The 72,089-nt window shown below is 38.3% G+C and overlaps 1 protein-coding gene and 3 pseudogenes across 1 annotated transcript; all 4 read left to right on the forward strand.

The window, feature by feature from the left end:
- The first annotated feature begins 38,941 nt into the window (after positions 1 to 38,941).
- LOC149146486 (soluble starch synthase 3, chloroplastic/amyloplastic pseudogene) lies at positions 38,942 to 40,183 on the forward strand (annotated as a pseudogene).
- Position 40,184: 1 nt separating this feature from the next.
- LOC149146487 (uncharacterized) lies at positions 40,185 to 41,223 on the forward strand (annotated as a pseudogene).
- Positions 41,224 to 44,428: 3,205 nt separating this feature from the next.
- LOC149146488 (soluble starch synthase 3, chloroplastic/amyloplastic pseudogene) lies at positions 44,429 to 45,670 on the forward strand (annotated as a pseudogene).
- Position 45,671: 1 nt separating this feature from the next.
- LOC149146489 (uncharacterized) lies at positions 45,672 to 46,710 on the forward strand. The gene is given in 2 exon segments (XM_089452782.1): positions 45,672 to 46,583; positions 46,585 to 46,710. Coding segments are annotated over 2 exon segments (1,038 nt in total).
- Positions 46,711 to 72,089: the final 25,379 nt, after the last annotated feature.

Below are 72,089 nucleotides of genomic sequence, written 5' to 3' on the forward strand. Positions count from 1 at the left end.
GGGTAGCCAAGAGGATGATCTGGGAAAGAATCACCAAGACAGTTAGCAAACACTGGAAATACCTAGAGTTGATGTAAGACAAAATAGATGCAGTCACAGTGGGTTAGAAATCACTGCAGAGACTTAAAGGGGATATTCATAGAACTACGTGAAAATCCTCAATGAGCATCAACTTCATCAATCATATTTCCAAGGAAGAAAATGTTGAGGCCAATATTGATCGCCTCTAGTGTGTTGACAAGATAGGGAAAAGAGAATGAAACATGAACTCATCTTGCAGATTGAAGAGAAAGAAAAAAAATATCACTTAGGGGATTCAAAGTTTCGAGGAAAAATATGAAGAGTTGTGAAGGAAGAACCTTCCCTCACTTTTCAATGAGGATGGAGATCTGCACCCGAAGGGGATTGTCATGAATGACTTGAAGACCATAAAGGAAAGTTAGAAATACTTAGAGGAGGAAGAGTCAACAACCATGCAATATGAAGACATAGCATATTTGTATCACAATCACTTTAAGCTATTATTCATGCTCAAAGGCCTTTTTGAGGAATATAGGGGAATATACTATGAGCCCATCATGAGCTTAGAATGAGGAATACACTAGGTGAATGCATTTACGCTGCGAGGCAACAGAGAATCGTGGAAGGACATGTTGAACATCCATAATTCGATTGTCCGAAAGAAGTTCATGCATAGGTGAAGCAGATTCATGACAAAAGCAAATTTTGGTCCAAAGGAATCAACGTTTGGCCTGGTCAGCACCAAGAGTTGGAAGGAACGCTACGCCTAGCAAGGAGAGAGAATGATGGACTCAAATAAAATCTAGAGGAGGCCACTCTAAAGCTAGCACAATCCCAAAGTAAACTTCTAGAAAAAGTTAGTCATGATACAACTGGTAGTTTTGTAACAAGTTTGAGTGGTTTTTCATATACCATTGGTATTTTAGGGTAGGTACAAGCTCTTGGAGTGCCTATATATAGGCTTCATTTTGAAATGTAAAAGGGGGGAAAATATTAGTTGTGGGGGAAACTCTACTAAATTTTTTGGTGAATTGTTGGGAAGCCTTGAAGCAATTTTGGGGAAGAATTCAGAAGTAACTCTCATGTTTTCTGTCTTTTGTCATCATGTGTGTGTTCATCTCATCTTTATTTTGAAGTTTACTACTAATATGAAGCAATTTTATGTAATTTTCATGGCATCTTGAGTTGTAAACCTAATTTGTTGTGTGAATTGTGTGTAATTGTTTCAAGACCTTGACTGAAATTAGTTTTGGCATTAGTATGATGGTTTGTTTTAGTTTTTCAAGATCTATCAAGCTAGCTTGAAGAGTGTATTGGCTTTCTTGATATTTCTTTCAAGCGTTTAAAAGGAACATGTGAATATTAGAATTATATGTTTTCTCATGCTTGAATTCTTAATTGCTCAATCATCCACTAGGGTTTATTTGGCCTAAAGGAATTCTTACTTGCTCCTTTAGGTTGGGTAAAACCTGATTCTCCATTTTCATCCACCTTTTATTTTGAACATTTTCATGTCAAACCCAAGCGTTGTGAATTTTCCTACCCAAGATTAGCGTAAATGTGGTTCAACAAAAGAATTAATGTAAATGGTATTTTCCCCACAACATTGATCCCAAAACCACTCTCAAAATTAGCAACAAGTTGAAATAGACTTTACAAAACTTAAAGACCCCCCATGTCCACCACATGCTCATGAAGAACTTTCAACGAAGTCTATGTGAATTATTTTTATACCAGGTATATTTTAATTCTGTTAATGGCCTAATAGTAATAAATCAGTTAAAGGATAGAACAAAAGTTACATTCGCATGGGATTTGATGCTATAATTGTGATCAAAATTTGACATGTTTCTTTTCTTGTGACATTTAAAGGGGAAAATGAAATGCATGTGACTTAAATGTATAATGTGTGCTTTTTCTTGTAAATTCTCAAGCCTGAATTTCATAGTTATATATGATTCTCAAAGAATAATTAATATATTGTTCACTTATTTATTGTAACGACATCTTACATAAATTGTTAATGGTTCAAAGAATGAAATACAATCTAAGTCATGAGAATGTCAAGCACAAACTTTATTACTAGGGCTTAGATGACTGAAATTTAGACTATAATTTGAACTCTCATGTCGATCATACAACAAATAGAGCCTATTTAGATGTTCCCAGGCTCTGTGCCACAACAGAGTGTGTTGTGACTCTGGGGAGCCAACACGTGATATAATTATCCAGTAAAAATATAATTTTATATTATTTAAATTATATTATACATAAAATCATAATTTAACATTTCAAAATATTAAAATGTTATCATTATATTTGAATTATAAACTGTTGACAATTAATATTTATAATTTAATAATTATTTTAATTTTAAAATAGATGTTAAATCAAATCCAAACTTTAAGCGAAACAACGTAAAATTTTCATTGCAACGTTAGCCATATGCATGAGTGTTCTTGCAATATGTATACTAATTTGAATTTAGCCATGAATTGATCCTTGAGTTTTGGGAAAAAGCAAATTATATAAGGAATTTGATCATCTGCAGAGAATTAGATAATACCAAGGAAATGCAGAGCGTTGGCCGGATTTTGATAAAAGTGGAAATGGTCTGCGTCATTCCGGTTATATTCAAGTCGATTCATTAGCACATATATCCTTGAGCAGAGATTGGACTTGCATTGGACATGATGGAAGCCACAAAGAAATGGATGTTCTTTCGTCTGGAAATTGTTAATGGAAGAATGATTATTGAATCCACTAAAAAAAATCTTCTAAGCTCGAAGATTTGTTTACCATATGGGTGCATGTGCAATTAATTTAGGAAGAACCAAAATTTTCAAGGTGTATAGGCCAGAATCAGAAAGCTAGACCGCAAAACTCAGGAGAACAAACTCCAGTGGGTATGGAGAAGGTCTAGCCAGATTTTATAATTGGACTTTTAGTCACTGAATCCCAACGAAAAACCTGATGGGGACACCTCAGTAGGACATGAAAGAAGAAAGGAAGCTGGATCTTTTAACCGGAATTTTCTTCGTTCAGTTGGAAAACCACCAGGAGGAGGAAGGTAGACACATTTGCGTCATTAATACAATGTGTATCATTAATATTATTAGTTTAATTACTTTTAATTATAGGTGTTAGTTTAACTAACAAAGAAAGTAGCTTTTTTTAAGAATTTTTTCTAGTTAATTTTAATTAAAATTCAATAGAGTTTTTTAAAAACTCGAGTTTAATTTGTTCTGTAGAATTGGAATGCCCTAGGAGTTTTTCAACACATTGAATTCATTTATGCATTCTAAAGTGTATTTTAAACAACAAAAAATCACAATATTATTTGAAATTGTATCTTGGATGAAAAAGATCTTTTCGTCTATAAGTTAGACTATGCCTTAATTATATGATTGTGTTAACTTATGTGTGAAATTAATATGAATAATATTTAATTATGGTTGATCATATATAATAATGGTTGACTATAGTTAATTATATTTGGTTATATTTAATTATGATTGGCTTTAGTTGGTTATGGTTGATCATGTTTAATTATTGTTTTGTTTTCCATGGAAAAAAAAATTGCATACTTTCTATTTCATTGAAATCGAAGTATACAAAATACTATTCAATTACAACCTCTTCTGGACATGTTTGTCAAGAGATATGACATTCTACTAATCTAGAAAATAAAACAGTCAAACATAAAAGCATGTAAGGTCCCAATGATTACAACAACTTCAGTTTTAGAAACTATTGTTTCCATTTACCCTAAGGACATTAGTGAATTTTTATGTAATCATTAAATGTCCTATATGATGGAATAATATTTCCTTTGATCTTCTATCTACATCAACATTGTGTTCCATGTGAATATGCGATGCCGCCAACTCCTTAAACAATTCTTATGACTAGCAAATTCTTTGTTTCCAAGGATTTAGGGCCAAGTTGTGTAATATACCGATCCCAAGAACCATTCAATAACAACTCACGAATGTTTAATTATTGTTTACCATGGTTAATTATGGTTGATTATGATCGTGGTTTACTTTGGTTGAATATGGTTAAATATGTTTGACTATGGTTGACCATGGATGATTATGTTTAACCAAGGTCAACTAGATTAACCATGTGTATAAATTCCCTGTAGATTCAAATTGCAGATTTTAATATGCTAAAACAGTTGACTTGAATCTACTCTACTCATCAGTGGAAACAATAAACGATCGATGAAATCATGAAGCATACAAGAGAAAGAATTCAATCATATATAACACAATAATTTTCTGGGGAAAACCATAGCTAAAACCCTTGTTATCTATATATTGCATTAATCAGAAAATATGAGAAGATTGCAATGCTTTGCTCAAACCTGAGAAACCTCTGCACTATCACTATCTATTTCACTGCTTCCTAGACAAGCTCAAGCCAATACTTAGCCAATTTTGTTGCCCGCCAAGCTCCTATTTCCTTGCATTGTTTCATTGGGAATTAGCCCATATTTAATTAGGAAATTCCACAAATATGAATTGTGTAATCCTCATAGACCTTCCTTTGATTGCATGCACTACCTGTACAATTCAAATGATTATACAATTGATAGTACATTTTTCCTGAACTCCAATCTCAAATGGGTCTTTTTCTGATCTGACATGCATGAGTTAGTTATGAGTGAATCTTTAGTTTACTCGTTGACCACTGTTGGTTACACCCCACTACTGGATTTGCCACTAATTCCTCCATCAATTAGAACTAGTTTAACTAAATTTAACTCAGTTAGAATGAATTAATTAATTACAACTCAAAATAAACTCAACCAAGGCTCCTAAAAAGTTGCCATGAGATCTAGAATTACAATTTAATTCCTAATTTAATTCAAGGACAAAATTAATTTAGGATTTTCTTATTTCATTTTCAAAACTTCCTCTCAACAAGAAAGGGGTTAACTGCTAACCCGATCCTACCTCTATGAAACTCAAATCTACATATTGATTTGTTAAAATATTTGCATCCTGCTCCTTTGTAGGAATGTACTCCAAAAACATGATTCTCTTCTGCACACAATCTTGTAGATGGTGATACTAGATTTCGATATGCTTGGAACAATCCTGAAAAACTGGATTTTCAGAGATTTTGATACAACTCTCATTGTCACAATAAATCACTATAGGATCCATTTGCTAACCAAATAACCCAACAAGGATCTTCCTCATCTAGTTAGCCTCACAAGTTGTTTTAATAGTAGCCATGTACTCTGCTTTTGTTGAACTGAGTGCAACTGATATCTAATTCTTCTTGTACCAAGACACTATTGTTGACCCAATACTGAAGATTCCCCTTGATGTGCTCTTTTTGTCAGATGGAATCCTTGCCAAATCTACATCTATGAAGCCTTGAAGCTTCACTCCCTCTGTCCGTCTGTACTAAAGACCAAACCGAGTCATGCCTTTGAGGTATCTCAACACATGTTTGGCTTCCTTCCAATAGATTTTGGTTGGCTTAACCATGGCTTGACCAAGCTGGTTAACTACAAAACACATGTTCGATCGTGTGTTCACCAAATACGTAAGGGAATCCACAAGTTGTCTATAAATATTAGCCTCCACAACTTCACCTAAAGTAGCATCTTCTCTCCTCCAATCACCTGCTAGAGGAGTCTCCATGGGTTTGTTGCTCTCCATGTGGAACTTCTTCTGTATCTAATTAGCATACTTTCCCTAACAGATAAAAAATTCCCCATCTCCTTACCATAATTCCATACCAAGAAAGTAATGCATGAGCCTCATGTCCTTCATCTTGTATTCTCTTGCAAAATCCACTTTGTAATATTTTATCAGCTTCTCATCACCTATTAGAATCAAATCATCCACATATAATATTATAATCAATAATTTACTTTCAACCACAATATGGTAAAGGTTCGCATCTACTTCACTTTTGGTGAAGCCCAAGCAGGTGAAATAGTTGTCAATATTGGTGTAGTAAGCGCAGGGTGCTTGTTTTAGTCCATACAACACTCTCTTGATTCTGTACACATGCGACTCTTTGTTGAAGGTGTCAAATCCTTCTGACTGCTCAATGTACACCTCTTCCTCAATCATACCATTGAGGAATGCTATCTTCACATCCATCTGATGTATCTTCCATCCTATCTACACTGACAGTGCTAGAATAGATCTGATTGAAGAGTACCTTGCTACTAGAGCAAAGGTCTCATTGTAATCAATTCCCTCCACATGAGAGAATCCTCTACTCACAAATATGTCCTTATGTTTCTCCACACTCCCATTTGATGCTTGATTTACCTTGTAAAGCCGTTTAGAACTCATCACTGACTTGTCTGCTGGTCTCGGGACCACCTCCCAAACACCGTTTCTGATAATGGAGTCATACTCCTCAACCATGGCATCACCCTGTACTGGTTGTTGCTTTCCTTCCTCAAATGAAGATGGCTCAACCTCTACACTCTCGCTCATTAGATCCTGTAGGTTTTAACCCCATACAGAGATTACCTGCATACGAATTCTAAATCACAGAAAAATAAACAATGCGAGAGCATAACACATAAAACACATATACACAGAGATTTTCCCCTGGATCCCAAAACCGGGACTACCAGCTTGATTTTTCATTATATTCCTTTCAATGTTACATTACATATTTATACATGCTGAAGCATCCAATACCATGGACCGAAAACCATGGCGTCCAAAACCAAGGACGGAAAACCATAGGTAGGTTCGCCCAACCTAATATAGGGTCCAATTTTTTTTTTCCCGGGGCGCTGCCGCTCCCCCTGTGACCCCTCCGCTACGCAATCGGCGCAACGAAGGGGGGGCGAAGCCCCCCGCTTCACTACGTGGGTTACTCGTGGAAAGAATATAACACAACCCAAAAATCTCCCACTTGTTGTTTTCTTTCCACAGGGGGCCACAGGAGAGCTTAGTCATTTTTCCAGCCCTGAAATGCCCATTGTTTCTCTACACCAAGAAAACTTCTCAGAGCTCACAGATTTTGTCAATGCATCTGCAATATTCTTCAAAGTGTCCACCTTTACCAGTAACACATTTTTGTCTTCTATCATATCCCTCACAAAGTGATACTGAACATCAATGTGCTTTGTCTTTGAATGATAAGCAGGGTTCTTTGCCAAGAAAATTGCACTTTGGCTGTCACAGTCTATTCTTATAGCTCCCTGTACTAACCCCATACTTGAACACAATCTCTGCAACCAAACTGCTTCCTTGCTTGCATGAGTGGCTGCCATGTATTCTGCCTCTATAGTTGATAGTGCCACTACAGATTGTTTCTTACTCATCCAACTGACTGCACCTCCAAATAGGTTAAACACATACCCACTTGTAGATCTTCTCTGATCCAGATCTCCGCCCAATCTGCATCAACAAAGCCACGAATATCCAACACTCTGTCCAATCCTGGTCTTCCTTGGTAGCACAAACCATAATCACTAGTGCCATGCAAATACCTGAAAACCCACTTCACTGCTGTCCAGTGCTCCTTCCCTGGTTTTGACATAAACCTGCTCAATACTCCCACTGCATGTGCAATGTCTGGTCGAGTACAGACCATTGCATACATCAGGCTACTGACTGCACTCGCATATGGAACATGGGACATGTCCTCTTCCTCTTCTTGTGTCTTGGGACACTGTTCAGTAGATAACCTCACACCTACAGGAATAGGAACCTTCATCGGTTTACTATCCTGCATATTAAACCTCTGCAGTATTGTCTCAACATACTTCCTCCGGTTTAACCAGAGCTTCCTCTTTTCCCGATCTCTTTTAATTTCCATGCCCAAAATATAGTTTGCAGCACCAAGATCTTTCATGTCAAATTTGGAGGACAATTGGGTCTTCAAATCCTGGATAATTTCTTTGTCATTTCCAACCAGCAACATATCATCCACATACAAGACCAGATAAATAACACGGTCACCAATTAATTTAAAATACACACAGTGATCTGCTTTGCTTCTGGTGAAGCCAAGTCCCCGTATAAATGTATCAAATTTCTGATACCACATCCTTGGTGACTATTTTAACCCATACAGAGACTTCTTTAACTTGCATACCAGTTCTTTCTTACCCTTCACCGCAAAGCCTTCAGGTTGCTTCATGTAGATTTCTTCTTCCAAATCCCCGTGAAGAAATGTTGTCTTCACATCCATCTGTTCTACCTCAAAATCAAAAGCAGCAGCAACAGATAAAAGTAACCTAATAGAATTTACCTTGGCAACAGGAGAAAATCAATTCCCGGCACCTGGGAATAACCTTTTGCTACCAACCGAGCTTTGTATTTCTCCACCTTCCCTTCTGCATTTGTCTTCTTTTTGAACACCCATTTGCTGCCAATGGGTTTCCTTCCAGCCGGCAACTCCACCAGATCCCAAGCCTCATTTTTGTGCAAAGATGCCATTTCATCAACCATGGCCTCTTTCCAGAGTTTTCCATCCTCTGAATCCATTGCTTCCTTCATAGTTCTGGGATTATCATCAGTAACAAACAAAGTAAAATTTGAACAGAAAGCAGAAGGACTATACCTTTCTGGTTGCCTTCTTTCTCGAACTGATCTTCTCACAGCCGGAGTTTGTGGCTCTTCATCTTCTGATTCCTCCTCTGCTGCAGAGTCTGATTCTTCCTCCTTTAACTCATACTCTATCTTCTCAGGTTCCTTTGGTTGGAATTCATGTTTAATAACATCTTTCACCTCTCTGAACACCACATCTCGACTGTACACAACCTTCCTTGTTATTGGGTTCCAAAGCTTATAACCCTTTAAACCATCCTTATACCCAATAAAGATGCACTTTTCAGATTTACTATCCAACTTGGTTCGTTTCTCCTTTGGAACATGTACATATGCATCACATCCAAATACCCTCAGATGTGAAAGAGAGGATTTCTTACCAGTCCATACTTCTTGTGGAGTCTTATCCTCCAACGCTGATGAAGGTGACCTGTTGACCAAGTAACATGCAGTATCCACCGCCTCTGCCCAGAATTCCTGTCCTAACCCGACACCACTGAGCATGCTTATTGCCCTTTCCATCAATGTCTTGTTCATTCTTTCTGCGACTCCATTTTGCTGAGGTGTATATGGAGTAGTCTTCTGCCATGCTATACCACACTTCTTACAGAATTTTTCAAATTCCTTGCTGCAAAACTCTCCACCATTATCTGTCCTCAGCACCTTTATCTTCTTCTCTGTCTGATTTTCCACCAGAGCCTTAAATTCTTTAAACCTGTCAAAGACTTCAGATTTCTTCTTAAGGAAATATATCCATGTATTACTTGAGAAGTCATCTATAAATGATACATAGTACACAGACTTACCCAGTGATGGAACTTTCACAGGTCCAAACACATCACTGTGCACAAGCTCTAATATCTGTTGCGCCCTCTTAGCACCAGAGGGGAAACTCACCCGATTCTGCTTCCCATATACACAATTTTCATAGAAATCAAAATCTAGAGAGCTATTACTCATACCTTCTACCATACCTTTACCATGAAGTCTTCGAAGGCCCTTCTCTCCAATATGTCCAAGCCTTTGATGCCACAACATGGTCTTCTCTCCAGAGACCACTAGATTTTCAGCTCCACTTTCAGGAACCATAGAACTGTTGCACCGATCAACAACAGTGCTACCTTGCAGCTTGTACGGAGTTCCAGTCCGAACTCCCCGCATCAATACCAGTGCTCCCTGAACCATCTTGCAGGTATCCTTCTCGAACACTATTTTTACACCTGCATCATCCAACTTGCTTAGAGAAATCAGATTTCTAGCCAATGCAGGAATATGCAGAACACTCGGAAGTGTTCTAACCCTTCCACCTTGCAACTTCAACTTTACTTTCCCGCGACCAATGATTCTAGCCTTCCTATCATCTCCTAAGAAGACATCACCACCATCGTATTTCTGATACTCGCAGAACCACTCTCTATGGGGAGTGAAGTGAAAGGATGCACCTGAGTCAATCAACCATGCCTCATGATCTACATGTGTACTTGAAAAAGCCAAGTACACATCCCCACCTTCATCTGAGGTGGTTTTCGCCTCTGCAGAAGGAGCATCATCAGATCCCTTTCCTTTATCAAGAGCTTTAGATTTACAGTCCCTTTTGAAGTGCCCTTCCTTTCTGCATTTCCAGCACACCACCTTTACAGGTTTTGCTGGAGATTTAAATCTCCCTCTAGATTTAGATCTCCCACTCGATGACTTATTTTTGTTTCTATTCTGGGACCGTCCTCATACAGACAAGGCATCACCATTCTGGCTCTCCATATTTTTCCGTTTCATCTCCTCCATCAGCAAGGCTGAGACTATTTCATCAAACTTCAAAGCAGTTGCATTGCTACCTATTGCAATGACCAGACTATCCCACGAATCTGGTAGAGAACACAACAAACTGATGCACTTATCTTCATCTGAAATTTTAATATCAACAGACGCTAACTAACTTACCACAGTATTAAATGCATTCAGATGCTCTGTCACCGAGTCTCCATCTTTCATCCTCAGGTTATACAGCTTTCTCCGTAGGAACAGTTTATTCACCAGAGACTTAGATTGGTACAAAGTCCCTAACTTGTCCCACAAAGCCTTCGCCGTATCTTCCCCTGATACATTCAACAATACTGAATTTGAGACACACAATCGTATTGTGCTCTTTGCCTTCCGATCCAACTTCTTCCATTCTTCATCGGTCACTCCCGTTGGTTTAGTACCTGGATCTACCGTGATCCACTGATCTTTATCCACCAACAGATCCTCCATCTTGAGTTTCCACAACTCAAAACTCTGACCATTGAACTTCTCGATCTCTATCTTTCCACTGCTCGCCATCTTCTTTCACCACCAGAATCGATCTCACAGATCTCCCACTGAACAGGGTCTACCACAGGCCCGAGCAAAACCCCTCAGCAACAAAGGCATCCCCTTGAAGCCAAAACAACTCTGATACCAAATGTAGGTTTTAACCCCATACAAAGATTACCTGCATACGAATTCTAAATCACAGAAAAATAAACAATGCGAGAGCATAACACATAAAACACATATACACAAAGATTTTCCCCTGGATCCCAAAACTGGGACTACCAGCTTGATTTCTCATTATATTCCTTTCAATGTTACAATACATATTTATACATGCCGAAGCATCCAATACCATGGACCGAAAACCATCGCGTCCAAAACCAAGGACCGAAAACCATAGGTAGGTTCACTTAACCTAATATAGGGTCCAACAAAAATTTTCCCGGGGCGTTGCCCCGGACCCCGTAGAGGGGGGCTACCCGCCCCCCTCAAACCCCCCAGACAAGGGGGGCTGCTGCCCCCCCTGTGACCCCCCCACTGCACAATCGGTGCAATGAAGGGGGGGCTCCACGCCCCCTCTAACCCCTCGGTTCACTACGTGGGTTAGTCGTGGAAAGAATATAACACAACCCAACAGATCCATGTAGCCAGTGTATCGATCTGGTGACCTCCTCTACCTGTGTTGCGAAGTGGGTGCTCCCACATTCTCTCTAGCATCATGCATCTATCTATTAGCCTCTTTGGTGTGCTTCCTTCCATCTCTGGAAGTCTCTGAATGAGTCAGTGCTCCCACTCTCTGTTCCTTTGCATGTGTCTTCCCCACATCATCCTGAGGTTCCTCCTTTGGAGCTATAATCTCCTCATCTGAATGTCAAGGGAACATCTCATGGCCTTCTCTTCATCAAGCATCACATCTCTAAAAACCATTGTCATCATGTTGGATGGCAGGTACACACGATAGCTGTGAGGTGTATCATTGTACCCCACAAATATTCCCAACTCAATTGTTGGCTCTAGCTTTTTCCGTGCATCCTTGGTAACATGACAATAGACTGATGAACCAAAGATCCTGAAGTGTACCACATCTAGTTTCTTACCTGAAAAATATTCTTCTGGTGTACTCATCCCGAGAATTCGGTGATGGATTCTGTTTTGCAAATAAATAGTTGTGTTGCACACTTCAGCCCACAAGTGCAACAATAGACCCTGATCATGTAACATCGCATGTGCAATTCCTACAATAATTTTTCTCTTCCTTTCAGCCACCCCATTCTGCTATGGGTCATGAAGTGTTATTAACTCCCATCGAATGCCTTCTGATGCACAAAAGTTCTTGAATTCATTCGACACATATTCTCCATCGTTATCGCTTAAGAGAGTTTTAACTTTTGCTAGTGTCTTTCTGGGCAAGTGCTTTAAAGTCATAAAATTTAGCAAATGTTTGATCTTTCTTCTGCAGGAAGAAAATCCAATACTGAAGAAAAAAATCATCAACAAATATTACATAATACATGTGCTTCGTCGTGGAGGCTGTTGAGAACAGTTGACACACATATGAGTGAACCCGAGCAAGGATTTCTTGCGCTTAAATGCCTTTATCATGAAAGGAAGATTTGGTGTACTTCCCCAATGTACACACTTTTCATGTCTCTCTCTTCTCTAGTGTACCCTTGGGAAGTACTTTTTGAAAATAACAACAAGAAATGATAAAAATAGAATCTAGAATATTCCAATTTTAATTTGTCATTGAATTAAAATTGTGAATTAAATTCGAATTTAGTCTCACCAGCTACTTGGAAATAATTAATTAATTCATTATGGATTAATTAGTTGGAGAAATTCAAGTTAGAAGTCTTTCTGAAGTCATGAAAGAGTTATCCCTTAAATTAAGGAGATAAGATTGAGTTATATTTGAGTTGTAATTAGTTAGCTCAGTTTACTAAGTTAATTCTAGTTAAATTAGTTCCAAACTATTTGAGGAACTAATTGTGAGTTATCAGTCAGTTGATGCATGCATGCACTCAACCAGCGTACTCTAGATAACTGAAGATTCCCTCATCAGAAACTCATGCATGTCTATTATGAGAAATACCCAGTTGAGATAAATGTCAAGGATAGTGTACTATCAATTTCATGTTTTCTCCTATAAAGGAAACTCATGCATGCAGTAAAGGTAAGGTTCCTTGAGGATTGCACAGTTCTGATAGTGTGTTAGAGCAGTGTGTGAGAGTAGTGTTCCACTGGGTAAAGGAGATCATACTAGAGGAACTGCACAAAGAAATATGAGCTTCGAGGGCAGAGAGGAAGGCTTGTGAGAAGCCAAGTTTGCTTGTGAGCATCGAAGAAGATTGTACTGAGAGCTGGCTAGCTGTGAGAGCTAAAGCTTTGTATAATTCTGATTTATTTCCACCTTGTATGATAATACAAATAGTGGGGTTTTTAGCTGAGGCTTTCCCCTGAGTATTTTCTGTGTTTCATGTGCATTTATTCTTCTTCTTATGGTTATATGTGTTCAACTCTTATTCATATTGATCTTTAAGCTTCTGCAAGTTTGATAGTAAAAGTAGATTATAGTATTTTGCTTTGGTATATTGCATTATCGAGTTAATCTACAGTCAGATTTTCTACATAGATCTCAGAGGTATATTTGTAGAGAATTTGCAGGAATTTCTACATGGTATCAGAGCCAAGTTTATCAGAGAAGTAAACAGTATACGGAGAAGAGAATTTAAATTTTGAAGTTCGGGGTTGCAGGTGCAAATCGAATTCATATCATACTTCAAGGTTGGTGAATGGAGTTCTATGGCTTGAGACTCGAGTATGCCTTGGAATGAAGCTCGAATTACATAGCATGGAAAGATCACATGGACGTTGTATTATAAGACAATGGCTTGAAGGATTTCATTGATCAAGAAATCCCAAAGCCAGGTTCAACTAATGCACAAGAGTTGGCTGAGTGGAAGAAGTGTGTGGTGAGGGTGAGACAGATCATCCTTGAGGGAGTTCGATACCATATTGTCTCGAGTCTCCATGGGAAGGATACTCCATATTCAATGTGGAAGACATTGAAGGACCTCTACCAGAATAGTAGCGACTAGAGGAAATTGGCGCTCAAGGATAAGCTTCGAAGAATCAAGAAGAAGAATGATGATACTATTTCCATATATCTGAACAAGCTCACCACTTGCAAAGATGAGCTTCGAAGTGTGGGAATAACTACTGTCGATGATGATATGGTGAGCCTCACTCTCCTTGGCCTTCCAAAGAGCTGGAATAGCTACCAGGACTCTATGAATGGAAGGGAGAAACTACTGGATTGGGAACGACTATGGTCGGATCTCATGCAGGAGGAGATCAAGAGGAGCACACGAGATGGTTCTTCATCCAAGGATGATGATGAAGAAAATCTGGCCTTATCAAGTAAGGCAAGCAAAGGGAAGGGGAAGGCATCCCATTCCAAAATGAATTCTTCTGATCGAGGTAAGAAGGTTGACAAGTCTAAAGTGAGATGCTTTAACTGTCACGAGATGGGTCATTATGTGACTAATTTCCCATCGAAGAAGTCCAAGAAGGGATCCTCGGAAGGATCGGAAGGTGAGGCACTAGCCTCTCAGTTCGAAATGGATTTTACTCTCATCACATGCATGTTTTCATCGATGATGGGTTGTGTTTGGTATCTTGACAGTGGAGTCTCATTCCACATGACCGGCGATAAAAGTTTATTCAGTGCCTTGGAGGAGAAAGACCTCTAGATGTGCATAGAGATTGGTGATGATTAAAGGTATCGTGTTTCAGAAGTGTGCACGGTTTCTTTTCAAAGGGAGCATGGAGCTCCTATCACCTTGAAAGATGTGAAGTATGTGCCTGGATTGAAGAAGAAATTGGTATCGGTCGCGATGTTGGAGGACAAAGGCTATGATGTTGTCTTCAGTAAAGGAAAGGAGTTCCTTAGACACATCACCATGAGACAGGTGAAACAGATCAGTTCACGAGTCAAGAACCTGTATGCTCTTGAGGTTCAAGATGCATGCAAAGCCTTGAGGATCAAGGCAAATGTTAGAGACTTGGTGGTTGAGAGGGAGAGTAAATTACCTCTCAACATGCAGCCCCAGAAGAAGTCTCAGACAATTGTGGAGGAGCCACAATTGGAGAAGTGGGCAGAGGGATCACATGCAACCATACCTCTAAGTGTGAGGTGGGGTGATGTGGAGTGATAGTCCCAAGAAAGCTGAAATTGGGTAGGGTCCATTGAGAGGTTTTATCTCATGAATCGTACCTTGCTACGGGAGCCCAAAGTACGTAGTAGCGGGAGGAATCAGTGGGATTGATGCAGTCAAATATCAAAGTGACAGAGGCTAGAGCAATCAGATACTGAAGAAAGTAGAGAAGGATTGAAAATAGTGCAGAAAGGCAGAGTCAGTTGAAGCACCAAGTTTTCAGTTGACAGAGGCAATAGCAGTCAGAGACTTTGATGACAGATGCATCATATTGATTCAGGTTGGATGTTTTTTTTTATTTCTAGAGTTGTTGGAGCAACAACACTAGAGAGATGTGTTGCATGCAGAACATTCCAAAGGTTTAGGATCAGGATCGAGTTGAATTCCTTTCTTGTTGAGAGGGAGTGTTGAAAATAGCAACGAGAAATGATAAAAATAGAATCCAGAATATTCCAATTTTAATTTTTCCTTGAATTAAAATTGTGAATTAAATTTGAATTTAGTCTCATGAGCTGCTTGAAAATAATTAATTAATTCATTATGGATTAATTAGTTGGAGAAATTCAAGTAGAAGTCTTTCTGAAGTCATGCAAGAGTTATCCCTTAAATTAAGGAGATAAGATTGAGTTATATTTGATTTGTAATTAGTTAGCTTAGCTTACTGAGTTAAGTCCAGTTAAATTAGTTCCAAACTGTTTGAGGAACTAATTGTGAGCTATCAGTCAGTTGATGCATGCATGCACTCAACCAGTGTACTCCAGATAACTGAAGATTCCCTCATCGAAAACTCATGCATGTCTATTATGAGAAAGACCCAGTTGAGCTAAATGTCAAGGACAATGTACTATCAGTTGCATGTTTTCTCCTATAAAGGAAACTCATGCATGCAGTCAAGGTAAGGTTCCTTGAGGATTACACAATTCTGATAGTGTGTTAGAGCAGTGTGTGAGAGAAGTGTTCCACTGGGTGAAGGAGGTCATCCCAGAGGAACTGCGCAAGGAAATAGGAGCTTGGAGGCAGAGAGGAAGGCTTTGTGAGAAGCCAAGTTTGCCTATGAGCATCCAGGAGGATTGTACTGAGAGCTGGCTAGTTGTGAGAGCTAAGGCTTTGTATAATTCTGATGTATTTCCACCTTGTATGATAATATAGATAGTGGGGTTTTTAGCTGAGGCTTTCCCCTGAGTATTTTCTATGTTTCATGTGCATTGATTCTTCTTCTTATGGTTATATGTGTTCAGCTCTGATTCAACTCGATCTTTAAGCTTCCACAAGTTTGATAGTAGAAGTAGATTATAGTATTTTTATTTGGTATATTGCATTATCAAGTTAATCTATAGTCAGATTTTCTACATAGATCTCAGAGGTATATTTTTAGAGAATTTGCAGGAATTTCTACAGTACTGTAGATTTTTTTGCATGATATTCAAAGCTCCATGATGAAAGTGACCCAATCTTCTATGCCAGAACTCACCGATGTCTTTGCTCTGCACCTTCTCTACTTTTGTACTCAAAGCAACGTAATATTCTATATCCAATTTGTAGAGTTGCTTCACCAAAAACATGATCTACTTCACCTGTCCTGAGGCTATGTGACGAAGGAAAACCTTTCCCTTGCTAAATATCACATCATAGCCACAGTCCTCCAAAATGGCAACTAAAACCAAATTCTTCTTCAAAGTTGGAACATACATGACATTTTTAATGTGAGAGGAGTACCAGAATCAGTCTAAAAGGTAACAATATCGATGTCGATGGCGTTATACCCCCTATCATATCCCATCTTGATGTGCATCTAGAGGTCCTTCTCCTCCAATTCACTAAAGAACTCCTTGTTTTCGGTCATATGGAATGAGGCTCCACTATCTAGGTACCACAGACTACCCATCACCGATGTCACCATGTAAGCGATCAGGGTGAAATCTAGCTCGAATTGTGAAGAAAGAGATTCACCTTCTGCTCCTCCTAAGGGCTTCTTACCATCCTTCTTGTGAGGACACTTTTTGGCATAATATCCCAGCTCGTGACAGTAAAAAAAAAAAATCTTTGATAAGTCCTTCTTCTTGCCACACTTACTGGAATCTAATTTGGAATGGGATGACTTCCCCTTATCTTTCTTCACCTTTCCAGCTAAGGCACAATTCTAATCATCATCTTGCTTGTATGAGGATCCATCTCTAGTGCTCCGCGGAATCTCTTCTTATACCAAGTCGGACCGCAATCGCTCCCATTTTGGTGGTTTCTCCCTCCCATTAACTGAGTCCTAATAACTATGCCAGCTCTTGGGAAGGCCTAGAAGTGATAGGCTCACCATATCATCTTCAGCAACTGTAACACCGACACTTCCAAGCTCATCCCAACATTGGGTGAACTTGGTCAAGTACTTCAATATTGAGTCACTCTTCTCCATCTTTATCTTTCTGAGCTTGTCCTTAAGTTCTAGCTTCTTGTGGTCACTACTATTTTGAAATACGTCTGTCAAGGCCTTCCACATTGTGAATGGAGTTTCCTTACCATGGAGTTTCGAAACAATATGATCTTGAACTCCTTCTAGGATAATCCTTCTTACCTTAACCACATACTTTCTCCACTCTGCCAAATCCTGAGCATCAACTGGCTTAGGAATATCTTTGTCTATGAATTCCTTAAGCATGTTTTCTTCCAACACTGCCTCCATCCTATCCTTCCAAGCAATATAGTTCAAACTACCCTCAAGGGAATATTCGAGTCTCAATCTGTAGAATGACATCCTGATGGCTCTGAAGTATGATACTGCAAATTCGATTTCTATGGCAAAATAAAAACTCATATTCTCCTCTTCTATAATGATTTAAGCTCCGATACCATGTAGAAATTCCTTGTAGATTCAAACTGTAGATTGTAAAATGCTAAAAAAATTGACTTGAATCTACTCTATTCATCAACGGAAACAATAAACGATTGATGAAATCACGAAGCATGCAAGAGAAAGAATTCAATTACACATAACACAATAATTTTTTGAGGAAAGCCTTAGCTAAAAACCCCTACTATCTGTATATTGTATTAATAATAAAATATGAGAATATTACAATGCTTTGCTCAAGCCCAAGTAACCTTTGCATTATCTCAATCTATCTCACTGCTTCCCAGACAAGCTTAGGCCAATACTTAGCCAATTATGTTGCTTGACAAGCTCCTATTTCCTTGCACTATTTCCTTGGGAATTAGCCCATATTTAATTGGGAAATTACACAAATATAAATTGTGCAATCCTCATAGGCCTTCCTCTCATTTCACACCACTTGTACAATTCAGAGGATTATACAACTGATAGTACATTGTCCCTGAACTCCACTCTCAACTGCGTCTTTCTCTGATCTGACATTCATGGGCTAATTATGAGTGAATCTTTAGTTTACTGGTTGATCACTACTGGTTACACCCCACTAGTGTAGGTTACACCCCACTACTAGATCTCCCATTAATTCCTCTATCAATTAGAACTAGTTTAATTGAATTTAACATAGTTTGACTGAATTAATTAATTACAATTCAAAATAAACTCAACTAGGGATCCTAAAAAGTAGGAGACGCTCTACAAGACTCTAGTTAGACCCCCAACTCAAATTAACTCAGCCTGCAACTAAGTCAAATTAACTTAGTTAACTATTACAAGTTGTCATGAGATGTGGAATTACAATTTAATTCCTAATTTAATTCAAGGACAAAATTAAATTAGGCTTTTCTTGTTGCATTTTCAACACTATGCTTGAGTATGTTTAGCCTTGGTTGACCATATTTTACTATGGTTGAGTTGGGTTGATTATGACTGATAATGTTAGATTATAATGGTTAACCATGTCTAAATATGGTTGACTATTGTTAACTATGTTTCATCGTAGTTGACTATCATTGACCATGATTGACAATGGTTGTCTTTCATTGACCACGGTTGATTATGGTTAAATTTGTTGGACCATGGTTGAATTTAATTGGCCATGGTTGACAATTTTTGTCCATGGATGACAATAGTTGAATATTGTTGGCACCAATTAACCATGGATAACCACAATTAATTATGTTTGACCATGTTTGTCCATAGTTGGTTTTCATATAACATGGCTTAGTGTGTTTGACTATATTAACAATGGTAGATTATGTTGAATCATATTTGGCCATGGTTGTTTATGGTTGACCATATTTGACTATGTTTGATTTATGCCAAATTACTACATTTATTAATGGTTATATCACATTCCAAAATCATTCATGCATTATGTTGCATTAGGTTATGTTGAATTGCTACTTTGGTTGACCATAGATGTTTATGTTTCACCTTAGTTAACCTTATGTGACCATGGTTAACCATGTTTGATTTTGGTTAACAATGATTTTCCAATGGTTCATTATGGTTGGCCATAGTTGACTTTGTTTCACAATGGCTAAGCGTACTAGACTATATCTGACTATGGTTTCCCACAGTTAACTATGTAATGAAGATTGACTGTGGATGATTTTAGTTGGCCATGCTAAAATAAGGTTAATTATAATGGACTATGTTTGGTCATGGTTGACTAGATTTGAATAGGTTTAACTATTTTTGAGCTTGATTGGTCTAATTTAACCATTGTTGACCATGTTAGACTATGGTTGACCATGTTTAACTATGAATAACTATCACTAACTATGGTTGACTATTTCTATCCATATTTGACAATGGTTACCTTTGAATGACCATGGTTAATTGTGGTTGACTTTGCTTCACCATGGTTGATTATGGTTAACTTTCATTCATTATTGTTGGCCATGGTTGATTTTGGTTAACTTTCATGTTGAAATATGGCAACAAGAATATTTCAATTTAATTTGTCCTTAAATTAAATTGTGAATTAAAATGGAATTTAGCCTTAGCAACTACTTGGAAATAGTTAATTAATTTATTTTAAATTAATTAGTTGGAGAAATTCAAGTTAGAAGTCTTTCTGAAGTTATGCAAGAGTTATCCCTTAAATTAAGGAGATAATATTGAGTTATATTTGAGTTGTAATTATTTAACTCAGTTTACTGAGTTAAGTCCAGTTAAATTAGTTCCAAATTGTTTGAGGAACTAATAGTGAGTTAACAGTCAATTGATTCATTAATGCACTCAACTAGTGCTACTCCAGTTAACTGAAGATTCCCTCATTAGAAACTCATGCATGTCTATTCTGAGAAAGACCTAGTTGAGATTAAAGTTCAAGGATATTGTACTATCAGTTGCATGTGTTTTCTCATGGAGAAAACTCATGCATGCAGTCAAGGATTCATGCTTGAGGATTGCACAGTTTTGAAGGAGGTTTTCCACTTGGTAATAGGAGAATCATCCACAAGGAACAACACAAGGAAATAGGAGCTTGGAGGTTAGAGAGGAAGGCTGGAGAGAAGCCAAGATTACCTGTCAGAATCTGTGAGGATTGTACTAAGAGCTGGCTAGCTACAAGAGCTAAGGCTTTGTATAATTCCTATGTATTTCCACCGTGTATGATAATACAATAGTGTGGGGTTTTTAGCTGAGGCTTTCCCCAAAAGTATTTTCATGTGTATTGAGCCATTGATTCTTCTTCTTTTGTTTATATTGTTCAACTCGATATTTAAGCTTCCACAAATTGATAGTAGAAATAGGTTATAGTATTCTTCTTTGATTTATATTGCATTATCAGGTTAACCTACACAGGTTTTCTACATGGTATCGGAGCTGTGAACAATATACTGAGAAGAGAATTCGAAGTTTGAAGTTCAGGGTTGCAGGTGCAAATCGAATTCATATCATACTTTAAGGTTGGCCAATGGTGTTCTATGGCTTGAGACTCAAGTATGCCTTGGAAGGTAGCTCGAATTACATAGCATGAAAAGATAGAATGGAGGCTATATTAGAAGACAATAACTTGAAGGAATTCATTGATCAAGAAATCCCAAAGCCATCTTCAACTAATGCACAAGAGTTGGCTGAGTGGAAGAAGTGTGTGGCGAAGGCGAGACAGATCATCCTTGAGATAGTTCAAGACCATATTGTCTCGAGTCTCCATGGGAAGGATACTCCATTTTCAATGTGGAAGAAATTGAAAGACCTCTACTAGAACAGTAGCAACCATAGGAAATTGGTGCTTAAGGATAAGCTTTGAAGAATCAAGATGGAGAAGGGCGATACTATTTCCACATATCTAAACAAGCTCAGCACCTGCAGAGATGAGCTTGGCAGTGTGGGAATAACTACTGCGGATGATGATATGGTGAGCCTCGCTCTCCTTGGCCTTCCAAAGGGTTGGAATAACTACCAGGACTCTGCGAATGGAAGGGAGAAACTACCGGATTGGGAATGACTGTGGTCAAATCTTATGCAGGAGGAGATCAGGAGGAGCACACGAGATGGTTCTTCATCCAAGAATGATGATGAAGAAAATCTGGCCTTAGCAAGTAAGGCAAGGAAAGGGAAGGGGAAGGCTTCCCAATTCTTCTCATGGAGGGAAGAAGGGTGACATGTCTACAATAAGATGCTTTAACTATCACAATATGGGACATTATGTGACTAATTTCCCATCGAAGAAGTCCAAGAAGGGATCCTCGGAAGGATCAGAAGGTGAGGCATTAGCCTCTCAATTAGAAATGGACTTTACCCTCATCGTATGCATGGTGTCATTGATGATGGGTTGTGTATGGTATCTTGACAATGGAGCCTCATTCCACATGACCAGTGATAAAAAATTATTCAGTGCCTTGGAGGAGAAAGACCTCAAGATGCGCATAGAGATGGGTGATGACGGAAGGTATAGTGTTTCAAGAGTGGGCATTGTTAGCCTTGGAGGAAAAATGGCCCAAAAATGGATCCAATTGCCCCAAAGTCTCCAAGTGTGCTTAAAAATCGTGCTAATGGATCCATTTATGCCCTCGACATTTTCAATTTTGGCTCAAAGATCATCTAATGATCAAAATAGGTGCAAGAGGAAAGCCTTTGGAAGGGTGGAAAATAGCTATCGGCAGGCAAATAACCAAATGTAAACAATGAAAAAACCCACAGGTGCAGGCTTGAACAGTCACTGCATAGCCACCGTTAGATCTAGACGATCAACGACCAAGATCTAGGCGGTAAATCGCATATTGGCTGGGCAGAGGTGACAGGCTTAAAGTGGGTGCATGACACTGTCAATCAGCGACCCGATCAACCCAACCCGACGGCGCTACAAATGATTTCTTATAAAATTTCAAGTCCGTGCCCAAGCAGTTTTCAAATGTATTTGATGTATTTTCGTTATTTAGACGAAATAAAAAGGAAACCTGGAGGCCTTATGATTGCAATGAAGCCCGAACCCGAAAGGGTCAGGGAAGTGATATATATAATATTTGATGTCCGTCGATGACAATTTTCCCATGTTTTTACGTTTTAGGCATATTTCACAATACGAGGAAAATACACAGGGTAGGCTTCTTTGCGACTTGCGATAACAACGAGGGCAGACTCGAGAGACTGATGAGCCGCATCTAATGATTTTTTAAGTCCAAAAAGGATAGGAATGGGCGGGATTTTCACAAGGCTGTTGTGTTTTTCTGTATTTAAAAAAAAGTAACAGTATTTCTAAATATCTAAAGGGAAAACAGAGGCTCGATAACTCTTCCATCGCAGTATATCTCACCCTAACAGAATTAGTCATGGAGCACGCGCAGCTAGCCCTAAACATAATTGATCAGGTGGCACACACAGCATGCTGTAGCCCAATCAAATAAGATCAGGGAGCATCAACTGCATAGACAGTGCAACAACCATCCTAACAAACATTATGGGGCACCTCTGGCATTAGAGAGCTCCATGCCAATTTATTCTTGATAGCACCAACTACTTCCAATGGTGGTCCTACATTATGGATTTACTTAGAAGTAAAGGTCTCTACAGAATAACCTCAAGCAAAGAAACCAAACCGAAAGATGAAGATAAGGCAGCTAAATAGGAAAATAGGCAAGATCAAGCACGAGGGTTGATAGGGATGTCTATTTCTCCAGATCTTAAATTCCATATTGCAGAACTTGATACTGCTGAGGAAGCAATGAAACAGATCACTAAAGTTTTTGGAATTAAAAATGAACTTAAAGCCCATCAACTCGAAAATGAGTTGCTTACATTGGACCCCAATAATTTTTCTTGCATTGAAGATTTTTTGTCCATGTTCAAGACCCTCAAACTTCTCTTGGAAGGTGTTAAGGTTAAGAAAGAAGATAGTAACCTTATCTATTCCATTCTTACTAAGTTGGGACCAGCCTATTCGGTGTTTGTTTCCACCTTCCATTCTACAAGAGAAGCCTTCATTTCTCAAGGACAAGCCTACAAGTCCCCTTCCTTTGATTCCTTTTGTGATTCTTTAATAAGAGAACAAGAAAAACTCTTACACCTTGGTATTCTTCATCTTGGAAACTCTTCTAAGAAAGTGTTAGCTGCCCAGCAACAACCAAATTCAAAGAATCCTAAGAAGTTGTATCCTAAAAGGAATGGTCCTAAACCAAACAAGGGTCCTAAGCAATTTCAGCCTCAAAATGAAAAATCATTTCAACAAAATGATAAGACAAATAAAAACAAAGGGAAGAAGACTGATAGACATTGCAACTTTTGTAATCGAGATGGCCACTTAGAATCCAAATGCTTTAAGAAGATGGAAGCCTTGGGAGCAGCAATGAAGAAGCATAACATCCATTTGGAGCACTCTTCAACTTCAACTTCATCTTCAGGAATAGCACTTTCTGCATGTGGTTGTCAAGCATCTCGGTCTGGCTATGCACTAAATGTATCTTCTTCTTCTCATTCTCATGAGTGGCTCATTGATTCTAGAGCTTCTTATCACATGGAAAAAAACAAAGCCATGTTTTCTTCTTTAAATGATTGTAACACCAAAAATATATATGTTGGTGATGATAAATCTCTTAGTGTTGTAGGGACTGGAACTATTCATATAGACAATGGTCAATTTAATGATGTATTATGTGTTCCAATCTTATCCTACAACCTTCTATCTGTATATCAGATAACTCATTCAGGTGAAGGTAAAATCGTTGAATTTTCACCTCACGATGTTGTAATTAAGGACCTAAAAGATCCTAGACAGATTTTAGCTACTGGCATTGCTGATGATTCTACAAGGTTGTATAATTTTCACAACTTTGGGTCATCAAATATTCCCTCAGTATTTGTTGCTCATAACGATGAAGTGAGCAAACTTTGGCATGAGCGATTTGGTCACTTAAACTATCGCTCCCTTTAGAATCTATGTAAAGAAAATATGGTGACAGGTCTTCCAATGGTATCTTGCAGAGATGGTGTTTGTTCCGGATGTGTACTCGGAAAACATCATCGGGATAGTTTTGAAAAATGTGCCTCTTGGCACGCCTCAGCCCCTTTACAGCTTGTGCATAGTGATTTATGTGGTCCACTTCCAGTTGTTTCATTCTCTGGCTACAAGTATTTCTTAACTTTCATTGATGATTTCTCCAGACCCACTTGGTTATACTTCTTAAAACTCAAGAGTGAAGTATTTAACATGTTCTTGGCCTTTAAGGCCTTTGTGGAAAAACAATCTGGACATCAAATTCTTAAGCTAAGATCTGATAATGGCGGAGAATATGTTAACAACAAATTCATCAACTTTTGCATTGAGAATGGAATTCAAATGCAACATACTGTTCCATATACTCCACAACAAAATGGTGTAGCTGAAAGGAAGAATTGCACCTTAAAGGAAATGGCTAATTGTATGCTTCATCTAAAGGACTTGGTCTTAATTTTTGGGCAGAAGCAATTAACTGTGCAAATTACATAATAAATCGCACTCCTACTAAGGTTTTAAAGAATATCACTCCAGAAGAAGCATGGAGCTCAATTAAACCAAATGTAAGTCACTTTCGTGTTTTTGGAATTGAAGCATGGGCCCATATTCCAGATGAGAAACATAAAGCTTTAGAACCTAAGAGTGAAAAATGTATTTTTGTTGGATATTCTGAAGATGTCAAAGGATATAGACTTATTCCACTTAAGTCCAAAAATGTTATCATTAGAAGAGATGCAAAGTTTGCTAAAAATATATCGGCCTACGAGCCTAGTTTGGCGGATGTGCCACCTCTCCCTATCTCTTCTACTTTTGAAAATATTTCTTCTTCAGATGATGAAAGCGAGGATGCAAATCCTCCCCCACCTTCTTAGGATCCTCCTTCAACTCCTCAACTTCCAAAATGGGTCCGTGCTACTCGGGATGCAGTAGGTGATCTTGCCAGTGATCCTATAGATCAGCAACATACACGTTCTCAGTTTGATAGAGCCTCTTCTTTACTGGCTCAAGCTTCAGTGAATTATGATCTTGACACCTTTGCAGAAGCTTTTGGCCATCTAGATTGGGAAGCAGCTATGAATGAAGAATATCATTCATTATTGGCAAATGATACATGGGATCTTGTTCCTCTACCAAAGGGACAAAAACTTGTTAGATGCAAATGGGTTTACAGAACCAAGTATGGACCAGATGGGAAAGTTGATAAACATAAAGCTCGTGTTGTTGCTAAGGGTTTTTCACAAGTTGAAGGCATTGACTACACTGAAACCTTCTCCCCTATTGCCAAAATGAACTCTATCCGCCTTGTTCTTTCCCTTGTTGCCTCTTTCAAATGGGAAGTCCATCAGATGGATGTTAAATTTGCCTTCTTGCATGGGGACTTGCATGAAGAAATCTATATGGAACAACCTATTGGCTTTATACAAACAGACTCCAGCCTTGTATGTTGGCTTAAGAAATCCCTTTATGGTCTCAAGCAAGCTCCTCGAGCTTGGTATGCCAAAATGGATAACTTTCTTTTAGAAAATGGATTTTCTAGGTTTCATTCTGACAATACTGTCTACACCAAGAAAGTGGGCAAGTCTCTTATCATTATTGTTCTTTATGTTGATGATCTTATCCTGACTGGTAGTGATCCCAACCTTATAAACCATGTGAAGTCTAGCCTTAAAATGAAGTTTGAAATGACAAACTTAGGACACTTACATTATTTTCTTGGTCTTCAAGTCTTGCAATACAAGGAAGGTATTTCCCTTTCCCAGTCCAAGTATGCCTGTGATATTCTATGCCATTTTCACATGGAAGACTGTAAGCCAGCCCCTTCTCCCTTTCAGTCTAGAGTCAAACTTTCAGTCACTTGTAATTCTCCTGAAGTTGATGCTACCTTATACCGTTAACTTGTAGGAAAACTTTTGTATCTAACCCATACTCGTCCTGACCTTTCCTTTGCCATTGGCCTTGTTGCTTGGTTTATGCAAAACCCACATGAAAGTCATTGGAAAGCAGCTAAAAGAATACTTCGTTATGTTCAAGGTATAGTTCAGTTTGGAATTCATTACAATGTCGAAGCAGCTCCTCTATTGGTTGGTTTCACTGATTCCGATTGGGCTGGTGACCCTGATGATCGGAAGTCTACTGCAGGTTATGTGTTCACTCTTGGTTTAGGACCTATTACATGGGCTTGCAAGAAACAAGGTGCCATTTCTCTTTCTTCAGCAGAAGCAGAGTATCGTGGTGCCGTAGAAGCTAGTAAGGAAGCCTTGTGGCTTCGTCAGATCCTGTCAGAGTTTGGCTTTCAGCAGCAACATCCGACTACACTTTGGTGTGATAATCAAAGTGCCATTCAACTATGCAAAGATCCAGTCCAACATCAGCGTAGCAAACACATTGAACTGCACATGCACTTCATCAGAAATCTCATTCATGACCATGTTCTTGAAGTGCAATATTGTTCAACAGATGATCAAGTTGCAGACATCTTTACAAAGGCTCTCATAGAGGTGAAGTTTACTAAACTTCGATTTATGGTTGGAGTTCAGGAAGTTTTCACTAAGGGGGGATAGGCTCTAGTGCCTCCTTCCTTCTCCTATTGTGTCATATTTGTAAATCCTTCAATCCTATCCCAAGTTGTTCTTAAGGGTAGATGTTAGGATATTTCGACACATAGGAAATAGTTAAGTATAACTTGGTCTAGTATAGAGTTAGGTAAGTGTGTTTCTTTACTATGTACATTTTGTAACTTACAATCCGACGGTCATGATATGTAGTGATCTGACGGTTCATTCTCTCCTCGGTATTATCGACACTTGATTCGTGGCTTAACACCCGATTGGTCCATGATCCCTATCTAAAGAGCATGGAGGGTCATGTGTAGGGTAACCATCCATGAGAGAAGCTTATGTAAATTTTCATTCTTTTATTAATAAATTGCCTGAAGTGGCTGCGTTGCTCAGACCGTGGACTATTTCCCTCTTTAAGGCTTTTAACCACGTCAAAAATACTGGTGTATTGATCTGTGATCTGTTTGTGAGCGGTGTCCTTTGGTGTTCTGTCTGAGGAACTTACCATGTAAATTCCTACACTAAAGGCATACAGAGACGAGGTATGGAGGCTCAAAGATTCTTTCAATGATTTCAACATTTCTTATATTCCAAGAATAAAGAACTAGCTTGCCAACTCCCTTGCTGTCTTTGCTAGCATGTTTATTCTGTCGTTGCCTCCCAAATTGACATATGAAGTTTAGATAAGATACAAACCGTCTTTGCCTAACAATGTCAAATATTGGAGGGTTTTTGAGGACGATGAGGAAATTAATAGGTTTTTGTAAGTCATTGGGGAATTTCTGAAACACACATTGATCAGGAAAACGAAACCAAGGAAGGAGGCGGCCAGTCCAAGCTGAAAAGTGAAATCGGCCAAAGAAGCATTGTCCAGCTGCCCAGTAATCACATACCAAAGGGATTGGTGCCCTCTAGAGAGGCTTTTCGATCATAATGACGGGCCCTATAATGGGGCCAAAACAGAGAATGAGTCTGCCATTTGTAAACACAATACAGGCAACCCAGCTATCCAAATCACATAAATTTGTCCACGCATTTATCCTTTGCCCAGAATTCCAAGTATTGTACCCTCATGAAGCAATTAGCTGACATTTTTTCTTGGGAATATAGTGATCTTAAAACCTATGATGCAGACGTCATTTAACATAAGATCCCGCTGGAAAAGAACACCATCCCTTTTAAGCAAAAATTAAGACCTATCAACCCTCTCTTATTGCCTTTGATCGAGAAAGAAATCAAGAAGCTATTGTCTGATAAAATCATAGTCCCCCTACGGTATTCAAAGTGGATAGCCAACCTTGTGGTGGTAAGAAAGAAAAATGGAGAAATCAGGCTTTGTTTCAACTTAAGAAACCTGAACAAGTGCTCTAAAAAAGATAGCTATCCCTTGCCCAAGATGGAACACTTGCTGCAAAGAGTTTCAGGGGCTAAAGTCATGTCTTTCTTAGATGGATTTTCAGGTTACAATCAGATAGCTGTACATCCTAAAGATTAGGAAAAGACAACCTTCACTACTGCTTGGGGCACTTTCATGTACTCCAAGATGCCTTTCAGACTGATGAATGCTAGGGCTACCTTTTAGAGGGCCATGGACATAGCCTTTGTGAGAGAAAAGGATAAGTTTTTCCTTATTTATCTTGATGACATAATAGTCTTCTCCAGCAGCCACAAAGACCATTTACAACATTTAAGGAAGGTCTTCCTAAAGTGCAGACAGTTTGGAATCTCAGTAAACCCAAAGAAGTCACAGTTTGCTCTAGAAGAAGGCAAACTTCTAGGACATATTGTTTCTGCTGAAGGTGTGAAGATTGATCTAGCAAGGGTTCAAGCCATTCAAACATTGTCCATCCCAAGGTCAAAGAGGGACATTCAATCCTTCCTGGGTAAGATTAACTTTGTAAGAAGGTTCATTCCAAACTTTGCAGAGCTAGTAAAGAACATCACTTCCATGCTGAAGAAAGGATCAGAAATAAAATGGACAACTGCTTCAAAAAGCTCTTTCGAAGCCATCAAGCAACCTATCATGGAAGCTCCCACTCTAATCAGCCCAGATTACACTAAGGAGTTTTGCATCTTCTCTTTTTCCTCTTATGAGACACTTGCAACAGTTCTATTGCAAAAGAATGATGAAGGCATAGAGCACCCCGTGGCCTTTTTCAGCAAAACTCTAAGGGATGTTGAATTAAGGTATGACCTTATTGAAAAACAAGCTTATGCTCTCATAAAATCTTTAAAAGCATTCATAATTTATATTTTTCATTCCAAAGTGGTTGCATATGTACCTTCAGCCTCAGTAAAATATGTCTTAACGCAGCCAGATATTGATGGGAAGAAAGCTAAATGGATTCCAAAATTCATAGAATTTAACATAGAGGTGAAGCCCATTAAGCTTGTTAAAGGCCAACGCTTGGCTAAACTTATGGCTGAAGAGAATTGCAGCTTGTTAGACATAAATTCCATGAGTCTAAATTCAGATTATGAGCAGGCAGAGGGAGCAACAGAAGAGCAAGAGCGGAATCAGTCTTTGGCCGAAAATCTAGCCACATGTGAATGGTATTACAACATAATTCATTTTTTGCAAAGCTAGAAGTCCCTTTAGGGCTTAGCTGAAGTCAATCTCGTGCCATTAAACTCAGATCAGCCAAATTCTATATTGATAAAAATCAGCTTTATTGGAAAGACCCATCAGGAATCCTCTTGAGGTGTTTAGATAAAGAACAATCTGTGGAAGTCATGCATCAGTTCCATTCTAGCATCTGTGGAGGGCATCATTATTGGAAAATCACAGTTCACAAAATCTTGAGGGCTGGATATTATTGGCCTACCTTGTTCTTTGATCTGTTTTCTTTTGTAAAAGCTTGTGACAAGTGTTAGAGGTTTGCAAGTAGACAACAGCTAAAATCTCTGCCCTTAAAGTTAATACATGTCAATGGTCCCTTCCAACAGTGGGGCTTGGACTTTATAGGTGAGATCAACCCACATTCCAGTGGCCAACACAAATGGATCTTAGTAGCCACTGATTATTTTACCAAGTGGATTGAAGCTATAGCCACTAAGAATGCCAATCATCAAGTTGTCATAAAATTCTTAAATGAGAATATTTTCACTAGATTTGGTTGCCCAACCAAACTAGTTACTGATAACGCAACAACTTTTAAAGAAAAAGAATTGGTGGACATGACTAAATCCATGGGTATCCAAGTGGTGCATTTTACCTCATATTATCCTCAGGGAAATGGCCTAGCAGAATCATCTAACAAAAGTTTGATGAGGGTCATCAAAAATATGTTAGAAGACAACAAAAAAGGGCTGGGATTCCAAGCTGAAATTTGCACTATGGGCTGACAAAGTTACCATAAAAAAAATCCATAGGGAATTCTCCATTCAAACTGGTTTATGGCGCTGATGTTGTTTTCCCTATCCACTCGATTCTCCCTGTGGCTAAATTCTTGCAAGAAGAACAAGAGGAAGAGAATGGCATGGTAAGAAGAATGAATAACCTGGTTGAACTATAATAGATAAGAGAGCAGCTGGTTGAGAAATCAAAGGCTCATCAGAAGGCAATCAAAGAAACCTTTGACAGGAAGGCAAAAGTGGACAATTTCCAAGTTGGTGATTGGGTGCTTAAATGGGATGCATTTAAGGAAAAGAGAGGTAATCATGGCAAGTTTGACTCCTTATGGACAGGTCCTTTTGTCATCACTCAAGTTCAACAGAACAATACATTCATTCTGCATAGTCTGGAAGGAGGAGATACTTTTGGTAGCCTAGTAAATGGGTGGTTCTTGAAACTTTATTTCATTTAAGGCCTTAAAGCCTTGGTATTGTAAATATGTTTTTCTTTCAGTTTTTATTTTTATGCTAAAAAGACTCCATGCCCAATGCAACACTAGGAGGAAGATTTAATTTTGGTTTTACAAGAAAGGCATTGATCTACGGTTCTTGAAACCTCACAGGGAGGATTTCATCCCCAGAAGGAGCCAATGTTAGACTTGGAGGCAAATGGCCCAAAAATGGATCCAATTGCCCCAAAGTCTCCAAGTGTGCTTAAAAATCGTGCCAATGGATCCATTTATGCCCTCGACATTTTCAATTTTGGCTCAAATATGATATAAGATCAAAATCGGTGCAAGAGGAAAGCCCTTGGAAGGGTGGAAAATCACTATCGGAGGGAAATAACCAAAGGTAAACAGTGAAAAAACCCACAGGTGAAGGCTTGAACAGTAATTGCACAGCCACCATTAGATCTGGCCGATCAACTGCCAAGATCTAGGTAGTAAACCGCATATCGGTCGGGCAGAGTTGATAGGCTTAAAGCGGGCGCATGACACCACCGATTAGCGATCGCCGATGATCAGATTGGAGGGTCGCATCGACGGGGAGCTATGTTATATATATATATATATATATATATATATATATATATATATATATATATATATATATATATATATATATATATATATATATATATATATATATATATATATATATATATATATATATACATATACATATACATATACATATACATACACACACACACACATATACATATATATATATATATATATATATATATATATATATATATATATATATATATCTCTATCTATATCTATATATATATAAGGCCCGGGGAATGAGCGATCAATGATTGTGATCGGATTGCATCGTTGTATCGCATCGATGTACTACCATGGGATCGGACCTACACACATACATAGGGGCGACCCGATGGGTCGGAGCCGATGACACTACAAATGATTTCTTATAAAATTTCAAGTCCGCGCCCAAGCAGTTTTCAAATGTATTTGATGTATTTTCGGTATTTCGACGAAATACAAAGGAAACCTGGAGGCCTTGTAGTTGCGATGAAGCCCGGACCCAAAAGGGTCTGAGAAGTGATATATATAATATTTGATGTTTGTCGACGGAAATTTTCCCATGTTTTTAACATTTTAGGCATATTTCACAATACGAGGAAAATACACAAGGCATGCTTCTTTGTTACTTGCGACAGTAATGAGGGTGGACCCGAGAGGCTGATGAGCTGCATCTAATGATTTTTTAAGTCTGAAAAGGATAGGAATGGGTGGAATTTTCACAAGGCTACTATGTTTTTCTATATTTAACAAAAATAACAGTCTTTCTAAATATCTAAAGGGAAAACAGAGGCCCAATAGCTCTTCCATCGCAACATAGCTTGCCCTAACAGAAATAGTCATGGAGCACGTGTAGCTAGCCCTAAATAGAATTGATCAAGTGGCACACACAGCATGCTGCAACCCAAATCAAATAATATCAGGGAGCATCAACCGCATAGACAGCGCAACAGCCATCCTAACAAACAATATGGGGCACCTCTGGCACAAGGGAGCTCCCAGACATCACAGTAAGCTGCCCAAAATATCTGAATATGGTTAGTATTTTGTCAGAAGAAGAAACCACCAAGCCATGCTTGGCTTCAGGGAATCAAGTCAGTTAAACAATGCACATAAGGATAGATTAAGATGCTGAAGCCTCAAAGGGCTCAGGATCATTGTAAACAGGCTATAAATAGTTGTTAGTAAGATGTAAAAAGGTTTCAACTTTTGGAGATTATTCCTCCTCTGTTCCTTCAAGCTTCTTATCTTCATTCTAGAAATACAAGCTTCTTTTGCCATAATATGTTCAACATCCATTCTCTTTGTTGTTCTATGCTTGCACTTGAACAATTTGTTCATGTTTCCTTTGTGTTTAAGGCCTGATAATTGTCATCTTATCTCTACTTTAATAACTTAGAATTACAAGCTTCTTTGCTACCTGTAGCTAACCATTTATATGTGGTTATATATGCATCTACTAGTACAGTCAATATTCTCTTTTGCTGCCTGTAGCTAGTCTTCATTTATGTTTATATATGCAATATGCTAATATATTTAGTATTCTCCATTTATCCATTAAATCTATAAAATATTGAGCATTAATGGTTTAAAGCCTTGTGTTGTTGAGAGTGTTCATGCATGCCTTGAGTGGGAATAGAGCTGAAATGGTCATCTAACTTGATCCAAACCATCATCCATTCCAATAGTTCTGAGAACAATATTGAAGATTATATGTTACCAAGCATCTCTGAGTTGCAACCTAGGAGAGTTTCTTGGAGTGCTAACAGGCACGGTTGCTTTTCAAGGAGCATGGAGCTCCTCTCACCTTCACAAATGTGATGTATGTGCCTGGACTGAAGAAGAAATTGGTATCAGTCGTGATGTTGGAGGACAAAGGCTATGATGTTGTCTTCAATAAAGGAAAGGTGTTCCTAGGACACATAGACACGGGTCAGACCAAGAGGATAGGGATTCGGGTGAAGAATCTCTATAAACTAGAGGTAGATGATTGTGCAACATTGAGTACAAAAGCAGAATTGATGCAAAGCCAAGACATTGGCAAGTTGTGAAATAGGCGGTTGGACCATTTGCATCATGGGGCTTTTAAGATAATGCAACAGATATCTATAGGACTTCCCAGATGTAAACTTGACCAAGTTGACACATGCACAGGTTGTACCTTGGGAAAGTACACCAAGTCTTCCTTTCATGATCGAGACAGTCGAGCAAAAGCTATCTTAGAGTGAGTTCATACTGACTTGTGTGGACCATTCTCAATGGCATCCACAATGAAGCAAAGGTATTATGTGATATTCATTGATGACTATTCGCGTAAATGCTGAATTTATTTCATGCAAAAGAAGGACCAAATTTTCACAAAGTTTTGTGAGTTCAAAGCTTTGGTCGAGAAAGAGTCAGGGAAGAATATCAAGGCCTTAAGAAGTGACAAAAGTGGAGAATATGTCTCTCAAGAGTTTATGGACTTTTTTGCAATGGAAGGAATTAAATGAGAGTTGACTACACTTCATAACCCAAAGTAGAATGGTATGGTCGAGAGGAAGAATAGAGCTATTGTAGGGGTAGCATAGGCAATGATGCATGACCAAGGCCTACCACTTCAATTATGGGCTGAGGCATGCAACACAATAGTATATTTGCAGAATAGAAGCCCGCATCACATACTTGGGATAAAGACACCATAGGAAACTTTCTCCGGTAAGAGACCAGATGTGGGTCACTTCAAGATCTTTGGCACATCGATATATTGCCATGTGACAAAGGATGCATGGAAGAAGCTTGATCTGATAGCAGAGTTGGGGATATTTGTGGGGTACACTGATACACCTCACAACTATCAGATGTACTTCACTACCAGTCGGAGGACAGTGGTTCACAGAGATCTCAAGTTTGATGAGCAGAAGGCAATGCGAGTTTGCCTTGAGAGGGAGCTCAAACTATAGGCTACGAAGGAACTGTTGGTTCCTAAGGAGGAGGAGCCTCAGACTGATGTGGAGCAGTGGCATGCAGAGGTTCCAGGAGTAAGGACATCCACTCAAGCAAAGTCTTCCAGAGATGGACGAAAGTGCACAAGAGAAGCTGACAGATTGTTGGAGGATGCAAGAGAGAATGTGGGTCAGCACAGACAGAGGAGGTCACCTAAGAGGTACATTGGATACATGACCCTTGCTGGGGAATGTGTTGAGACCGAGCCATATTCCTTTGAGGAAGCAGTGCAACAACCGATTTGGTTTGATGCTATGGTGGAGGAGTATGACTCCATAGTTCATAACAGTGTTTGGGACGTGGTTTCGAGACTGGAGAACAAGTCAGTTGTGAGTTCTCGTTGGCTTTACAAAGTAAATCAAGCTGTTGATGGTAGTGTGGAGAAGCATAAGGCAAGATTTGTTGCCCATGGATTTTCACAGGTTGAGAGGATCATGTTGCTGCAGTATATTTCGATAGAGGAGCAAGATGCTGACATTTTGACAAAGGCATTGTCAAAGTGTAAATTCAAGTTCCATACAGAAAGGATCGGGGTGGTAGATAACCCCTTTCTTTTTGAGAGGGAGTGTTGAAATATGTCAACAAGAATATTCCTATTTAATTTGTCCTTAAATTAAATTGTGAATTAAAATCAAATTTAGTCTTAACAACTACTTGGAAATAATTAATTAATTTATTTTAAATTAATTAGTTGGAGAAATTCAATTTAGAAGTCTTTCTGAAGTCATGCAAGAATTATCCCTTAAATTAAGGAGAAAGATTGAGTTATATTTGAGTTGTAATTAGTTAACTCAATTTATTGAGTTAAGTCCAGTTATATTATTTCCAAACTATTTTAGGAACTAATAGTGAGTTAACAATCAATTGATGCATTAATGCACTCAACTAGTGCTACTCTAGTTAACTGAAGATTCCCTCATCAGAAACTCATGCATGTCTATTCTGAGAAAGACTCAGTTGAGATTAAAGTTCAAGGACAGTGTACTATCAGTTGCATGTGTTTTCTCATGGAGAAAACTTATGCATGCAGTCAAGGATTCATCCTTGAGGATTCCGTAGTTTTGAAGGAGGTTTCCACTTGGTAATAGGAGAATCATCCACAAGGAAAGACACAACAAAATCGGAGCTTGGAGGGCAGAGAGGAAGGTTGGAGAGAAGCCAATATTGCTTGTGAGCATCTGTGAGGATTGTACTGAGAGCTGGCTAGCTGTGAGAGCTAAGGCTTTGTATAATTCCTATTTATTTCCACCATGTATGATAATACAATAGTGTGGGGTTTTTAGTTGAGGCTTTCCCCAAAGGTATTTTCATGTGTATTGAGCCATTGATTCTTCTTCTTCTGGTTATATTGTTCAACTCGATCTTTAAGCTTCCACAAATTGATAGTCGAAGTAGGTTATAGTATTCTGCTTTGATTTATATTGCATTATTGGGTTAAACTTTGAAGGACCATCGTTAATTGTGGTTGACTTTGCTTCACCATGGTTGATTATGGTTAACTTTCATTCATTGTTGTTGGCCATGGTTGATTTTGGTTAACTTTCATTCAATGTTGTTGGCCATGGTTGACCTTCTTTAATTATGGTTAAAAATTGGGTGACCATGGTGAACCATCTTTGAATATGGCTAACTATTATTAACGATGGATTATTATGTTATCCATAGTTAACCATGTTTAACCATGGTTGACCATGTTGGACTTTAGTTGACTATGATTCACGATGTTTGACCTTAACACACTATGGTCTACCATGTTTGACCATGGTTTAGTTGTTAAGTGGTAGTTGACTATGGTGACCTATGTTTTACCATGGTTTACCATATTTTTTAATTATGATTACCTTTAGTTGGTTATGGTTGATCATGTTTAATTATTATTTCTTTTTTCCATAGAAAAAAATTGCATACTTGTTATTTCATTGAAATTGAAGTATACAAAATATTATTCAATTACAACCTCTCTCAGACATTTTTGTCAAGAGATATGGAATTCTACCAATCCGGAACATAAAACAGTCAAACATAAAAGCAGGTAAATTCCCAACGATTACAACAACTTTAGTTTTAGAGAATGTTGTTAGCATTTACCCCAAGGAAAATGAATGAGGAATATTTTTTAAGGATAATAGTAGGGAAGAACCCTTTACAAAAGAACAATATGGAGACTAAAATTATAGAATTGGTTGAGTTTTAGGATCAACATAAAAATGTTGTCAACAAAGGATGGATAATTTCTTGGAGGCAAGTCAAACCATAGGTGGATTCTTGTGATGAAAGTTTAAAAAAACCAAATATTCTGAAGATTCATGGAAAGAAGTGGGAGAAAACTCTTACAACTCTCACACAACACATTATTGACATTAGAGAACTTTTGAGGTCTAAAATGGCCCTCCTAAGGAAAATGTACAAACAAAATAAACGTTATAATAACCAATAGGATTCAAGATGATGATGTCAACCATGGGGGATGATTCACCATTTTTGGGGTAAAAAAGTAAAAATATTGAAAAAATAATAAAATAATAAAACTATATGAGAGATTTTTCGGCGTACATCACAAGAAATTTTATTTGTCGACGCGTTTCGAACCAACTAGTGTGGTTCATCGTCGGGACAAGCCGAATAAAGTTAATATGGGTCACAGAAGCCTCAACTCAACAATAATAAAACTACTTTTTCAACTTGTATTTCCAACTTATCTCCCTAAGGTTTTACTGAAATTTCAAGTAGGAGTACTCGTTGGATGAAAAATTTAATTCCTCATCCAAGGAGTACCCATGTTGCATGCTTTCGATGGACCCTACACGAAAAATGAGAAATACATGAAAAAAAGGTGTTTGCAATCAAGTTTTTCATGTATTTCTCATTTTTTGTGTAGCAGAGTCCATCGAACATATGCAACATGGGTACTCCTTGGATGAGGAATCAAATTATGCATCCAACGAGTGTTCCCACTTGAAATTTGAGTAAATCCATAGGGAGATAAGTTGAAAATACGAGTTGAAAAAGTAGTTTTTTATTTTTTCCCTCTAAAATTTGATGATGCAATCTAATATTATTTTATTATTTCCACTATTATTTTATAATTTCCTTAGGAGGCCCATTTTAGAGCTCAAAATTTCCTTAATGGATGTTGACAACAAAATGGAAGAAAATTCTTGAAGATAATAAGATGTATGATAAGGGAACTGTGTGGAATAATCAGTACAATTTTTGGTTTGATAAGATCGAGAATGTTTTACAAGCCAATAGACATCAAATAGGTTATTTAAAGGTAGCAGAGACACAAGGAAGAAAGGTTGAAGGCAACCAAAAAAAATATTATAGAAGTAAAGATATGGAGAAAGTCATTGGGTTTGGAAATTACTCAGATTGAAAATAGTTGATGCAATAGTTTACCAATGCAACTATGGAGGAAAAGATAACATTGGAAGAACATGACAATTTTATTGTATCATGTGCATATCAACAACATGAATATCGCAAAATAAATCGAAGGAGGAAATGGATGCAAAGTACATTTTGGTTCTGACTTTTAAAGCCTTTTAAATTTTGATTGTATTTTGCAAAATATTTTTTGAGATATGTTTACCTATGTAGATGGAGATGAGCATAGAAGTCTTGGAAATGGAAACAGTCAGTCACCCCTACTGAACCAATAAGATGAGGCTTGGAATGAGAGAATAAAAGTATCTACGACTCTTACATCTTATCTTTTCAAAATAGAGGAAGATTATCAGAAATGAAAAGTTGTAGTATCTAATTAGATTTTGTCATCAAATCAACAAGGAAGTGAAGAAGAAGGTGAAAAGAAAAATAGTATAGCTGAATGCAACATGAGTAAAATGAACTATTGGAAAAAAAAATTGAATTTGTTGCAGTAAAATAGCAACATATGGAGGATTGTTATTATATTTTTAGTTGTAAAATTAAAGGATCCCACTTGAGATAGTGGATATGTGGATAGTGGAAGCAACAGAGGGATCATGTATTGGAACCTTTACAAGTCACAAATCGAAGAGATATGGATTGTTACACCTAAGGAACTGGAGGAAGTAACTTGGGGACAAAAAATGGTAATAATGGTGGAAGCAACACAGGACATAGCAATTGACAGAGGGTGTAAGGAGCAGGGTTTCAAATATTTTGTAACCTTAAAAGAATATTTATATAGGATGTCTTTTGAAGGAGTAAATTGACCAATGCAAAGTGTTATCACTGACAAAATTTCAATGCCAAATGTCTTACATTTGGCATTGAGGGTAAAGGTCGGTGCTAGTCTAAGTTTGAATTTTTGTTTGCCTTAGAGTCTTGAGTCAACTATGTATTCTCACCCATCACCGGTCATTCTCAGTCATCCCCGTCTCATAGCCATGTGTGAAACCGTGCATGAGTTACAATGTGTCACAAAGCTTTTTAGGTTACTTTGTAGCTCATGTGATAATTTTAAAGTGTTTCCGCAGCGCATAAAGCCTTTTTGTAATTTCGCAGCGCAACATGTTTTAGGATGCGCTACAAAATTGGGAATTTGTTCGAATCCATAGCAACTGTCATGCAAAATAGCTCTGCGGTGGATGTATTTTACAGGTGGCATGCTCTCAAGCTCCTGCGTGTATGCTTGTTATCAATTCTGAATCTCGAAGCCTCAAAGTTCATGTAGGAGAGGAAGCTGCTCGCAAGAAGGCTGAGAAATTGGAACTTTTAAAAGCAGAAAGGAAGGAGAAAACAATGACATTATTTCGACAGTCACAAAAACATATATTCTACACCGAACCTAGTAAAGTTGAAGCTAGGAACTCTGTTACAGTCTTTTACAACCCATCTAATACAGTTTTGAATGGTAAATCTGAAGTATGGTTTCGGTGCTCTTTCAATCGATGGACTCATCGACTTGGTGTTCTTCCACCCCAGCGAATGATCCCGGCAGATAATGGCTCCCATGTGAAGGCAACTGTTAAAGTGCCACTAGATGCATATATGATGGATTTTGTTTTCTCTGAAAGAGGCGATGAACATGGTGGATTGTATGACAATAGAAATGGTATGGACTACCATGTTGCTGTGGTTGGAAGAATTCTGAGGGAGCCACCAATACACATTGTGCATATAGCTGTGGAAATGGCACCTGTTGCAAAGGTTGGAGGACTGGCAGATGTGGTTACAAGTCTTTCTCGTGCAGTTCAAGAATTGGGACATAATGCTGAGATCGTTTGCCCAAAATACGATTGTCTTGATTACAGCAAGGTTCATGATTTACAATTTGGGAAAGAATTTTCTTAGGGAGGTACCAAAACTAAAGTCTGGCATGGAAATGTGGAAGGCTTGTCTGTGTACTTTATAGAACCAGACAATGGAATGTTTTGGGTTGGTTGCATCTACGGCCGTAAGGATGATGGACAACGTTTTGGATTCTTTTGCCATGCAGCCCTTGAGTTTCTTCTTCAAAGTGGGTTGCATCCGGATATTATACACTGCCATGATGGTATTATTGTGTTATTGTTATTGTCGGTTGAGAGAAAAATGCAGTCGCTTCAGCAGAAAGCCGCAGAATGGAGCGGTGTGGCTCCAGAGGATGCATTTGCTATAAACGGCACTAACTTATATCTGAAGCTTGGGCACCAAACCTTCGTTGATCTCTCTACGGGATTCTACAACAGGGTCTACGCAGATGATCAGCAGTGGTTTCAATCAATCTTTGCCAACTCAGAAAAGAACGGCCAGAATGCCCATGGACCAGCTGATTTTTCTTCAGGTGAACAAACGACTGAAGTGGAGACAAGAGATTCTGAAAAGACTGAATATAATGTGGAAACCTTTACAACCAAGATGGATGAAGAAATGCAAAGAATATTCTGAAATGAAGAATGCATTACAGAGGGAACTTGCTTATTCACAAACGCTGAGAAGTCAGTTAACTCTTCTGGAAGAGCAAATGACCAATTGTACAGTCTCCGAGGTTAGCTTAGAGGACGAGATCAAAAAATTCAAGGAAGAAAAGATTTGTTGGCCTCAGAAAGAGGTTTTCAGAGAGGAAGAAACTGAAAGGCTAAAGGCTGAAAACGATTCTCTAGTAATTAAAGAGATTGCCAGAGAGGATGAAGTTAAAGGATTGAAATTTGAAAATTTCCGTCTTCAGAAAGAGGTTGAAGAGATAAAGTCATCTTTGGAAACTCTTTCATTAGAGAACCAAAATTTGACAGCCCAGAGAGTTGCAGTCCAAACTAGGATGCAACAACTTGAGAAAAATTCTACAGCTCATTCTCAACTTGAGCAGGATATTGCCATTGCCACCACTCCAGAAGTTTCAAAAGAATGGCTTGATGGGGGTTCTGCAAAGGATCCAGTAGCAGAGGCAGCTCAAATTGCAGAGAATTCACGCATGCAGAAAGAGGCAGCTGCTGCCATAGTTGAGAAACTAGTAATTGAAAACACTGAACTTATGGAAAAGGTTAATCAACTCAGTACCATTGTTGATCAACTCAACAAAAAGTGCAGTTCTCTTGCAGAATCAAAAGTTAGACTACAGGAAACTGCTCAAGATGCCATTGCACTGTCACCATTGACATTCAAGGAAAATAGTTCAAGTACAAAGCTGAGTAATGGTGTAGGTGTGACTAATGATCCTTCTGTTAGTATTGTTAACAATGATGTTACTTCCTACATTGAATCAGAAATAGTAGAAATCATGGAAAGCAAAGATCATGTGACAGTAGAAGATGGAGAGAATGGTCTTTCAGTCTCTGATTCTATTGGAACTGTTGAGGAAGTTAAAACAGATTACTTTCAACTCCGTTAGAGAACCTGTAGATATGGCTTCAAAGCTAGAAAACTGTGGTCTGTATTGTTTCCTTCTGAATTGGAGAAAATTGTTGCCACTGTTACAAAAATCTAAATGAGGTGTGGAATGTCTATAATGCGCTCAACTATTTACAGGCTCTTGTTGAGAAGTCTGAGATAATCCAGCTCCAAGTATTGTGACAGAGAGGAATATCCATGCACCTGTACTAAGCATACTAACAGTAAAAGTTACAGTCCCATTGGTGTTCAGTGGTTTTGCTTTTGCAAGCATTGCATTAACTACAAGGCTTCAACCAGGTTTAGAGCAATTGTATAAAGAACTCAGATATCAAACCTATGGCTGAGCCTACAAATTTGAAGGAGCTGTAGACTTATTAGAATCGCAGATTCAAGCATTGTTTATGTAGGTTGTCCGGTGACTGTGGCATAAATGAATACAATTTCAGGTCTTATTGTTTTAACATATCTCAACATAAAGTCATGCTGTATAACTGATGCTGGAGGACTGTAGCTGCATGTTTCAGTTGAGCTAATCAATTATGATTGACAAATCAGCAAAATATTTTTGTAAGGTGTTGTCTTCACACATGAAAAAAGGTGGCCAGCACATCATGGACGTGGTGCTCTACATTTTTGGGATATTAAAGAGCTGGAGACATGATGCTGCATTTTCGAATAGGTAGTGGAAGACTGGAACTGGAAAAACAGGGGTTTTCTCCTAACATCACTGAACCATCAACGCATTCAGCATCCAAAGCTAGCATGGAACATTGAATCCTCTTCTCAGCTATCTCGGCCAAACTGAAAGGAGACAGGTGTCAAAGAACAAGGAAGAATCATTCTACGAGGAGGATAGAATTAGAGTTATAGTTTAATTAGGACTCTTTAAAATTCCAGTTTAGCACTTATTGCATTTAATGAGTCAGTTAAATAGCAGATAGGGGTAATTAGTAGCAGTCATCGAGCTCCCCTCATGCTGGAGGAGGAAGCTCAAAGTAGTTAAAATTATGTTTCTATATATAGATGAAACTTTTATGTAATGGGGGTTGGACTTTTTATAAAACAGAGGATTGTTTTGGCTGATGTAAAAAGTAGAGTTCAGTAATATAAATGACTGTTTTACTTCTCAGGATTCATACAGTGTTTCTATACTCAAGATATGTGGTTTTGTTGTGTTCTTGATGTTTTTTACAGTTTTGTAAATACACAATCACTCAGAATTCACTTATGCTGCTCTGATTTCCTGTGTGTATTTGTAAACTGAGGTTTCCTATGAGTTGTGTTTTGAGTATCTAAATGCCACATGCCCTGAATTCTATGTAAGGCATCATCATCGTTTGTTGTAGTATGTTTGACTCCATAAGCCCAATGGAAGCCTGTGTAATGTTTGTCCAACCAGCATGTTTGTTAAATTCACCTTACAAGAGTTAGCCATCTGATCAATAGCAAAAATAAATAACCTTTTGAGAGAGCCCTCTCAGGCTAAGGAGGCTAAGCCTTAGTCAAAAGCTTGGTCTGAAACAGTTACACAGAGTTTACCTGATCAGCAGCCCTTCAGTGCATGATTTTGTGATAACATTTTGGTGCGTCTGCCGGGAGCCTGAAGATTATTCTTTCCCGAAATTATGAAGCTGAACTTCTGAAGGTAGCAGGAGCTCAGAAGGTTTTTGAGGCTGCAAAACTACCTTGGCGACTCCATTGTTGAAGAATTCGAAATTCATAGGTTGATGGTGATTCCACTGGAGTTATGAAGGACCCAGATGCTACCATTCTTATTTCAAGGTATGCATGCATAGATTTTTCATGAATTCATGGTTTCCCAAATCATTTTCCTAAGGATGCATATTTTCTAAGGAATGGTCCAAAATTCAACGGAGAAGATTTGAATTTAACTTTGAAGCATATATCAGATTTTTGTGAATTTTCACAGCTTCTTAGAGTTAAACATGAGGATGTTTGCATTATGTTATTCTATGATTCACTTCAAGGGAAATGTAAACAATGGATTGAAAGCTTTCCTATCAAATCCATTAAGTCATTTCAAGACTTATGGCTTATGTTTTTGGAGGAATGGATAGATAGGTCAGAGGTGGTGGCAAACTCTCCTTCAATTCAAGGTTTCAAACAATGGAATAATGATCATAGTAATGAAGAAACAGATGAAGATTTTTCTTTGTCCTTGTCCTCGTATCTAAAATCATTTGACTGCAAGGCAGAGGATAAGATGAAATTTTTGGATGAATTTGCCAAAGACATTGAAGGTTTAGAAGGTCAAATTCAGGCATATAGTCTTCATAATCATGATCATTATTTTCAGCAGCTTTCTATGGCAGAACGCAAGGAGAGAGTGTTGCTTCCTTTCTCTTTCACGATTGACGAAGAGTACACTGTTGTTGAAGATCAGTTTGCACAGCTGGAAAGTTACAAGAAAAATCAAGCTGATCATGTATTCTGGGATCCTATAGCTGACTACATGGAAGAGTTTTACTCTCCAGTGTTTCAGTTTTCCTATAAAGATCAGAGACAATTTCAGTGGCAGCGGTCATCATACTATCGTATTGGCTCTGAACTCCGATGCAGTCAAAGAAATCAAACATTAGATAAGACAAATGATTGGCTACATTGGAAATTTCACATTGATTGAGCTGAAAGAAATTTGAATTGTTAGGGTAGGTAGGTAGGAAAAGGCAAATAAGCTCAAGGTTGACTGAGAATTTTTTTTAGTAGATGTAGATTTCTTTCTCCAATAGTGATCATCAAGCTTAAGCCCGAGGTGAAGGCCCCAGAAGCTTGAAGGGGATGATTGTCGAGCAAATTTCAGTTTGTCATAAATGGATAAAGCACTGGACCTGCGAGTTCTTAGTATACTACAGGAGCACACTATCCCAAGTGGAGCCACTGTTATCACTGACAAAATTTCAATGCCAAATGTCTTACATTTGGCATTGAGGGTAAAGGTCGGTGCTAGTCTAAGTTTGAATTTTTGTTTGCCTTAGAGTCTTGAGTCAACTATGTATTCTCACCCATCATCGGTCATTCTCAGTCATCCCCGTCTCATAGCCATGTGTGAAACTGTGCATGAGTTACAATGTGTCACAAATCTTTTTAGGTTATTTTGTAGCTCATGTGATAATTTTAAAGTGTTTCCGCAGCGCATAAAGCCTTTTTGTAATTTCGCAGCGCAACATGTTTTAGGCTGCGCTACAAAATTGGGAATTTGTTCGAATCCATAGCAACTGTCATGCAAAATAGCTCTGCGGTGGATGTATTTTATAGGTGGCATGCTCTCAAGCTCCTGCGTGTATGCTTGTTATCAATTCTGAATCTCGAAGCCTCAAAGTTCATGTAGGAGAGGAAGCTGCTCGCAAGAAGGCTGAGAAATTGGAACTTTTAAAAGCAGAAAGGTAGGAGAAAACAATGACATTATTTCGACAGTCACAAAAACATATATTCTACACCGAACCTAGTAAAGTTGAAGCTGGGAACTCTGTTACAGTCTTTTACAACCCATCTAATACAGTTTTGAATGGTAAATCTGAAGTATGGTTTCGGTGCTCTTTCAATCGATGGACTCATTGACTTGGTGTTCTTCCACCCCAGCGAATGATCCCAGCAGATAATGGCTCCCATGTGAAGGCAACTGTTAAAGTGCCACTAGATGCATATATGATGGATTTTGTTTTCTCTGAAAGAGGCGATGAACATGGTGGATTGTATGACAATAGAAATGGTATGGACTACCATGTTGTTGTGGTTGGAAGAATTCTGAGGGAGCCACCAATACACATTGTGCATATAGCTGTGGAAATGGCACCTGTTGCAAAGGTTGGAGGACTGGCAGATGTGGTTACAAGTCTTTCTCGTGCAGTTCAAGAATTGGGACATAATGCTGAGATCATTTGCCCAAAATACGATTGTCTTGATTACAGCAAGGTTCACGATTTACAATTTGGGAAATAATTTTCTTGGGGAGGTACCAAAACTAAAGTCTGGCATGGAAATGTGGAAGGCTTGTCTGTGTACTTTATAGAACCAGACAATGGAATGTTTTGGGTTGGTTGCATCTACGGCCGTAAGGATGATGGACAATGTTTTGAATTCTTTTGCCATGCAGCCCTTGAGTTTCTTCTTCAAAGTGGGTTGCATCCGGATATTATACACTGCCATGATGGTATTATTGTGTTATTGTTATTGTCGGTTGAGAGAAAAATGCAGTCACTTCAGCAGAAAGCCGCAGAATGGAGCGGTGTGGCTCCAGAGGATGCATTTGCTATAAACGGCACTAACTTATATCTGAAGCTTGGGCACCAAACCTTCGTTGATCTCTCTACGGGATTCTACAATAGGGTCTACGCAGATGATCAGCAGTGGTTTCAATCAATCTTTTCCAACTCAGAAAAGAACGGCCAGAATGCCCATGGACCAGCTGATTTTTCTTCAGGTGAACAAACGACTGAAGTGGAGACAAGAGATTCTGAAAAGACTGAATATAATGTGGAACCCTTTACAACCAAGATGGATGAAGAAACACAAAGAATATTCTGAAATGAAGAATGCATTACAGAGGGAACTTGCTTATTCACAAACGCTGAGAAGTCAGTTAACTCTTCTGGAAGAGCAAATGACCAATTGTACAGTCTCTGAGGTTAGCTTAGAGGATGAGGTCAAAAAATTCAAGGAAGAAAAGATTTGTTGGCCTCAGAAAGAGGTTTTCAGAGAGGAAGAAATTGAAAGGCTAAAGGCTGAAAACGATTCTCTAGTAATTAAAGAGATTGCCAGAGAGGATGAAGTTAAAGGATTGAAATTTGAAAATTTCCGTCTTCAGAAAGAGGTTGAAGAGATAAAGTCGTCTTTGGAAACTCTTTCATTAGAGAACCAAAATTTGACAGCCCAGAGAGTTGCAGTCCAAACTAGGATGCAGCAACTTGAGAAAAATTCTACAGCTCATTCTCAACTTGAGCAGGATATTGCCATTGCCGCCACTCTAGAAGTTTCAAAAGAATGGCTTGATGGGGGTTCTGCAAAGGATCCAGTAGCAGAGGCAGCTCGAATTGCAGAGAATTCACGCATGCAGAAAGAGGCAGCTGCTGCCATAGTTGAGAAACTAGTAATTGAAAACACTGAACTTATGGAAAAGGTTAATCAACTCAGTACCATTGTTGATCAACTCAACAAAAAGTGCAGTTCTCTTGCAGAATCAAAAGTTAGACTACAGGAAACTGCTCAAGATGCCATTGCACTGTCACCATTGACATTCAAGGAAAATAGTTCAAGTACAAAGCTGAGTAATGGTGTAGGTGTGACTAATGATCCTTCTGTTAGTATTGTTAACAATGATGTTACTTCCTACATTGAATCAGAAATAATAGAAATCATGGAAAGCAAAGATCATGTGACAGTAGAAGATGGAGAGAATGGTCTTTCAGTCTCTGATTCTATTTGAACTATTGAGGAAGTTAAAACAGATTACTTTCAACTCCGTTAGAGAACCTGTAGATATGGCTTCAAAGCTAGAAAACTGTGGTCTGTATTGTTTCCTTCTGAATTGGAGAAAATTGTTGCCACTGTTACAAAAATCTAAATGAGGTGTGGAATGTCTATAATGCGCTCAACTATTTACAGGCTCTTGTTGAGAAGTCTGAGATAATCCAGCTCCAAGTATTGTGACAGAGAGGAATATCCATGCACCTGTACTAAGCATACTAACAGTAAAAGTTACAGTCCCATTGGTGTTCAGTGGTTTTGCTTTTGCAAGCATTGTATTAACTACAAGGCTTCAACCAGGTTTAGAGAAATTGTATAAAGAACTCAGATATCAAACCTATGGCAGAGCCTACAAATTTGAAGGAGCTATAGACTTATTAGAATCGCAGATTCAAGCATTGTTTATGTAGGCTGTCCGGTGACTGTGGCATAAATGAATACAATTTCAGGTCTTATTGTTTTAACATATCTCAACATAAAGTCATGCTGTATAACTGATGCTGGAGGACTGTGCTTTTGAAGTTACACAGCAGTTTCGTAGCGCGCTACGAAACTGCTGTAGCTGCATGTTTCAGTTGAGCTAATCAATTATGATTGACAAATCAGCAAAATCTTTTTGTAAGGTGTTGTCTTCACACATGAAAAAAGGTGGCCAGCACATCATGGACGTGGTGCTCTACATTTTTGGGATATTAAAGAGCTGGAGACATGATGCTGCATTTTCGAATAGGTAGTGGAAGACTGGAACCGGAAAAACAGGGGTTTTCTCCTAACATCACTGAACCATCAATGCATTCAGCATCCAAAGCTAGCATGGAACATTGAATCCTCTTCTCAGCTATCTCGGCCAAACTGAAAGGAGACAAGTGTCAAAGAACAAGGAAGAATCATTCTACGAGGAGGATAGAATTAGAGTTATAGTTTAATTAGGACTCTTTAAAATTCCAGTTTAGCACTTATTGCATTTAATGAGTCAGTTAAATAGCAGATAGGGGTAATTAGTAGCAGTCATCGAGCTCCCCTCATGCTGGAGGAGGAAGCTCAAAGTAGTTAAAATTATGTTTCTATATATAGATGAAACTTTTATGTAATGCGGGTTGGACTTTTTATAAAACAGAGGACTGTTTTGGCTGATGTAAAAAGCAGAGTTCAGTAATATAAATGACTGTTTTACTTCTCAGGATTCATACAGTGTTTCTATACTCAAGATATGTGGTTTTGCTGTGTTCTTGATGTTTTTTACAGTTGTATAAATACACAATCACTCAGAATTCACTTATGCTGCTCTGATTTCCTGTGTGTATTTGTAAACTGAGGTTTCCTATGAGTTGTGTTTTGAGTATCTAAATGCCACATGCCCTGACTTCTATGTAAGGCATCATCATCGTTTGTTGTAGTATGTTTGACTCCATAAGCCCAATGGAAGCCTGTGTAATGTTTGTCCAGCCATCATGTTTGTTAAATTCACCTTACAAGAGTTAGCCATCTGATCAATAGCAAAAATCAATAACCTTTTGAGAGAGCCCTCTCAGGCTAAGGAGGCTAAGCCTTAGTCAAAAGATTGGTCTGAAACAGTTACACAGAGTCTACCTGATCAGCAGCCCTTCAGTGAATGATTTTGTGATAACACAAAGAAGCAACAATCAACAACAAGAAAAAGTGAAAGGAGCACTATTAAAGATGAAAACTATCAAGTGGATGAGCAACAAAATCACTGTAGTTGTTGACAAATGATTGATGACGAAATATGGAGTGGAAATACTTCACAGAAACAAAATTAGGTTTGGGATCCTAGATGGTTGCAAGTAACTACAAAGAAACAACAAAATAGTAAATAAAATGGCAAGCGAAAACATAAAATTTGGGATCTAGGAGGACTTGGCAACAAAAGACTCATGATCAAGACATCATGAATAACTTTTTCCTTGGGAGTATGATGCAGGAGCATCAATAAAAACTCGAACGACCAAGAAGGTCAAACCTTTTTACCAGAGGACTTGGTTCCTTAAAGTGTGTATTTTGGTTGGATGGGGAGAATTATTTTTTTTTCCATGTAATCTAGTAATTTTAGTGTTTTGTTAAGTTTTTTTGAGATGCTCGGAGTCTATTCTGAGCCAAGTTTGATATTTGATCCTATTTTCAAGGATCTCAATAAACCCACTTTGTAATATTAAAAGTATCTAGAGTAATGGAAAATTAGGGGATTTCGAGTGTGCACTAAAGTTGTAGAATAATTTATGTTTCATAATCCCTTATATAACGATTTTTTTGTGTATGTGTTTAATGGAATTTTGAACATGTGGTTCTCCACACTTAATGCTAGTGTTTGTGACCCAACACATTCCTTGGGGTCCGGTATTGGTTGTGTATGTTTTTTTGGTAGAGGTTGGTTGAGTCTATGCAGAGGATGCACTCTTCTATTTATTTTTGGAAGCCGAGTGGAGCCACCCAATGAGACTTAGTTTATTAAGCATGTCTTAGAGTTTTATTAGAAGAGAGGGGTCAAGTGTAGAGAACCAACGGGAAGGGCCAAGAACTATTTTTCAAAGGAATAGAGTGATTGGAACATCTATGAAGGTGTTGACGGTGCTGGACCCGCCACCATGTCAAGGGTATCTCCCGGGTAAGAAGTCCCAATTAGACCTCAGATCATTTGGTGAAGGAGTCCCAACAGTGGGTCGTAAGGTAATGCCTTGACCGCGATGTCGCACAGAGGCAAGTAAGATAACTCTGTCAGTAGAAAGGGTGTGACTGCTGCAATGAGTAAAGGAAGATGTATGAGAGGTTCTAACACAAAAGGGGGAGAAAAGGGTGAAGGTGAGTTCTAGGTTGAAAGGGATCAGTCCCAACTCGGCTAGGAACACACAACACAAAAGGACATACACAGCTTCCAGCGGAGCAGTCCACTCAGATTCGGTAGTCACAACATACAAGGTAAGATAACACGTATAACACTCATAGATCAATCCAAACGAGTGCAACAATTGTTACAGCAAGGTTCATGTGAAAGGTCTGTCTCGTGTCTGGCAAAGTAGTTGACATGGACGGTGACAACATTAAAAACATATACAACACATTTGCAACAAGATTCATATAATTGCGTGTGAATCAGTTCATACACAAATACGTAAGTTAAACAACATATATTATTAAGGCGACCAGAGAAGTCCAACTACAATAACAACTTTTGCACGAAAATATGCTGGCTCTTATTATATAAAAGTGTAAGTTCCAATCATACAATACATCCATGTAAACCTGCTAGCCCCATCAGTGAAATGTTATAGCCACATCCGCCTGCTCCTCCAAAGATATGTACTAGCTCCGTGCAGTGGAGAAGCCAAGGCACATTACAATACTATCCAAGCCTTCTTCAATATAGTCTTAGTAGAGGCTTGGTTGACCAAAAGCCTCTACAATGAGTTATGAGGGACTATTTATAGCAAAGGGTGGGGTGACCCTTGATATTCCCTTTTGTGACAGTTCAAATACCCTCATGACTCTTCACCTACTCTATGACTGTTACGTCCAACTATGGACACTTGACTTACACTTGACATGACTCAACGTTACAATGCACATGTACTCATGTGAGACAACATGGATTGAGAAAGCCAAGCAAGACATCACTGACACTCAGTCTGTTATGATGAGACCAACTCTTTGACATGCTTGTGATGGTGAAGGTGGTGAGCTGATGTCAAGCTTGGTCGTCCATGATGGTGTGCATGCACCTCATGGTGACATCTTGCTAAAGTGAACTCTTGCCTCCGTTGCAATCGATGCATTGGTTTGATCCCTTCATCCAATTCATCTGCTAAGATGTGCATGGTATTATTGGGTGCGGCTGAACCAGAAACACACTAATGCATAGTTTCCGTGATGATCTTCAAGTGTGTTTTGGTGGTCATGCACATCAACTTTCTAAAGTACATGTTCAGCTCCAGTTGGACTTGCCTCTTATCTTCGCCTTGGTGAGTATGTTGAATGAGTTGGATTGCATTTGTGCCCTCAATGACATGCATGATGCTAAATCCCTTGCATGCAATCAACAACACTGCTCACCATGTCTACTTCGTGCTAGCTGCTAGGATGGATCTTTAACTTGTACGGACACAATTTCATCTATGAGTGCATGTTGCGCTCACTGTTGTTCCTGTTCCTGCTGCAACTCATTCGTCTATCTATGCAGCTTCATGTTCTTCCTGAGTTGCTGCTTCAACACATGCAACTCCTTCTTTGTTCCATTATCTGTCTTCGTACAATCTTTATGTCACGCCATCACCTCATAGCCAAAGTCTCCAAAGTTGCTTTCATCATCCATGGATCTACTTGTGCTTGCAACCTTGTTTCACCTCTGTGTTGTCAACAACCCTAATCTTGCATTCATTTCATTTGGTATGCTATCTTCCGCTGATTTTCATGATGCTGCTCACTGTGATGTTGCTGCTATCATATCTTCATTTCCTTGTCTACGAACAACATGATGTCTTTCTGGGTAGGCAAGTCCATAGACACTTGATTGACTGTAATCCCAAGTGTGCTCTGAACGGTGTCCTCGTTTCTACTCCCCTGGAAACCATTACACCTGTATTGCTGAGAGGCAGATGAAAACCTCTGATACCTAGAGACATGGAAACAATTATGGCAAGGAATATGTCAGTCAAAAACCAAAATGAACATGAGAACTGACTTGCAACATACCTGGGTGAATGATCATGAAGGTTGCGCAATTTCGGCCAGGAGGTCAGGAGACTAACTGCCAGGACTGCACAAGGCACAGTCTGGGCTGCTAGGAGACTGACTGGTTGTTGGAACTGTGCAATGCATAGTCCAGTCTAGCTATTGATTGCTAGGATTGTGCAATGCGCAATTCCAGCTGGGAAGGACTATTGGCCTAGGGACAGATTTGCACAATTTCTTGGGCCAAGCAGCCAGTGTCCTCCAAAAATGCGCAAAATAGTCCTAGAGGCCAGTGCTAGTAAGGAATATGAATTTCTGGAGAGGAAGGTGAGCCTTCCTTCCCCATATTGCACAATGCAGACTTGGTGGAGGCAGAGTCCAGGCAAAGGTTGGCTTGACTCGTCGACGGGAAACTGAAAGAAAATAAGACAGTGAATGCATGGAAACATTAAGTGATAGCAGAAGTGATTGATAGTGGATGCAAAACATTAATTAAAGATTACACAAACAGATCAACATGCATGTGGGTGAGGTAGTTCGCTGAATGGGCAAACATCGGCGCAAAACAGTTTCATCAATGCGACAACAGTGAGATAGAAACGAAAACTAAAACAGAGCTAGGAGAAGCTAGAATACATGTAAATGACACCAAGCATTCAAAGAAATCAAGAAAACAGTACACACACAAGTGAAAACACAAAAAGAGACAGAAATGCATCACAAGGCATGGGAATCATGCTTACCCCAAAACAGCTGAGCCGAATGTGTCGACTAATCCTAGATGTGATGTGGGATGTTAGAGCTACAAGGTTGATGTGAGGAATGAGCTCTACAGCATCCAACTGATGAGTTTTGATAACATCAATGTTGTGACACACATGCCACAAATCTAGGGGAAGCAACAACTGGTGGGGGGTTTCTGAATTGCTCCTTACATGTAACCTCTAACTGCTAAACATAGATCCCTGAGACAAGGGATGCCTTTGCATTCTACCTTAGGAGAAGCAGCCTATGCATGCAAATTTGTTTTCCTCGGTCCTAGAGGTAACCGATCAACTCAGCTGCACATGCAAGAGGCTTTTCGACTGCTTGAAGGAAATGCTCATTTCTAGCTGGGAGTTGGGCTGACTACCTAGGGGATTTGCACAATTTCTTGGTAGAGCAGTTGACCACTGCCCAGATTTGCGCAAATTCTAAGCTGAGCAGCCTTGTTGGGGAAATTTGTGCAAATCCTGCTGGGAGTGTTAGGCAGGATTGCGCAATCTTGGAGCCCAGTGGGCTGCCATATAGGATTGCACAATTTCTGGAGGGAAGGTTGGTTTCCCTCAGGGAATGCACAATTTTCAAGGGGAATCTTCTCATCCTACAGCTGTACCAAGTTCGGGTGAACAGTCTGTGAGGGGAATGGATCAAGTTGTGACCGAAAGGCTGCCTTTGTGCAAGAAAGACATTAAAGCTTGTGAACTTGATGAAGCAAGGAAATCTGTTGTGAAGGCTAGAAGGGAGGCTCCAAAATGAGGCTAAGGAAAAAATTTTGAGGATGGTTGTAGCTGCTACAACACTTGGTGACACATTGGTAGAACTATAACTCTCTGAATGGACCTTGTTCGTGAAAAGAAAGTCTAACTCCTCCGGAAGTATTGTTTAGTTCTTAGCTTATATTGGCTTCACACTAACTTAATTCTAAGATGTAGCATCTACCAAACCCTTGGTCGATTGACACACATTCTAAGCTAAGGAAACACAGTTGTTTCTGTTGGGGTTGAGGGGTATATAAGTGCACAAGCAGTATAGTCGTTAGAGTCTTAGGTTCATCTCTCGTGTTGCTCCACAACCAGGGGGCCTGGACAGTACCCCGGTGGAGTCACACAGGAACAAAAGCATGGCTCCACTACCATCGAGCCTGGTCAGTACCCCAATGGAGTTACTTGCCTCACCTCCCTACGCATGAAGCTTTTCTCTTATTTTTCCTTATTCATTTTGAATTTTGAATTTTTTGACATTTCATTTTTTCATTTTCATTTTAATTGTGCATAGCACTTATTCATTTCATAGGCGGAAGAGGGATCCCGACTTATTGAGAGTAGAAGAGGTTGTTCCAATAGAGAAGTAGTTTATTGTATCTCTGACGTGCCTGTTAAGGTTTTCCCCCTCACCTTACTCTACTTGACTGAGTTGACAAGGGTTAACCCAAAAACAATCGACTAGAGAAGGTGACACTAGTTAGCACGCAAGCGTTGTGTTTACACCAAGGTTCACTTCGAATAGTATGTATTTTCCTTCGACATATCATGGAATTAAAGTAACAAGCTCATCATACAGAGGCAAGATGACAGATAATCAAGTAGTGATAGTTGTACAAGCCATCTTGTACTTTACCCAACTCGCTTCAAGAGTCATACATGGTTTCCTGCAAAACTAACCTATGAATGAAACAAGCGAATGAACAAACAACAAAGCAAAGCAAGAGTGGAAGAAAAGTGAAAGCGAAGCAAGTAGGAAAACAAGAAAGCGAAAAAACAAGAAAACAAAGCATGTAAGCAAATAAGCATGCAAGTAAGCAACTGAAAGCAAACACTATTGCTACTCCTACACTAATGGTGCATGGTCCTGATCACGTGAAGTGATACTTCCAATGCAGCCACCGACGCATTGGTAGACCCATGTTGGTGCAGGTTTGGTCTGTGAGAAACCTAGTTGTGCAAACCAGCAAGCAAGAAAGATACAACAATGAAGACAACCAAATTTCATGGTTCAAAGTGCCCACGCGACATAAGTGAGTGCATGTGCATGACGGGCAATCCGCAGACTTATCATGGTGTTGTGTGACACTGCATGCAAATTTGAGGCATAAGCACACTCTTGACTGTGACATGAAAGCAAATGAAAGAAGCAAAGATAACTTGCATCATGCACGAGTGCTTGCAATGTAATACTCCTCCAATGCATGAGAAATTGGATCGTGTAGTTCGAGTGGAGGAAGTAAAAACTGAGTGTTATATTAATATTGAGTGCATACAGATGAGCGATGAGGAGCCTTGAGTGTTTGAACAATTTCGTGATCGGAAGCGAAACCAACCTCAAGACAGCGAGGGCCTAACATAACCATCATCTCAGGCTGAAGTGCCTCGACGGTTTGTGGGGTTTCAACTTCACTGACAAATGGATCTTTGTAGACCAGTGGCTTAGATAGATTAACAACGAGTGAATCAACATCGTGATTGGATGATGAGGTGAAGAGATCACGACAACCAAGATTAGAAAATTCAGGATGTTGGTCGGCATCCTCATGGTTTGATGAATCACATAGAGGGGTAGATGAGGAGGAAGGATGTTCACCCTTTGCGTTTTTGGAAAAAGCAGATGAAATCTCAAGTGGATTTCCAATGAATGATTGGTCCTCTCCATTGTTGGATGATGCGCTAACATACGTTGTGTCCTACGAAAGATCAACTATGGGTGCATCCATGGATGAAGACACACATGCGAAATCATGGATGGCAGGTTCACCAACGATGTTAGGAAAGAACAAAGGGGGCTCGGATGGAAGGAAGTCATCCTTCACCGAGTTTTGATGCTGAAGCTCCCACTCATACTCTTCATGAATGACAATGCATGTTGGTTGTGCAACACCAACTCCATCAGTGGGTTGCTCCTCGCTCACAACAAGCGAAGAGTCCGGAATGGATGGACACAAGACGACATCATCCGGAGGAACGCCCGAGTGTGAAGACGAAGGTCGAAGAAAAGAATGCATATGAGGACTCGAAGGACTCATAGCCAAATCTACGTGAAAATTGAGTGAAGTGATTTTGGGAGGGTGTGAAGGATGAACAGGTGTGTGAGCATGGTACTCAACATCACTGGGTAGTGGTGGAGCTGTTGAATAAGAGGAAGGCAGATAGTTAGTTGAGAGAGTGCCCACTTCCACATGAGATTGCGTGGCTCCATCAATGAAGAATGTTGAGCGAGGCTTGATCACAAACTTTCTCTTGGGACTGGCAGATTTCTTAAGGCAGTACTCGAACAGGTCCCAAAGATAAGCATATTTTGTCTGGCTCCTCGGAGCTTGAAACTGCAAGTCACGGAAGCGTTGCCAAAAATTGATAACAGATTCATGCGGAGCCCTCTATTGTTGTAATAGTTTTCGGTCAAGATAGTCTAGATAAAAATGATAAAACGTGTCTTCGATAAGATCACATAAGTGCTCAAATGAGTGCATGGTGTTAGCTAGTAGACTGAGCACCCAAAAAAATGGAGATTCACAAAGTGTGTATGCAAGAAGAAAACCAACCTGTTCATTAGAAAACTCATCTTCCTCATGAATCATGGAAATAAAGTTATGTAAGTGCACCGACCAGGCCACTTCGCCTTCACCATCATATGTGTGAGTGGACAAGAGATCGAAAAGCTTCCCTGAGATGGAGAGAACTTCACGATTCAAAAAACACCTCGGGTGAAGAAGAGTGCAAGACTCCATGAAAGATATGCAAAGGCTCAAAACTGGACGAGAGGACACAACTTGTGATCAGGCCCTCCTTCTAGTGCCAGAAATGTTGACAGTGTTGGACCCAACATGTCAAGGGGATCTCCCCAGTAAGAAGTCCCATTTAGACCTCAGACCATTTGGTGCAGGAGTCCCAGCAATGGGTCGTAAGGTAATGCCTTGACTGTGATGTCGCACAGAGGCAAGTAAGAAAAGTCTTTTAGTAGCAAGGGTGTGACTGCTATAGTGAGTCAAGGAAGATGTATGAGAGGTTCTAACACAAAAGGGGGAGAAAAGGGTGAAGGTGAGTTCCAGGTTGAAAGGGATTAGTCCTAACTCGGCTAGGAAAACACAACACAAAAGGACATACACAGCTTCCAGCGGAGCAGTCCACTTGGATGCGGTAGTCACAACATACAAGGTAAGATAACACATACAACACTCACAGATTGGTCCGAACGAGTGCAACGGTTGCTACAACGGTTCATGTGAAAGGTCTGTCTAGTGTCCAACAGAGCAGTCGACATGGACGGTGACAACATTAATAGCATATACAATACATTTGCAACAACATTCATATAATTGCATGTGAATTAGTTCATACACAAATATGTAAGTTAAACAACATATATTATTAAGGCAACTGAAGCAGTCCAACTACAATAACAACATATGCATGAAAATGTGTTGGATCTTATTATATAAAAGTGTAAGTTCCAATCATACAATACATCCATGTAAACTTGCTAGCCCCATCAGTGAAACGTTACAGCCACATCCGCTTGCTCCTCCAAAGAGATGTACTAGCTTCGTGCAGTGGAGAAGCCAAGGCACATTACAATACTGTCCAAGCCTTCTTCAAGATAGTCTTAGTAGAAGCTTGACTGACCAAAAGCATCTACAATGAGTTATGAGGGACTATTTATAGCAAAGGGTGGGGTGACCCTTAACATTCCCCTTTGTGACAGTTCAACTACCCTCATGACTCTTCACCTACTCTATGACTGTTACGTCCAACTATGGACACTTGACTTACACTTGACATGACTCAATGTTACAATGCACATGTACTCATGTGAGACAACATGGCTTGGGCAATCTAGGCAAGACATCATTGACACTCAGTCCACTGTGATGAGACCAACTCTTTGACATGCTTGTGATGGTGAAGGTGGTGAGTTGATGCAAAGCTTTGTCGTCCGTGATGGTGTGCATCCACCTCATGGTGACATCTCGTTGCAGCGAACTCCTGCCTCCGTTGTAACTAGTGCCTTGGTTCGGCCCATTCATCCAACTCATCTACTAACATGTCCCTAGTCTTCTTGGGTGCAGCTAAACCGAAAACACACTAATGCATAGTGTCCATGCTGATCTTCAAGTGTGTGTTGGTGGTCATGCACATCAACTTGCTGAAGTACATGTACAACTCCAAATGGACTTTCTTCTTGTCTTCACCTTCGTGAGTGTGTTGAATGGGTTGGATTGCATGCATGCACTGACATGAATGATGTTGAATCCCTTGCATGTGATCAACAACACTTCTCACCTTGTCTGCTTTGTGTCAGCTACTAGGATGGATCTTTAACTTGTACGGGCGCAATTTCATTAGTGAGTGCATGTTGTGCTCATTGTTTTTCCTGTTCTTGCTACAACCCATTCGTATGTCTGTGCAGCTTCATGTTCTTCCTGAGTTGCTACTTCAGCACATGCAACTCCTTCTTTGTTCCATTCTCTGTCTTCACATGATCTTCATGTCGCGCCATCACCTCATAGCTAGAGTCTCCAAATTTTCTTTCATCATCTATGGATTTGCTTGAGCTTGCAACCTTGTTCCACCTCCGTGTTGTCAACAACCCTCATCTTGCAATCGTTGCATTTGGTATGTTGTCTTTAGCTGTTGTTCATGATGCTTCTTGTTGTGATGTTGCTGCTCTCATAACTTCATGTCCTTGTCTATGAACAACTTGATGTCTTCGTGGGTAGGCAAGTCCACAAACACTTGATTGAATGCATCCCCAAGTGTGCTCTGAACTATGTCCTCATCTCTACTCCCCTAGAAAACATTGTACCTGTACCGCTAAGAGGCAGATGAACACCTACGATACCTGGAGACATGGAAACACTTATGGCAAGAAATCTATCAGTCAAAAACTAAAATGCATATGAGAACTAACTTGTAACATACTTGGGTGAATGATCATGAAGGTTGCACAATTTTGGCCGTGAGATTGGGAGACTGGTTGCCAAGACTGCACAAGGCATAGTCTGGGATGTTGGGAGACTGATTGGTTGCTGGAACTATGCAATGCACAGTCCAGTTTGGTTGCTAACTACTAGGATTTCGTAATGCAAAATTTTAGCAGGGAAGGACTGCTAGCCCAGGGAGAGATTTGTGCAATTTCTTGGACCAAGCAGCCACTGTTCTCCAGAAATGCGCAAAACAGTCCTAGAGGCTAGTTTTGGGAAGGAATGCACATTTCTGGAGAGGGAGGTGAGCCTTCCTTCCCCAGATTATGCAATGCAACCTTAGTGGAGGCAGAGTTTGGGCCAAGGTTGGATCGACTCGCCGACGAGAAACTGAAAGCAAATAAGACAGTGAATGCATGGCGACACTAAGTGATAGCAGAAAATATCGACAATGCATGCAAAACATGAATGAAATATTCTGCAAACAGATCAACATGCATTTGGGTGAGGCAGTTCGCAGGTTGGGCGAACGTCCGTGCAAAACAGTTTCATGCATGCAACAACAATGAAATAGCAACGAAAACTGAAACAAATCTAGGGAAATATAGAATACATGTAAACAATAGAAAGCATTCAAAGAAATCAAGCAAACAGTATGCACACAAGCGAAAACACAAAAGGTGACAGAAATGCAGCACAAGGCATGGGAAGCGGGCTTACCCCAAAACAGCTGAGCTGAACGTGCCGACTGCTCCTAGATGTGATGTCGGATGTCAGAGCTACAAGGTTGATGTGAGGAATGAGCTTTGCAACATCTGACTAATGAGTTTTGATAACATCAAGGTTGTGATGTGCATGCCACAAATCTAGGGGAAGCGACACCTAGTGGGAGGTTTCTGAATTTTTCCTTGCATGTAACCTCCAACTGCTAAACATAGATCCCTGAGACAAGGGATACCTTTGCATGCTGCCTTAGAAAAATCAACCTACGCATGCAAGTCTATTTTTCTCTGTCCTTGAGGGAACTGGTCAACTCAACTACACATGCAAGAGGTTGTTCGACTGCTTGAAGGAAATGTGCATTTCTGGCTGGGATCTGGGTTGACTGTTCAGGAGATTTGTGTAATTTCTGGGCAGAGCAGCTGACTGCTGTCCATATTTGCGCAAATTCTGAGTTGAGTAGCCTTAATGGGGAAATTTGTGCAAATCCTGCTGAGAGTGTTGGTAGGCAGGATTGCACAGTCTTGGAGCCCAACAGGCTACCAGAGAGGATTGCATAATTTCTGGAGGGAAGGTTGGTTTCCCTCCGGAAATGAGCAATTTTCAAGGGGAAGCTACTCAGCTTGCAGCTGGACCAAGTCCGGGTGAACAACTTGTGAGGGGAATGGATCAAGCTGTGGCCGAAAGGCTGCCTTTGTGCAAGAAAGACACTAAAGCTTGTGAACTTGACGAAGCAAGGCAATCTGTTGAGAAGGCTGGAAGGGAGGCTCCAAAATGAGGCTAAGGGAAAATTTTGGAGGGTGGTTGTAGCCGCAACAACATAAGGATACATACTTTAGTCTATCAAATGTTGGAGATATTCCTGTCTTAGACTTTGTTTCTGTGGAGGCTCGATGAAGTACTGCTTACAAAATAGTCAGTGTCCAGGGTCATCACTTAACGGGGGTCAGGGAACATAATCAAATTTCTATCACAAGATTTTCATCTAAATACAGATTAACCAGAAGAATCTCCGTAGAGGTTTTCCCAAGTGCATGTTTTTTAAATAACCTAGGTTCAGGGTTCCAAGGTCAATACTTGATGGGAATTAAAGTGACATTTGACAGGAAATATTCTCATCCCAGGGTTTGTTTCCCTAGGAGTTTCCAGTAGAAGGTGAAGTGTACTCAAGTTGAAATTATAAGTGTCTGGTTTCCATGGTTCTATCACATTGTATTTTCCCTTGATGCTTAAGCCCAAATATAAACAACAAGAATACTAACATAAACTTGGTTGACAAAACAGGGGTTCAACAATAGACGGAGAAGAATCTATGTTCTAGAGTTTGTCTCCCTGGAAATTTAAAAGGGAGGCATTGGTGGCTTGGGTCCAAAATTGTTGGTGTCGAAATTTAATCGTCGTGCTCATGAGGTATGGGCATATAAATTCTCATCATTAAAGCTTGGTGCTAAGGTTGGTTGAACCTTTTTATATATATAAAACTAGCATGCATATATAATAGGGAATGCCACATAGGATGACACTGGTCGATTCCCCTTTGGGATTTTTGACTCGAGATTAACATAACTTGGCTTCGATGGTTATTATTTGAAAGATTTAGAACTCAGTGGCTTTTATAAGGTTTCTCCCCTTCCCCTTTAGATACATATATATTATACGAATTAAACATCATGATTGCGTTGTAATATCCCATAATAATAATAATAATAAATAATCAATAAATATAATAAAATAATAATATGAATAATGTTATTACTTTATTATATTTATTTATTGGTTGATTTATTTATTTAATACATAATAATAATAATAATAATAATAATTAATAAATAAATAATAATAAAGAAGTAAATAAAATAATATAAATATAAATAGAATAACAAGTAACGAAGAAAATACTTAAAAAACAAAAAAAAACAAAAACTTGTAAAGATCTTTGTAAGAAGCACCTAGAATCTGTGTCCCCCGTCTTTGCAATACATATCCAAATACATCAAGCCGGTATACATCCGTATCACTTTCTAATTGCAAAGGTTTTTCCTGTATGTAATGGTTTTTTTCCATGAACAAATCGTGCACAATGATTTTATTCCGATGCATTTGTGGGGAATACCCTTATAGACATGTATGCAGAGTGGAAATATAGAGGATGCACACGAAATTTAATTTTCAATTAACCTAACCAAACTCTATGTATATCCGAAGCCATCCATGCCTACTATTTAAAGTCCCATATTTACGTTTAGATATGTTGGAATTTCCCATAAATGGATAAAAGCTCCATATATACATTTTATATACATTTTAGTGGATCTATAACATTTTTATTATTATTTTTATTTTATTTTTTTAGTTTTGTTTTCTCCGAAATTCTATTTATAAAGTGCTATTTATTTTAGTAGTGGAATTGAGATGTTCAATATGGTTCCAAATCATTATTATTATAGAGTTTAAATAGACCTTATATGGAGATAGCCAAAAATATATTTATACATAAATCTCGTGAGAAAAAAAAAAAAAAAAAAAAAATTGATATTTGTGAAATGTCGTTTATGTTTGCAGTTGATGTGAATCCTTGACTTAGTGATGTTATTCTTTCTTGTCCTAGCTGCATTATCTTTCCATGCATTGGTCAAAAGATGTACCCAATCCTTTTTATATCCTTGTTATAACTTGAAGACAATCTTGTGGTTAGGTAAATAATTTGTAAGAAGTAATCGATGACATTATGAAATCCCATATGTTGAGAATAAGCAACTTTTAATTAGTCTAAAATGAAATATGGAACCCTTTTATATGCTCCCTATATCATGATGATTTTCATAAAAGTGATAATGGAATTACGATAGTAGACATGGACTTGTCAACGTGCATCTTAAGTGTTAGATGGAATATAGTTAAAATCTTGACATGATTGTTTAAAAGAGACAATTAGATATAAACTACTTTATATGCAAACTGGTTTATTTAGGTAAGAAGACAATAGATATGTGACAAAGATGTGAGAAAATAGTAGTACAATATCATATACCAAAGAAAGCAAGAAACTAACCTTGGGAGAATAGTAAACTTATCATTAGAAAAAGATAATGGAAAAGTTATTAGAAATGAAGGAAAAGGGAGAGCTTAAAATTTCTAATGATGATGACTAACTTGGAATGACTAGATAAAATGGAAAAATAAAAATAACTATAGGAAACATGTTATCGCTAAGACTTTTATGCTTACACTTCTTAAGAGATGTACCTTTATCAGTATTGCATTGTGAAAAAAAAAAAAATAAAAAAAAATTGAAAGGTTGAAGTGTTTTATTCTTTTGTGAGAGGGTCATGATGATTGTGACTATGAGGCAATGATTACTACAACAACCCCACTAGGAATGATGAAAATCTAGTGTTGACATGAAAAAAGCAGGTAATGTGATCCTCATATTGATGAATATTTACATTTCGTCCATTTGGATGAATATGGGTGGACAAATGTTTATCAATTATAATGATTTCTTTTCAAAGGGAAAACATTCTTGTACAAGATATTGTTGGTAAAGAATTAGAAGTTTTGTGAGAAATATATTTTTAATGTTCATGTAGAAAAGAAGTCAAGATGTTATAACTTTGAGGATATATCCTCTTAAGGAGGTGAAGGAAAATTGTACACCATTGAAATAATAATGTTGATAACTAACATTTGGAAAAATAAGTGATAACATTCTAAGATTAATCCCAATGTTGATAAGGTTATTTATGGATAAAGTGTGAAGATGGAACTTAAATTTTGAATGAAGAACCATAGCCCTTGTAGCCATAACCAACTCGGAAGGAGGTGATGAATACAAAAGAGTATAGAATGACATTAGTAGTATTGATGAGATAACCTAGATATTAGATGGATGTTAAATGAGCTTAATTCATCATTGGAATTCATTGTTTATGCAAAAAAATGAAGTTTATTTTTGCGATGAACCATGGCAAGAGTGTTGTAGTCTAGTATTTCTCTAGAATTTAAATTCTTCTCATATTTATGATGTTATGGCATGAGGTTATATTGATATGTAGTTCCAAATATTATGTGATGTCATAATATATCTCGATTCAAATATGTTGATGTTATGATGATGTGAAGCATGTGATTATTGCACACAGATTTTATGACATGCATGAGCATGCAATTTTTTCTATTCAGAGTGTTGTGATAACAATGTTGTTATGTTCTCATGATGGCATGCAAGAGTTGGCATGTGGATTATCTTCTATCATGTTATGATGATAACTTAAACCTTGGTTACATGTTGAGATGTGATTATTGATAGGAAATCCAAAAATGAGCCAAGAAGGCTAGTTTATTTGATGATCTTGTGGGAGCCCATACCTACGAAGGAGAATTTGTAACATGATATGGGTTGGGGACAAACTCAACCAGCACTACATATGCCAGTGTATCTATTTCCTTATATAGCTCTTGATGGATAGCTCGTGAAGAATTATAGGACCATATTGAGGAGGTCAAGTGCCTGATATTAGATTGGGATGCCAAAGCCTAGAGGGGCCGTAAGGACTTCGATGTCGAAGTCTATAGGGATCGTAAGGACTTAGATCCCTGGGGTTTCTCACCTTAGTGAGTTGTGGAGGGAGTTGGGCCAGCCTTGCAAGATGCCCGAAATCATTGAGTACTAGGACCGGATGCCTTCCTTGGGGCAGATGAGGTCTAAGCCCTGGGGCGAGACTTAGGGATATGGTATAGAAAAAGGAGGCTATATGCATGGTTCCGAAAGTTGAGAAAGAGGTTTGATATTCCTCGATATTTCCCCGTTGTTGTGGAACTTTTGATGCCTGCTGGTATACTAGTTCAACAAAGGGTGTTTGGCAATCATGGGGTAAAAATAATAATAAATAAACTTAACTTCGGGACGAAGTTCCTTAAAGAGGGGGAGTATGTAATATCCCATAATAATACGAATAATAAATAAACAAATATAATCATAATAAATAAATAAAGAATAATAATAATAATAATAAAGTAAATAAAATAATAAATTAATATAAATAGAATAACAAGTAACGAAGAAAATATAATAAATAAATAGAATAAAAGTTGACATGGACACATGGATGGTGTACATGCAGATCCCTTTCCAACCCCTTATGATTTTAGAGTCATTTGTTCTATTTAATGGCGGATAATCGGGATGAAGAGGAAAGCATTTATTCACTCATTCTTGAGGAAAGAAATGCTGGAGGGAATACATCATTGGAAGGAGTAAGTTGATTAAGAGGAAAGCATTTATTCACTCATTCTTGAGGAAATAAATGCTGGAGGGAATACATCATTCGAATGAGTAAGTTGGTTAAGGGCTTGGGGGTGGCTAGCTATTGAAATATACTGAGCAACTAAGCCTACGGTTGGGTGGAGAGTTGTCCCCAAATCCTTGTTGCGTGTAGTGGTTTTAGATCAGCGCAAGCACATCACCACACCATAAACCTCAGTAAGAAATATTCACTCCTCAGGTATGCATCATTATTTAAATTTTTATTGCATATATTAATAGCTTTGTTGTTGTATTTTGTTTTATGCTTAATTTCGGGGATGTAATAGTGATGGTTCTATATTGAACTTGGGGGCTTGATTTAAAATTGGACCAAGTATGTATATTTGAATTTAAAGCCCAGGCCTACATAAAATGTAAAACCCTAATTAGAAGCTAGTGACATTTTTGCCCATATAATGGAAGAAAATAAATCCAAAAAGATTGACCAAAAGTACCCTAGATGGTGAAAATATAGGTAGTGGTTAGAGAAATCAAGGCATAATTAGAGTAACATAGCTATCTAAGTTAAATGACCAATGAATACCAATAGAATCAATATGAGGCACTCACGAACATTTGCTTCAAAGAAATGACCTTGGATCTTCGTTTGTAGCACCTTTGACCCTAGATATACTTTCAATAAGCTTTGCCAATGAAAGGGAGACAAAATTTCAAGTTCCTAAAGAAATTTGAGTCCTTAACACAAATGCATATTCTCACTATTCCAGCATCTATATTGAAATTTTCACCTATCATTCCAAGTGGTGAGTAAGGGAAACAACTATCATTTCACATGATACATTGTTAAGGGAAACAACAAATGCCAATGAATAACAATGATGACAATGGCTAAAACCGTTGGTGAGTCATAACAACAACAATGGTGACCAAAAATGAAAATGCATGATAAAGTGGGAGTCTTGAGTCATGAAATATGACAGAGACATGTCAATTTTAAATATTTAATTTGGCCCTTTAGTAACAAAGTAACAATTATGCATTAAAATGACATTGCTAATCCCCACAAATTTAATAAATTTAACATTAAATAATAAAAAATAAAAAATAAAAAATAAAATGACTATTAAACATATCTCCTAATATATCCACCTTTTAATTTGAAATGACAAGAAACCTCCCATCCAATTTCAATTATACTTACCTATAAACATGATAAAAGTGAAAATGACATTGTTAATCCCCACAAATTTAATAAATTTAACATTAAATAATAATAAAAAATAAAAAATAAAAAATAAAAAATAAAAAATAAAATGACTATTAAACATATCTCCTAATATATCCACCTTTTAATTTGAAAAGACAAGATACCTCCCATCCAATTTCAATTATACTTACCTATAAACATGATAACGTTTATGGAATGTATAAATACATCTTCTACAAATTATTTTACAAACATGGAAATGAGACCCACACATGCATAGGGTGAAGGCTAGAAAAGATTACGCAACTCTTAATATATTGAATATTTTTTTACTTGTTAGATAGAACATTTTTCATTGTACCATTATCATGGGAAACTTCTCTATATGTACACTATAACATAGTTATTTTGCCTTCTGCCTTCTTAAACAAATATTTATATGCATTAAATGCATTTTCTTTTATTTTTTTCTTCATATTTCTTCCATTGTTACCAGTGAAATTGATGTGCCCTGCACATTTTCACTTTTATACTTTTTTTGGGTCATTTATCTCTCTTGAAAAGACGGTTTCATTGACTTTTAATGTGTAAAACCCTCCTCCCGCATCTACCCAAGCAACCAGCCAGTTGGGGTAAACATGCGACGAGAGGCCACTATGATATTATTTGACCTCCTAAATCATGTTAATGAGTGGAACCAACATAAACACACCATACAAACATTAATCATCAGCTACAAGACCCTACAATCCAATACTTTAGACAACTTGCCTTGGGGTCCAATTGAGCTTTTAAACAATTTAAGGCTCAGTCGCTCCCATGCTATTAGCATGAGTGTGACCAACAACTCAAAGTCACTGCTACAAGCTTGCCTGCCAATGACCAGAGACCAAAATTGTCAATGCTATGCCAACAACTCTGGGATTTGAGCCAGTTTTTTAGGCCCAAATCCCAGGTCACTGCTCGAAATTGAACCATCTATTCAGATTAGGAAAATAACATGGAAATGACAACAATAAGACAAATACTTGTTCAAGACCTTGATTGGACCCCTACTAGCCATGACATGCATTTCATCAAAAATATTGCAAATGTGTAATCTATTGGTGTAATTAACAGTTCTGAGCATAGGGGTCTCATACTTAGCTGATAATCACTAAGAACCATTGATGCCTCAACACATCAACTACCATTCCAACCATTAGGTCATAGATACATTGATCATTAATTACAAGTAAAAACATGGTGAGAGCCACATGTGGCTATTGTCATAAAATACATGCATAATCATCATAATAGCAACAAACATACTCATGAAAGTACAACCATATAGACCACATATAATCCATCAAAATTATCATAGTAATACAAGGAGAAATACCCTTTCATTAATGATACAAAATCCAAACCCAAGATCAGACTTCCACGTTCCACTTGACCATAGAATGGTTGAGCCAAATCTCTCTTCATTCATTCACCCCCATGCCATATTCCAAGCATGAATGTGGGATATCATAGGACACATCAATAAAAACCATCTAGGGCTTCCAGATGCCATCCACCTCATCCCCTTAAATAGTGACTCCACCTCATGGTCAAGCATCACAAAACCATCATTAGATCGGTCTTTTTCCAAGCCTTCCAGGGCTCCAAAGCGTTTGGCCAACCAAGGCTCTAGGACTAGTAACTCAACCCGCAAATTTTACTGGTATCCAAGCATTTGTCCAACCAAGGCCCCAGGACTAGTAACTCAACCCACTAAGGGCTCTAGAGCATTTTTCCAACCAAGGCTCTAGGACTAGTAACTCAAACCACCAAGGTATCTAGAGCGTTTGTCCAACCAAGGCTCTAGGACTAGTAACTCAAACCACCAAGGGATCTAGAGTGTTTTTCAAACTAAGGCTCTAGGACTAGTAACTCAACCCAAGTTGTTCGAGGGCTCCAGATCATTTTTCCAACCAAGGCTCCAGGACTAGTAACTCAACCCAAGCTAAGGAAACATGAGAACCAACCAAAAACACAATAATGAAAATAAACCCAAAATAACCATTTCTATCCAGGAAATGGCAAGGCTAGGTAATCCACTGTCAATCCTGGTCATCCTCCATGCCAATGACAGATCACAATCAAAAATCCACATGCATATGCCATGCATGCCAAAACTAGTGAAGGAAACATACATGCAACTCGGTACCTACAAGAAAATTTGATGTAGATGTTGATCATGATGTCTTCTTGTGCTTTCTTGCTCTTCCTTTCCCTTCTTTCTTTAAGAATCAAAGTATGCCACACCCTCCAAGAGTGCTCCAAGAAAACTCTAAGTCTCCAAGAGTATGAGAGAGAGAGAGAGATTAATGAGAGAGCTCTAAAACTGAATTGACAAAAAAGTTACCAATTGATCCTCTGAAGCGTTTTTATGAATGAGGCCTCTATTTTCTTCATTTTCCATTATTTTCCTTCATTTTCCTCCTCACATGCAACCTGTTACCTTTAACCTCCCTTTTCTCCCAATTTCCAGTATTCTCATAAACAAATATGCCAAAATACCATTTTGCCTTTCCAAAGCCTTAGCCATTACCTTTGTCAATTTCCTTAGCCATAAAAAATCACAAGTGATCCCCCTCACTACGATTTTTCCCAACATTCATCTTGGAATAAGTGTCCCATCATCCGTGGTTATTATTTTTCCTTTATTAACTTTTATTACATGGAATTTTCACTAGGGTTGTTACAGAATCCTCCCCCTTAGAGGACACCGTCCTCGGTGTTCAATCACACATATACCTCAGCAACCTGATGAAACAAGAAATATTGCTCATGGAGCTTTATAACACAACTCGATGCAGTATTTATAATGAAACATCATCTCAAAACCAAACATTATGAAAACATGACAACATACTGCATAGTGGAGCTTTATAACACATCTCATTACGGTATTTACAATGATCATCCTGTTGAGTTCCAATCCACATGACATCATAACATAATGATAACATAACCACATGATAGCATAACATGACAACATAATCATAATGACACAACACTCATACCACATAGTGGAGATTTATAACATAGCTCATGCCGGTAGTTACATCCATATACATGTGTACATATAACAACATTACCAAAAATATATACCAAAAATATACCAAATCATATACCAAAGCATATATCAGAACATGTACTACACACCATATTTAAGCGTATATCAAATCAACATATAGCATATACCAAACCATCATAAATCATATAGCAAACCACCATAAAGCATATACCAAACCACCATAAAGCATATACCAAACCACCATATCAAAGCTGTTGTTGGGCCTCCAAAATGTCATCCACTTTTACCCACATTTCCATAATTTTACCCTCATTCTGTAACTCTATAGCCCCATAACCCTACATTAAGTAACCATTTTCATGATTGTATGGGTTTATCATTATTATTTTCCAAGTCATTGATTTTAAGTATTTTAAGATAATTTGTGATTAAATATTAGGAAATTAACATGTTTTCATATATATCTAAAAGTGTTATGATTTTTGTGATATTGTAGGCCTACTTGGAGATTCTAGAAGGATCCTATTTGGCCACCCAACCACAAATTCGAATTTCAAATTCCAACTCATGAAGATTTTTGGAATAATTGTAGAAGATGTGGATCATTAACTATGCACATTCAAAGGAGAAGAATCATGGATGAGAGAATTTTGAGAGGATTTGTATCTTATATTTTTAGGAGATTGGTTGTAACCACAAGAGATAAATGTGGATTTAGGAGAGATCTAAGGATCTATATTTATTGAATAGTTATCCTCAATTTTTGTATAAATAGGAGTGCACCCTTCATACAAAGGGTTGTTAATTGTTAGTGTTAGTGTTAGTTCCCAAGTTGCCAGGTTGGAGGTTGCTAGTTAGCTAGTAGCTAGTGGCTAGTTGATAGTTGGAAGTTCAGAGTTTCATTCAAGATGTAATTTGTAAAGTGATGATAGAGAATTCTTGTAATATATTGTGACTCATTTTATGAAATACATACTGCTACTTTGATCTCCAAGATGTGATAGTTGTTCGATGTGCTTGCTGAAGAATGGATGACCCCCATCAACCACAGTTTCCACATGTTTGTACATATTGGTAAAATAGTGTAGTCATGTTATTTCATTTATTTTTAGCAAGTGTGTTTTAATTTTATGCAAGTGAGCTTTTCCTTTCAGCAAGTGTGATTTCATTTCAGCAAGTGTGAGTGTCATTTTAGTTCAAACAAGTGTGAGTGTGATTTCAATTCAACAAGTGTTATTTCAATTCTGCAAGTGTGATTTCATTTATGCAAGTGTGGTTTTCATTTTCAAGCAAGTGTGATTTCCTTTATGCAAGTGTGATTTCAATTTCTTTATGTTTGGAATTAGATTGGATTGATTTAATTAACTTTGTAATTAGTTTCAATTACATTAGATTAATCTATTCTGATAAATAACCACCTAGTACATATAGTACATGTATACCTCATTAGTTTACAAAACATGGGTTGATAATTAATGACATGGATTTAACTCACAACTAATACACCCAACATTCTGGTGTCGTTGCTGGGGAGGTATACATAAGTGCTTATTTTGAAAGTTTAGACAACTCATTATAGTTGCATTCATTTTTAAATGCATGGTTAAAATCATATTAAAATAATTTTTCATATTAGATTTCAATAATTTTTCAACACTTTGTACTAATATGTGTGTATGACAGGAATTGTCAACTAATTGGAGCAACTCACAGACAATCAAGAATTTGAAGAATGTTCTTCCAAGAACTTTCTCAAATCGTAGTAAAAACTGGGCTATTTGCCTTTGAGGAAGAGTATATTTTAACTAGATACAGAAATTTGTCTATCTCTCCACCTCCGCAAGAAGATCTTCAAGTTTCGTTTGATTCCTCTTGTCAATCTGTTGAAGAGACTAAAGATTCACACAGTAATTTTGATTGGGAGAAACTAGTAGAATTTAAGATTGAGGAATGCATAATAAAGGAGGATATTCAATGTGATCTAAACCAAGAAAGGACTTAGGAATGTGATGACCTTATTGAAAGATGGTTCTAATCTCGCTCTTTCATTCATCCTTACTTCTTAATTGCATTATTAAAACAACTGGTTTTTCATGCTTTAATGTGTTTTAATGTATATTTTTAAAAACTAAGCATGAATATATTTCTAATTTTATTATACACATGGTTACACTCAAAATATGCATACACTTGAAACACATTTTCTATTTCTAGTAGAGTAGAGTAGGGTAGAATGAATGAATAAAAACCAAGTTTGATGATGTGTGTGTGTGTGTGTGTGTGTTTTTTTTTTTTTTATAAGTTTATATTTTAAGTTAGATTTCATTTTATTTGCAATTTATTTGTTGGTGGTTGATACAAATTGGATCATTATATTGTTTTTCATCCATCTTGATGAATTTAGAGTGGAAAAAGTGGAGGAATCAGCTCACGGGATCGTTTTTACCAACGTGACCCAGTTTGGAAAAACAGGGTCTGAAACCTTCCGGGAGCATTTTGAGGAATCAAACCACGTTTTTTTTAGGGTAAAACTTTGTCTATTTAACATAACGCATTTTCAAGCTATTCTATACAGAGAAATATTTCCAACGGTGCAAGAATTGTGTCAATCGGAGTCTGTATGCAAAAGTTATGCCACTTAAAAGTTAATCTTTGTGTTTTCACACCTATGGTTCTGGGAGGATGTCGCGTCAGCCCCCTTTATTCATGGAAAAGGTGCTAGTCACGTGTTTGTAATGTAGATGAATCTAGAAGAGTCTATTTTGTAACTCTAGTTAAGAGTTTATGTAGTCAAACTTAACCACTAGTAGGCTATCATGCTATGTTATAAGTAGGTGACTAGGAGGAAGAGGCATTTCATTCTTTTGAGAGAATTTTGTTCCATAGTTGAGCAAAGATAGCTAGGAGAGATATGAGGTAGAGCTCATAGAGAGGATCTGTGCATTGTAGCAGCCTACGGGCCACAAACATTACTTCTTTATATATGCAACCATATTTCTAGACAAAGAAAGAGAGCGAAGTGACGTCACCTTCCACTTGGGTTTTCTCCTAAAAGGGTTTCCCAGAGAGCATGTCTTGTGTCATATGTGTGTGAGATTGTTTTATTCATTCTCTACTTTTCTACATAATTTACATTCACATGCATGCACTAATTACAATTAATTTTGCAGATCTAGATATTAAACAAAACTGTAATAGTGTAGAATCTCAGATTTTTTAATATAATATTATCATATCTGTTGTGACAAACTTTCCATTGGAATATCCACAAAATTTATGGATCACTTGGTATCAGAGTAGGTTTGTTTGTGGTATTTTGTGGAGATTGCATGGATCTATATCGCCGAGGCCGAAAATCGTAAAACCCTAATCATGGATGACAAATCTGTAAATGAACCTCATGATCCTGTAGAGGTGAGGTTTTTGCAGCTCAAAGAACAAGTCACAGATATAAAATGAAATGTAAAACTCCTCATGGTGGCCCTAAGTAATAAGCTGGGGATATTTGGAGAAGAAGGGGGTTTGAATGCAGAGGACAAATCAGAAGGGGGATCGGGAGATTGGGAAGATGCAGATAACCAACTGAAGAAAGAATCCAAATAATATCAACCTAGTTCAAGTTCCATGAACCAATCTCTGTTTAAAGTGGAAGCAAAAATCGATATCGAGCCATACCATGACAATATGCACTGAAGCTGAACCACTGGTTGCAGCGACTGGAATTTTATTTCAGTGTCCATCAGATCGAGGAAGGGCAGAAGACTTCATTCCCGTGACTGAAATTGGAAGGCCATGCACTGACTTGGTGGGAGAACCACATAGAAACCCTGAGATTAGAGGGAGAACCTCCAGTGACTAAGTGGG

This window comes from Pinus tabuliformis, chromosome X, assembly GCF_031772625.1.
Source record: "Pinus tabuliformis cultivar Carrire ecotype Pingquan chromosome X, CPIR1, whole genome shotgun sequence".
Taxonomy (NCBI): domain Eukaryota; kingdom Viridiplantae; phylum Streptophyta; class Pinopsida; order Pinales; family Pinaceae; genus Pinus; species Pinus tabuliformis.